This window comes from Salmo salar, chromosome 01, assembly GCF_965601325.2.
Source record: "Salmo salar chromosome 01, fSalSal1, whole genome shotgun sequence".
Classification (NCBI taxonomy): Eukaryota; Metazoa; Chordata; class Actinopteri; order Salmoniformes; family Salmonidae; genus Salmo; species Salmo salar.
In genome coordinates this window covers 152,803,123-152,875,211 of record NC_138291.1, presented here as the reverse complement: position 1 = coordinate 152,875,211, position 72,089 = coordinate 152,803,123, and the positions used below count along the sequence as shown (strand labels likewise).

The following is a 72,089-nucleotide window of genomic DNA, read 5'->3' as shown; positions in this document are numbered from 1 at the left end:
AAAGAGTTGAGAAATGTTATTAAGATAACCTGAGAGAAGGCACTGGGAAACTCTCAACCTCAGCTATGATACCTGGAATTCCTTCCTGGACGCAAGACTGCGCCAGAGCGAGTCATTGTGCGCGTGTGTTTTATGGGCCTTCTGAACCCTAAAGAATGTAAAATAACTTGATTGCACTCTCCATTGCGCCTAGAATCATGAGTTTATTAACTTCATATCTTTATTTGTAAATTGTATGGTTAATAAGTAACGACTGTGGCGCTAGGGAATAGGAGTAAACATGACACAAAGAATCTCAATTGCTCTGTCTATTGCTCACCTGGCGCCTTCGATATCTTACTGGATTTTATTGCACGGAAGGCGGCAGTGCGTCTGCAATAGGCTAATGTTGAACAGGATTCTTACGTTGATATGCCAGACGTAACGCCACCTAGTGAACACTACACAAACTACACAACTACATGACAAAGTACTGCAGGATGATTACTTTGAACAGGGTCAATGCTATTGGGGATCATTGGGATGTCCAAAGTCTAAGTCCTAAACCTAACCTCAACCCTACCCTACCCTTAACATAACGTTAACCCTTACCTAACCTTAACCCTTACCTTAAACATTTTCAATTTCAACTTCAATAGGGGTAGAGACGTCCCAAGGATCTCGGATAGCACGGACCTTTTGTATACTGTGGACTCTGACCTGATGAAGCCTGCCTTGGTGTACGGTGACGATATTATTCAACCAGATATGGAACATTGGAGTGGAGAATAGTTTACGGCAACGTTTTTGCCACCTGAGATTAACCAGACCATTGCTAGATGTGTGGTTTTCTGGAAATGGAGAGAGAATTGGCACAACCAAAACAAATACAACACAACAGGCCTACAAGAATGGAGAATTGGCATATTCATGTAATCACAGTGTGTTTATAGTAATCATATATAATATAAAATATGTCACACTTAATGCTTTGCTTATGCCTTTAACCGTAGAAAATTAGAGGAGAGGAAGAATGTCGCCTACTGCGCTTTTTACGCATGCGTCATGCCTAATTTGTCATTCATTTAGAAGCCTCCAAACACCTAATTCATGTTAAGCCTACCTCGCTTCGTTTCATTGTCCAATATTGGTCATAAACTGAATCGATTGCTGTGTTTGGTTCTACATTTGGATTTTGGACCTTTATTTCGAGAAATCGGACAAAGGTGAAAGCCTAGGAGGTGCATTTCACAAAATTATATAGGCAACTGCAGTATCCACCCCGACTTAATAACCCTATTTTTCTCATTCCCTCTCACTTCTCACGTTCTCACGTTCTCTCGTCTCTCTCTCTCTCTCTCTCTCTCTCTCTCTCTCTCTCTCTCTCTCTCTCTCTCTCTCTCTCTCTCTCTCTCTCTCTCTCACACAAACACAAACACACAGAGAGAGAAATAGGTATTTATATTTTCAATATTAGGCGCATGCAGTACAGTGCCAATAGTAGCATAATCTTCCACAGCAAAGTAGAAGTGTGCCAAACATCTATTCATGTGGATCTATTGTATTTATTCGAGGCAATTGACCTGGGATATCACTTTCAATTCTCTGCGAATGGGGTCAGACCTTGGGAGAGTATCCTTTATAATAACAGCTCCATTACTCAAGCACCTGACAGCTTGGGCGCAGTTCTCCCGTGTCCTTGTTAACACCATTTCCATCACAGCGCGCATGCGACTTTGCTCCAATAAGCACCTGCTAGACGCGCTTAGCGCGCGGTACTGGTTGCTCATACTATAGCGCGTTTTAGGACAATGTCATTACAGTTGACACATACATAGTACCCATATATTGTGTATATTGTGCTTTGTCAGTATGTCTTATGATGTCTCTATTTCTGACTGTCCTGTATGCTATGTCGTACGGCGCAGGACAATAAAATAGTACTTTTCTATAGCTAGGTCAATGTGATATTGGTCAACGGGATTGAGATGTCCAGTGCCCCAGAGACCTACAAAATAACCGGGTGTTTCACAGGCCCACACAGTCTGATATTAGTTTCAGTCAGTGTAAACTAGGCTATAGTGCTGAGATTAGAGTTTGAGTGTGTTAAAACGCATGCCACCGTTTTATGCCGCCACTCAGTGGCTATGCAATAAGACTTTGGTATTACATCAAGTCAATGATTTACAAGTCAATTACGTGTATTTATTCAAAAACGATTTATTCCCAATTAAAAAGTAATTAAAATCGAGTGAAAAAATACATATTACGTAAATGATTTATAGATGAACATACAGGCCTGCATGTATTGATAGAAGTTGCTATACTAATTTCATGATAGAATCACACACTTTGCATGGTGTCTGTCTCCCTCATCAGGTAGAACTGGGATTTACCATAATACCATGGCTTTATTTTGATCCTGATTTAAGCATGGAGCACTGGATTGGCCTTAGTAAACCACATACAACACAAACTAGTCATGGTCATCTTGTAGCCTAACATTGACAGTTAAACCTACACTACTGCTATAAAACACCCTACAACATTAAACAATAAGAATCACACATTTTGTACTCAAAGATCACATTTGAGAACTGATTTTTACACTGTAATATATATTTTGAATTATACTTTTGTGTGTCTTTTTTGTGTTTGTACAAATGAAAACGGTATATTTTGCAGTCTCATGGAAGTTTATTTGAAGTTTATTTGAAGTAAACCCAGTACAAACCACATGTGCACATATTGTTTCCAGTGATTCCTTTAATGTTTACTGGTTGCCTGCCGTAAACGTAAACCATCTTTATGGCATTGCTGATAGATGATTCACACTTGCGCACAGAGACAAAATAACAAAGCAAACAAGGGTAAATAGTGATTAACAATGTTCCCTTACTTTTTTTGCAGCACTAAGTACATTTCAGGTCTGCTGAGCGCAAACTTGAGCGTTGTAAAAAATGATGTGCACGTTCCAGGGTGAGTTTACTGTGAACACTGAGGCTGTACCCGCTTTAAGTTACAGTTTTAACAGTGGCCATGTAGGCTACTGTGGCTATTTGATCATAATGGAGGCCTACCAGAGTGGCCTACAGAGTGCATCCCATAACATTTCAACATGGAAATAGCTGTTCTTTCATTCAGCCTACAGTAGCAGCCAATGTGTGGTGTTCAATATAGGTCTACATTCCATGAGACTTTTGGGGGGGGGAACATGCAGGGCTTGATATTAACCTGTTTATCCACTTGTCCTTCAGACAAGGAGGTGGCTGAAAATGTTGTGTTGTTTGATGTAAGAAACCACTTTACAAAATAAAATGTTTTTTTATTCACATACCATTATTACAGAGAATCAGACAAATTATGCTACCCTCTGACTATTGGTTAGCTTATTCAAACCTGTCTCAAAATACAACACTGCCCCTTTAAGACAAAAAAAGCTCTTTACCTGACTGGCTTTTCATGGATGTCTAGAAATGTATACATTTTGTCCTCTTGTAGGAAGCAATCACTCCCTTATTGCTGACTACAAATGATCTATAACTGGGCTAATAACTCACTAACTAGCAAAGGATATGAACAAAATGTGCACATAGGGCTACATGCAGCTCTCGCTTTGATCTCAAAACAACCGCATCTACTCACGACCACTCATGCTGTAAACACAGTCCAGATCAAAGTAAATGGCAAAGATCCATATATGGCAATGGTCTATTTAAGCAATAAGGCATGAGGGGGTGTGGTATATTGCCAATATACCACGGCTAAGGGCTGTACTTACACACGACGCAACACGGAGTGCCTGGATACAGCCCTTAGCCATGGTATAGCCATGTACCACAAACTCCCGGAGGTGCCTTATTACTATTATAAACTGGTTACCAATGTAATTAAAGCAGTAAAAATAAATGTTTTGTCATACCCGTGGTATACGGTCTGATATACCACTGCTGTCAGACAATCAACATTCAGGACTCAAACCACCCAGTTTATAATTGCATATACTGTAGGCCTACTGCAGCTCTGACTGTTTATGCTGCACCAGTCTGTGTAGAGTACAGTCTGAGTAGTGTGTGTGAATGCAATAGAATCCTACTCTGATGCGTTCTGCCTACAACAAAATCTCTTGCATAGTTAGTTTTGTTTCGGTATGTTGCATTAAAAGTGGATAATATTGCATTGATTCGATCACAATTGCCACAGTAAAGAGAAATGTTGATAGTGTTAACAGAAAATCTCTAGAACAGTGGTCACCAACCTTTTCTGAATCAAGATCACTTTGAATCAAAATGCAGATTTTTTTAACATGACTTAAAGAGCATAAGCCTATGCAACATTAACCAATTAAAAACAGTACTGTAGCAATGAGGTTTGTGTAGTAAGCTATAGGCCTAATACATTATCACCGCATATTGGCTTTGCTTGAATTGCCCTGCCAATGTACTGTTGTTCGGGACATTTCAAAAAATTATATTTCAAAATTTGAGGTAGGATATATGATCACCCTGGTAATAGATCTGTTGTTGTATTATTTGTGAAGCACAGCTGGGTGAGCATACATTTAAATCATTTGCTTTTTATTTTTATTTTACTGGGCTGATGGTGCCTGCATCTGATGGTCAGTCTCAGTGGAGAGAGAGAGCAGCAGACTGAGGGTCCGCCTCTCACCATCCCTTTGGTCTCCCTTTCCTCCACTGACACCTTCCAGATGATGGAAAAACTCGAGTCGCACCGCATTAATGGACAAATTCATGTTGTTACTCCTATGAACAGAGAAAGTGAAATATTCTCTGATATTAAAAAAGACCCAAACCACTAATAATAACAACAACGCAAGCCTAGAGATACACTTTCCTACTCAATAATTACTGCTGCACTGCTTGTTGTAGTGCTGAGTGGAAATATGAAGAACACACATTTTATGGCTCATAGAAGTGTTGAATACAAAGTGTTGACAGTGCTGAGTAAGAACGTAAACATGAACTCATTCGTTGACAGTCTCTCTCTTGTCATGGTTTTAAACGTTCTGAAATCTCACAGTATCAACTTTACTGTAGCTATCTTTTATGCTGTGCTATATTACTGCAGACACCGCCATCTGAGCCATCCGTTCGGCCAGCGGTAGACCTTTTGTGCAGTTGATTTGCTCTCAGAAGTTTGTACCTTCAGACACATGAAATTGTTCAAAATGGCAACAGTTCGCCTATCCGACGCACAGGGCAGCTGAATTGTGTCCACATACAGCCAACAGCCGGAGATGAATAACAAGAAAACAGGAACAGAAGATATTATCGTAGTTTTTTTTTTACAGAAATGTTTGGCGATAGACTAGGAATGCCTTGTAGATCGACCAGTTGAGCGCGATCGACCGGTTGGTGACTACTGCTCTAGAAAGTTGAGTGAAGTTCAATCTCGTGCTTATTTCTGTCTGTGGGTTTATATTTTTGTGTGGCAGTCTGGGGGCTACTGCACGCGCTCAGCTTAGAGGCAACCTTGGTGAAAAGTGGTAATGTAATATGGTGTTCTATATGTACAGAACACTGTTATGCAACTCATAGTACTCCTTGCCTTAGAGAAAAAAAAACGGTGCTTTTGGGCGAAGTACAAGAACATCAAAGAGAACGTGACGTCAAAGCTCAAAAGTTTAGAAGAACAGAACTAGCGGCATTTAAATAAAACCTATGGATGTCAGTATCACTGGACAAGGAGGCCTAGTACCCCATGACGGACCTGGTGGAGAAGATTTGGACGCATTACACGATTTCCTTTCCTGTGCATAACATTAGCTTCTGAATGTAAGGCCATAATTATAATCACAATAGAACATATGAAGCACCATTGTTCCTCATGACATCCTACAAGAGAATGTAGTCAGCAGCACGCCCATGATCCTTAAGACCTACCATAATAAGCTAATGGCGTGGCCGTTGGCACACCAGGAAGGAACACGTTCCATCCATCTTTAAGTCATACCTGACATAAATCAATCAATGGAAACAGTCAAAAAGAATTGTCACAGTTGTCAAAAAATAATTTTAAAGATCTCAGCAGTAGTGGCTCAGGCTAGAGTCAATCATAGTTACCATTGCTCTGTCTGTATAGTTCTTTACATTGTGAATTACTTGTTTAAACTGACACAGTTCAACTCAATTTCACACCTGCTTGATTCGCCAGAGTAATACAAAGCATATTGTGTTATGCTGATTTTACTTATTTTCACTAACAAGTACAGAATGGCAAATTCATTTGTTAGTGTGGGTAAGCGGTTTCTTGTTTTGGACTTTCTTTCCCTCATAAATGCAACCAGAGAAGATAGCTGAATTGTTATGGTTAAGTTGGCATCTTGAATTCATAGTAATGTGATGTATAATGAGCAGAGAAAAAATATAAATTGGCACCTATAATTAGTGACTCATCTTCATTTTCCTCAATCTTACTCATGAGTGACTACACATGCAATCTTTTCCGTTGTGCTGGTCAGCCGCTTCATAATTGCGGCCAATTAATAGAGACGTAGCATTAGCAGACAACTAGAGGGATGGGTTGATTTAGTGCCTAATCTGGAACAATATTTTGAATGACAATTAAATGTTGAAAACAACAGGCTTTATCCAGGTGCAACTATGATAAATTAACTTAATTCAAGTTGGAAACAACTGTGGTTATGGACAGTGTAAAGGAGAGGCCTTACACCAGGTCACTGAGTTACCAACTGCTTGGAGCTAAGCATGATAGATCACAGTAATTTATTGGCTAGAATATGAGGCCACCATTGAAAAGCAAAGATGCCTGCACTTGGTATTACTGTATCAGACAGTAGGGGGTAGCATTTGCCTTGCTTGGTCACAGTAAATATGACGTGGCCTATAGGTCATTTTGAGCCGCAAACCAAAGTCGCAAAACCTTTAGTCCTTTAGGACCTTTAGTCCTCAATATCCCACTTCAAGAGAGACTTTAATTCAATAAATTAAATCCTAGAGTCCTAGCACTATTATTATTGTATCCATGCTTCAAATATACTGCAGAAACACCTCATCTAATTACACAAAGTGGCTGGATGAGATTACTTAAATGAAAACAATGTAAACCCATTTATTATACGATGAAACAAAAACATTAAGTAGTAAAATAGTATAGATTTAAAGTCATTGTGAACAGAAACACTTGCGACCCATTAGTAATACCACTATATACCACATGGTGGAGACATCAGTTCACATTTTGAATTCAGGGTCTCAAAAATGTAATCAAACATTTACTATATTAACTCAGTCTATGTGTTTTTAAAAAGATATATGGAAAATATGTATACACAGGGTCATAGACAATCCACACGATATTGAGACAGAGACTGAGTTAATATTGTAAATGTTTGATTACATTTTTGGGACCCTGAATTCAAAATGTGAACTGAGTTACAAAAGCTTCAGATCACAATGACTTTAATTCTATACTATTTTACTACTTCATGTTTTTGTACATATTTTCCAGATATCTGTTTAATAACACAAAGACATCTTACATAAATATGCATCAAAACATTTTTGGAATCTAATCCACTGTTTCTCAAGTCAATGATGGGGAACCCTCATTTTTGTTCTAAGAAACACTTATCTAATCTACCCATCCAAATATGGCTTTTTAATATATATATTCTTTATTTTATTTAACCTTTATTTAACTAGGCAAGTCAGTTAAGAACAAATTCTTATTTACAATGACGGCCTACCAAAAGACAAAAGGCCTCGTGCGGGGACGGGGGCTGGGATTAAAATAAAAATATAGGACAAAACACACATCACGACAAGAGAGACAACACAACACTACATAAAGAGAGACCTAAGACAACAACATAGCAAGGCAGCAACACATGACAACACAGCATGGTAGCAACACAACATGACAACAACATGGTAGCAACACATCATAACAACAACATGGTAGAATCACAACATGGTAGCAGCACAAAACATGATACAAACATTATTGGGCACCAACAACAGCACAAAGGGCAAGAAGGTAGAGACAACAATACAGTACACAAAGCAGCCACAACTGTCATTAAGCGTGTCCATGATTGAGTTTTTTGAATGAAGAGATTGAGATAAAACTGTCCAGTTTGAGTGTTTGTTTCAGCTCGTTCCAGTCGCCAGCTGCAGTGAACTGAAACGAGGAGCGACCCAGGGATGTGTGTGCTTTGGGGACCTTTAACAGAACGTGACTGGCAGAACAGGTGTTGTATGTGGAGGATGAGGGCTGCAGTAGATATCTCAGATAGGGGGGAGTGAGGCCTAAAAGGGTTTTATAAATAAGCACCAACCAGTGGGTCTTGCGATGGGTATACAGAGATGACCAGTTTACAGAGGAGTATAGAGTGCAGTGATGTGTCCTATAAGAATTACTAAGCATGTTTAATCTTGTTAAGCCTTTGATGTCATCTTTATCATTTTTGGAACATTTATTTTACTCAACACTTTTTTACAAACAGGAAGTTTGGGGTAGCCTACACATCATTTCGTCATTGCAACATCAAGATTTGGAAATAAGTGAAATTCCAGACTACATGCATGTAATTGCATCATTGCAAGCAACATGTATGCACATTGCATGATGTAGGCCTACAGTGAATGTACATTTCACAATCAACCAGTTAAATGTAACTAAATGTAATGGAAAAAGTCATCTACATAATCACCAAAAGTAATTATTTATCAAGACAGGTCCATAAACAACAACTAGTAATGCTGCATACTCAAAGAAAGGTTAAAATCTCACCTTTCTGGTAAAAATCGTTATACACTGCTCAAAAAAATTAAGGGAACACTAAAATAACACATCCTAGATCTGAATGAATGAAATAATCTTATTAAATACTTTTTTCTTTACATAGTTGAATGTGCTGACAACAAAATCACACAAAAATAATCAATGGAAATCCAATTTATCAACCCATGGAGATCTGGATTTGGAGTCACACTCAAAATTAAAGTGGAAAACCACACTACAGGCTGATCCAACTTTGATGTAATGTCCTTAAAACAAGTCAAAATGAGGCTCAGTAGTGTGTGTGGCCTCCACGTGCCTGTATGACCTCCCTACAACGCCTGGGCATGCTCCTGATGAGGTGGCGGATGGTCTCCTGAGGGATCTCCTCCCAGACCTGGACTAAAGCATCCGCCAACTCCTGGACAGTCTGTGGTGCAATGTGGCGTTGGTGGATGGAGCGAGACATGATGTCCCAGATGTGCTCAATTGGATTCAGGTCTGGGAAACGGGCGGGCCAGTCCATAGCATCAATGCCTTCCTCTTGCAGGAACTTCTGACACACTCCAGCCACATGAGATCTAGCATTGTCTTGCATTAGGAGGAACCCAGGGCCAACCGCACCAGCATATGGTCTCACAAGGGGTCTGAGGATCTCATCTCGGTACCTAATGGCAGTCAGGCTATCTCTGGCGAGCACATGGAGGGCTGTGCGGCCCCCCAAAGAAATGCCACCCCACACCATGACTGACCCACCGCCAAACCGGTCATGCTGGAGGATGTTGCAGGCAGCAGAACGTTCTCCACGGCGTCTCCAGACTCTGTCACGTCTGTCACATGTGCTCAGTGTGAACCTGCTTTCATCTGTGAAGAGCACAGGGCGCCAGTGGCGATTTGCCAATCTTGGTGTTCTCTGGCAAATGCCAAACGTCCTGCACGGTGTTGGGCTGTAAGCACAACCCCCACCTGTGGACGTCGGGCCCTCATACCACCCTCATGGAGTCTGTTTCTGACCGTTTGAGCAGACACATGCACATTTGTGGCCTGCTGGAGGTAATTTTGCAGGGCTCTGGCAGTGCTCCTCCTTGCACAAAGGCGGAGGTAGCGGTCCTGCTGCTGGGTTGTTGCCCTCCTACGGCCTCCTCCACGTCTCCTGATGTACTGGCCTGTCTCCTGGTAGCGCCTCCATGCTCTGGACACTACGCTGACAGACACAGCAAACCTTCTTGCCACAGCTCGCATTGATGTGCCATCCTGGGTGAGCTGCACTACCTGAGCCACTTGTGTGGGTTGTAGACTCCGTCTCATGCTACCACTAGAGTGAAAGCACCGCCAGCATTCAAAAGTGACCAAAACATCAGCCAGGAAGCATAGGAACTGAGAAGTGGTCTGTGGTCACCACCTGCAGAACCACTCCTTTATTGGGGGTGTCTTGCTAATTGCCTATAATTTCCACGTGTTGTCTATTCCATTTGCACAACAGCATGTGAAATGTATTGTCAATCAGTGTTGCTTCCTAAGTGGACAGTTTGGTTTCACAGAAGTGTGATTGACTTGGAGTTACATTGTGTTGTTTAAGTGTTCCCTTTATTTTTTTGAGCAGTGTAGTATCACAGAGCTTGAGGTTCCTGAACTCTTTAGGAACTCACCTTCAGTCTCATATTAATCTTGTCCATCTATGGCAAACAGAAAGTGTTTTTGTTTCACGTCAATGAATTATTTCAGATGAATGGCTATAAATCGACCTCCAATGTGCTACCATGATGAAACCACTCTCTCCTGCTGCTCTACAATATAACAATTGCAGACATGTGCTTCATCCGTGGCTGTGATGTAGGGTTCAGCCAGGAGTTGGTGAACAGTCGGAGGAGCGAATTAAATGGTGGGAGGGACATCCCAGCTTCAAGTGGTTTCAGATTTCACATCCTACGTCACACACTGTGTCGGTGGGAACCAGGGCTAATGTGTAAGCAAGCAATTTCCATCTACGGGATCCACAGATCGATTTATAAGCAAAAATGTCAGTCGGCACATGTAGATGAGCTGCTGGGAATGATAAAAGGCAAATCTCCATCTCCTGAGAGGCCTAATAGTCTCCAGCATCAGCAGCACTTCATACACAACCACTGTTTGCAGATTAGAGGGAGTCATACCACACACACACACACACACACACCATGAAAGTAATGTGAAGTGTGTAGCATGACAACAGCTTTGGCCTTTCACCTGCCACCTTCAATCAATGACAGATTCACTGGACTTCCTTCTTTTGAAGGAGCAATGAGCATGTACTTTTGTAATAAATATAATTCACAGACTCTTAGTGTATTTCAATTGTCTGAAATGCTTTGAAGGATGCTTATGTTCAACAGAGATCCCTCCAGAGTTAGGGTATGGGTTTACTGCAATAATATACACTGAACTAAAATATAAACACAACATGTAAAGTGCTGGTCCCATGTTTAATGAGTTGAAATAAAAGATCCCAGAACACAACACAATGCCACAGATGTCTCAAGTTGAGGGAGTGTGCAATTGGCATGCTGACTGCAGGAATGTACACCAGAGCTATTGCCTGAGAACTCAATGTTAATTTCTCTACCATAAGCCGCCTCCAATGTAACGTTTTAGAGAATTTGGCAGTACGTCCAACCGGCTCCACAACCGCAGACCACATGTTACCACACCAGCCCAGGACCTCCACATCCGACTTCTTAACCTGCGGGATCTTCAGGGGGGGGGGGGGGGGGGATTTCTGTCTGTAATAAAGCCCTTTTGTGGGGAAAAACAAATTCTGATTGCCTGGGCCTAGCTTCTCAGTGGGTTGGCCTGGCTCCCAAGTGGCCCACCCATGGCTGCGCCCCTGCCCAGTCATGTGAAATCCATAGATTAGGGCCAAAGAAATGTATTTCAATTGACTGATTTCCCTATATGAACTGTAACTCAGAAAAATCTTTGAAACTGTTGCATGTAGAATTTATATTTTTGTTCAGTATAAGTGAAACACTACAGAAAGTACAGGAACAGTTAAGGACGAAACGTGGTGATGCCTTCAAATTATGTAGGCAACACCACACACATTTACCCCCCCCCCCAAAAAAAAATCCAAGCAGTCCCTTTACAAGTCAGAATGTTGAATAAACTTCATTTTTACTCTGCCAATTGTCCGTGTTGTTGGTCCTTCAGTTGGTCCAAATTTGAGACAAAATATCCACAGGAAAGTGTTATTAACCTGACTATAAAAAAAAGTGCGTCTCTGTGTGTGGCAATCAAGATTTGTTTGCTTATGACCAAATGCACAAGCTGGATGTCATGTGCACAAGACTAAAGTCTGCAGGTGTTCACATGGTTTTGCACATGTGCCAGGTGATATAACTGTCAACTTCAGAACTGCCGCTCTAATAAGTCGGGTAAACATATTTTCCTTTCGTCTCAAATTTCAACCAACCACACAGACAAGCCATAGAACAATTAGGCTAACATTTCAGTTCGGGCTAGCCTAGTGCAACTTTTTTTATCAAACATTGCTTTGTGCTTGGTTTAAGTGGGTAGCCTAGCCTGCTTTACATATGAACTCATGGATGTTCACTACACCACAGGAGTTCGGTGGCACCTTAACTGGGGAGGACAGGCTCGTGGTAATGGCTCGAGTGGATAAGTGGAACATTATCAAATACATCAAGCATATTGTTTCCATGTGTTTGATACCATTCCATTCGCTTTGTTCCAGTCATTATTATGAGCCGTCCTCCTCTCAGCATCCTCCACTGCACTACACTTAGAGGCAAAGGTGTTCCTGGATTTCAATGTTTACTTTTTCTTCATTGTTAGGGTTAATCCCCATCAAAATGAGTTCAGTGCCAAAATGACAAGTACTATTGTTTATGTACAGTGGGGTTTCTAGTGGTTTTTATAGGTTTTTAGTGGTTTCTAGTGGGTTTTAGAGGTTTTTAGTGGTTTCTAGTGGTTTCTAGTGGTTTTAAGAGGTTTTTAGTGGTTTCTAGTGGTTTTTAGAGGTTTTTAGAGGTTTTTGGCACCTATGTGGCATGTTGATTCTTTTTTCTTCATATTGGAATTTGGTATGCTATGACTCTAAGGAACATGTATATGCTTTCTGTTTGGTACTCACAAGGACTCCCAGACCCTAAATCCCTGTAAGGACTGCCAATGCTGGACCAGACCAGACAGACCAAACCAGAAGTTTCCCATCCCATACCACACCAGAAGTTTCCCACGCAACTCACGTTACTCAGTCTCCCCTAACTGTGTTCTGTTCTGCTGAAATAATCTTCACGGTGTCTTCAAACAGGACAAATGGGCAGGCACCATCTGATATAGCTTCCAAAACCCCATTCAGGTCAGGGCGACATCCAACTCATATCTCAGTTGTTCATAGTTTTCAAGTAGGCACCGTATGCATGTGGTATTTAACTATGGACTGATTGATAACTGAACACTTCTTGTGGTGTATGTAGTGCAATGTCTGCTTTCTCACTTGATTCTATTGATGTCGATTTTGGTACTGTGTCTTTTTTCTTTTTCACAAGCCAATGAACTAAGAGTGAAGGGCCAATAGAGGGCAGCAGAGTACATGACATGTAAAATAATGTCCCATAATTGAAGGGGAAATGACGTCAGCAGATCAAATCAAATCAATTTAAATGATGATAGGGAAACAGGGAATACAAAATATGCTTGCAATTAATAATATTGTAATTACCATCAATATTATTATGATTAATAATATTTTGTTATTTATGTATGAATTCCCATGTTTGATTTGAGCATATCTGGCCTACAGATGCAGAGTTCCACTGAGAGCCAGCTGGGGGAAGAGGAGGGCTGTGAAGGAGAGGTTGTGGGTAGAGAACGGGATCAGGAAGTTGGAATGTGGGTCCCTGTGTGTGATGTGATTGTTAGCAGAAATGTGTCAGCCCAGCCCCACCACTCCACAGAGCAGGGCTCCGTGCAGCCTGCACAACTCAGAGCCTGGATAGAGGTGTGGGGGACTCTGCCTCTGAACACTGCAGTGCCGTGCAGCCCCAGATAACTTATCATCCCTGTCTCTAGTGGAACAAGCATAAACCCACAGGGAGGAGGAAGAAGGGGTCTTAGTGGAAGGCTGAGCATAGAGCCATGTGTGGCCATGGAGGGTCTACCCATTCTGCGGAGGGTTCGGTGGGTCACCCCCTCTCTTGGAGAGGCCTGGAGCTGGAAGAACCGTGTTGGCAGGAGAAGGAGACTCTGTGATGGGATCTAATCAGGAAGGAGGACACAAGGCACATAGGCAAATGAGGCATCAATCAGGACACAACATATCCCTTTCTCGTCGTTATGCAAGACTGAAAAAGACTGGATCTACAGTGTGTCCATGAAACTTTGGCTCTGACACATTCTTTGAAGGTGCATTTCATAACATATCCTAACACTATTTACTCATGTTACTTTTTTGGAATGTTAGAGGAAAGATGGATGTTTACATTTTAAAAGCTTGTTGACACAAAACACATTCTCTATAGAATGATGAATGCTGTGCTATAGTATATGTTTTGGATTGGACCTAGGTGAACAGAAAGTAGTTTTGCCTAATAAGAATAGAATCACATTTGTGCATATTCATTCAATCACAGAAGGATCACACAGTCCTGAGGTGGACTGGGTTGATTGAACCCAGGTTGCTTTCTGACATGTTCTGTATCTCTGTCCCAGACTGACTCTTCTGGCCCTATCAATGACAAACTCCATGTCACAGTCACACATGGAAAAGTCTCACAGCCTGAAAAATGCAATCTCAACAACTTTTTTCTTCTTCTTTCTACTATTCTCCCCAGGTCTTGTGACCCAAACCATAGCTGGGTTTTCACCCACAAACCACAGCTGGTTAGGAGCATCTCTCCTCACCTCCAAGTCAGGGGCAGACCTGCAGTTACCCAACAGCGCTTTCACCTGCCTGTCTGTGGGATTCCAGACAGATTCCAGACGCTTCCCAGGCCATCCATCACCCATGGGAGTGCCACATGGAGAGGGAATATCAGACCACACAATCACCAAACATACTGGATGACCCTAAAGTATAGAACACGCAGAATGTCTGTATGTGTGTGTGTCCATTTTCTCCTCAGGGTGAATAATATGTAGCCAATCCCCTTGCATATTTAATTCTGTCTAGGGTTTCCATGTACCTATTATGTGTGCCTCTCTCGACTGGGAAATCAAATGCAAGCCTCAACCAAACATAATATGAGAATTTGGGCAGCCTGTGATCATTGCATGGGTGAATGGAATTTGTAGTTTTGTCTTTGGAGGGAACTTGCATTATCGTAATTCGTAATTATTAAAGGGGCTACAATTACCAATCCCACAACCAGCGCAATAGAAGTCAGTCATTAATGCATTATAATTAGCCTTTTAAAGGGAATTAATATAACATACACTCAGTGCACAAAACATTAGGATCACCTTCCTAATATTGAGTTCACGCCCTTTTGCCCACAGCACAGCCTCTACAAGGTGTCGAAAAGCGTGCCACAGGGATGCTGGCACATGTGGACTCCAATGCTTCCCACAGTTGTGTCAAGTTGGTTGGATGTCCTTTAGGTGGTGGACCATCCTTGATACACACGGGAAACTGTTGAGCGTGAAAAACTCAGCAGCGTTGTAGTTCTTGACACACTCAACCCGGTTTGCCTGGCACCTACTACCATGCTTCCGGTGGCGCTGCACGGCCATTTTTTCTGTGGTTTCAGTTCGCTTTTTCTTGTTCTATATGATACCCTAATGTGGATTATTCCCCTACCCCTTTGTGGATTATACATATAATGGACGTGATACGAACTGTATCCACATGCGTTGTCTACTGTAGTTATTGCTAGGGATTTATTTATGTATTTATGCATCTACTGGTGATGCTGTGCTGTTGTTTGTGGGGATGCAAGACACATTTCCCGAAAGGGACACACAATAAATAATTCATATTAACCCGTTCAAAGGAACCTAAACATTTTTGTCTTGTCTCCTCCCCTTCATCTACACTGATTGAAGTGGATTTGACAAGTGACATCAATAAGGGATCATAGCTTTCACCTGGATTCACCTGGTGAGTTTATGTCATGGAAAGAGCAGGTGTTCCTAATAAGGTTTGTACACTCCGCATATAATACAACATTCAGAACATATTTAGACACAATGCTTTTGATTAAGTTGCGCTCTCGGCTCCCAATGGTCTCTTCTGTAGGTAATAACATGGTAAATATACCTGCATTATGTACGGCCCTAATTGGTGCAAGTGTTCGATGGTCTTAATTTAAACGTTATTGTAAATGCTATGTATATTCTCTCACCACGTGAAGATTAGTTCATTATTTCAACATGAATAAAATAAAGCCAAATGTTTTACCTTTTTGAAGAAAACCTTATTGAAAACTTTTGCTGCAAATGTTCACAAGCGTGATGTTTTGCAGGAGTTTGTAACATGTGTGGTGTTAATAATATGAAATATTTTTCGATCAGTTTTATGGGTAATTAGGCCTAAACTTTCAATATGAACACAACCCCAATTGTTCGGCAAAAGTGAAAATGAGGGACAGTGCCTTTATTCACAAATGATTTCAAATATGTAAATATTTTCGTTTTTTTATGCAAAAAAAGCGTTTGATTTCTAGGTCTGAAATTCACTTCTTGCATACATTTTGCACTTTTCCATTGAGCATTGCCAAAAGGCCCATTTTATTCTAAACCCACCTCTGGCAGTGACCTACACCTTTATCTGGCGATTCATTCATTTGTCAGCTTTGTTCACGTGCAGTTAGATACCAATTAGTAAGAACAGTCGTCGATAAATTCATCGGAATTACAGTGTATTGAAACAAATTCAAATCATACACAAATGCGTCACGTCACAGTTTTTTTGAATAGTTGCATTCGAAATGAAGCCTGATGCTGACAACCAAGCATAATAGCATAAACATTTGTTGTTGGTTTTTTTGTGTGGAATTGAGTGGCTCTCATACGTCTAATTGAATCCATATTCTTTTATGATCAGACTTTACATTCAATTCCAAAAATAAGATGCAATGCCATGTTTTTTTATTTGTTTTTTTTAAATTTACATCTCGATGCAATTACATGTAGGCCTAATTACACAGTATAATACGTTTTTTCCCAGTTTCATTTCATTACAATCAATAATTATTTATTGTAGGCTGACTCCAAAAGGCCTAGCTGAGTAGTAACGTTCTTGTTGTAAACGTAGTTAGGCTATAGAGTAACTTACTACATGGCATAAAGGTAACCTAATAAAGGGTTGACACTTCATCCTTGGTTTTGAACTACCCGACCATTCTGCGTTTCTGGACTTGGCCGTTTGATCGTGAGATATTTTCACACTGGTGTTGTTCATGCGTTATAGACAGGCTATCGAACATAACAATCAAGAGGAATTGGTATGTTGTTGAACTTTCTATATCATTCATTGCAATAAAATATGCAGTTAATTAATAACAGTTTTACCTTTTAAAGTTAATGTCCAACAGTTATTTTGAAACGACTTAGACGCAGTCCTTTTACACAGCGAAGTTGATTGGTGTTTTGTTGTTGCTGTTGTTTTTCGTTATTACTTCCTTAAATGTCAGGAATCAGAATGGAGGCAAGTCCATGTTGAAAGTTAATTGCTTTATATATAGAATAATCTCTGATAATTTGATATCTTCCGAACTGACCGTCATTAGCCATTAACGTTCAACGAAAACGTTTGGTCCGTAAAACTACTTCCAGACTAATTTGTCAAATGAAGGGTTGAGTCCCATTACGCACATGTTTACCTGTTGTTGACGAATATGATTATGATGATGATGATAATGCCACGATGATAATATTTAGGATGATGATAAGGATATTGATGGTGAGGATTATGATGATGAAGACTGTGATGATTCTAGCAGATTGTGGTTGCACTTTTGGGCATCAGTAGTTGTGTCCTCATCGGAAGTGAATGTTCTGGTGAATCATTTGGAGGAGGAAAAAACAATATCATGAACATGCTTGTGTATTTCGTGAATTTGGAACCAAACTGGAATCACGCAATCTGGCATGATTATCCCCATATCACCTCCATGCTAAACAATGCATTGTGAGAGTTTACATTTCAGTGGTGCGTCGGGTGTAATGTTGACACAGAATGCAGTGAGCTGTGCATCACTCCTATAAAGTTGTGTTGCCTATATACGATTCAAAAGTTACGTTTCACTTAGGGAGTTGGTAATGATTATTATTTATTTGGTTTCACGCACATGCACTGTGTACGATCTTGAATGGAAGAGTGTATTTGACAACAACAAAAAAGTGCACCGCTTTGTGCACTTTTTTTTATAAGGACTGTCTCTCTGTAACGCTAATTTTCCGAAATGCATTACTGCTGTTACCTCATGTAAAGTCCATATTTATTTGACAGAAAACAAGTAGCCTAGCAGTTATATGCCCTCAGGTAATGGGCGTATTTATTATTGAAAAATTATTCGACACTTGGTTTTAATTTCATTTTTTTTTTACAGTATTAATTATTAGCGGAAGGCTACAATATTTGATTGACCTGCAGTCACAGAAGTAGTAGTAAATGGAATATTGAGAGTAGATCTACAACGACTTACACCAATATAGTATTTTAACCATCTGTGCACCTCTTTCGGGACATTTTACGTTTTACATTTTCTTCATTTAGCAGACGCTCTTATCCAGAGCGACTTATAGTAGTGAATGCATATATTTCATACATTTTTTTCCCGTACTGGTCCCCCGTGGGAATCGAACCCACAACCCTGGCGTTGCAAACACCATGCTCTACCAACTGAGCCACACGGGGCCAGCATACACTCCTTAGTTGTCTCGCAAGGTCAGCCTCTCTCATTCAACTAGATTTGCTACTTTATTTTTCTCCTCAGAATTATCAAAATAGGAATGCCACGAGGCGTCCTAGTGTGGGGAAGTCCTACAGTTCAGTGCATATATTAAGGAAAGCTCTTGCTTTGCCCCCGGCGGCCAATAACTGTGCTACTTTATCATGAGTTTCCTGTATCTGCATTTTATCATTGAAAATAACCGGTTCGCATACACGCCTGTGTGAAGCAACGGGTTACCATTTGCTATATTAGGCCTATAGGCCTAAAGCTGATGAGTTCATTTAAAGGACTTTCATTTAATTACAAACGTGGTCTTTTTTGGGTAGGCCGAATTTCTACTTTGGTGATGTGTAATATTTTGACACGTGTGAATAGAAATGCTGTTTATGATGAGTCCTCGCCTAACTGTAGCGGTCAGTCATCACATGTGTGGTGTACGTGGGCCAGGGTGTGGGCTACAGGGTTATAGTAATTGGCATAAGAACCACTGACATCTTAGAAGTCTAAATATTGACATCGTGCCACTTAACTGACCCAGAACAGCATATGGGGTCATACCACGCAGTGTGAGGTGGCTTTCGTCCCATATTGTTTTTGTCACACAGTTCTTCCCATTCGATGTGTGTCACAACGCACTGAATTAAGTCAGGGAAATTGCCTGTGAACCAAATGTGGTTTTATCAGAGGCAGGGCGTCTGCATTCTGGAACAATAGCCTCGGGGAAATCAAACCTGATGTAGTGTGCACAGTGCTCATCAAAAAAGCAGGAAGCTCACCATAAAAAAATCCATGTAAAATAGAGATTTCGGTGCTGTCCACATCCAGTTATTAAATACTACTAGTTCGTCATTTTGTGATTCCTGGTGCTGCCTGCGAGATCAACGACAAAGCTCTCTATATTATATGACAATATCCCTGCGAACAATGGAGAATCTTCCGTGTGATTTTGTATTCAATATCGATTTGTACGATATCTGGCCTTCAATGTACATTATAGGCCTAGTCATCCTCATGGAAGTGAGGGCATAGCCTAAACAATTCTGCTGTGCTATATTGTAAAGGTTATTCACTCAATAGAATGTTCCTCTATGAATGTAAAGCTGGGCTGCCGTGGCCCACTCCATGTTCACCCCTCATGTTACACATTCACACATTGCATAGATATTTTCTGTACAATCCACATTTACTTCTTGTTGCCTATTATCCACATGCAGTCCCATTTGCCTATGCTTTTGTCAAAAAAGTTATCTGATGCAGGACGCATGACATAACCCAGGCCAAATTTATAAGCACATACATACAACTTTTTCAATATGATGGATGTGCTCTCACACATGTCTGTATCTGTGTTTGTCTCAATTGACGGTGATTAGTTATTTCTGTAAACAAAATCCCAATGGCGAACGTTGAGTCTGCTCAATAGCTAAATATATCCGGAAGACTTAGCAGTAAAGGTTTTGGAGAGAGGACGGAAGGGGTTAAGGGGCGCGGGAGGGGGAAGGGGGGACCTGGAGAAGACTATTCTTGGGGTAGACCATTGCTGTTCAGGCACTGGATATGCAGAGAGGACAACCCAAACAAGCCTACGCTGCTCGTCACAGACTCAGCGCTTCCGCGTCATAACGCGTACTACTGTGGGCCATTGGTGCGTAGAGAGAGAGAGAGTGAGAGGAGGGAGGGGAGAAGGTGGTGACGGCTCTGCTCCTCTGTAAACTTGCTATACTGCTATGTGCTATCACCAGGGAAGGCTTCCCGAACAACGGTCATCGACTCTAAAATGTACAGTAAAGTACTCCTGAATCTTCCTTCACCTGCGCGTTTTCGCTTGGTCTTCGTACATTTGGACTTGCACTGAAGACAGAGAAAATCCATGGGGATATTGGATAGCCTTTTCGGGCTACACATTGGGATTATACATTGAATTGGGTGGACATTTTTCGCAAACACTTCGCATTTTTGAAGAAACGACCTCTGCTCTGCCATATCTTCACGACATTGAAAGTGACGTATCTGGTTACAAGGTAAATCCGTTTTTACTTTGCGGAGTATTCCGCGTTCCGGTGGTCAATGGTTCACTATTGTCATTGTTATCGCAGTTCATTTTAGTGTAGGACCTCGTAGTGGAAGAAAATAGTCTGTTTTTGCATGGAGCCACGTCGTGCTCTCTGTTTTTTATGCCCACAAATACATGTATATGTTTTGCAGTGATGGTTGTTACCAACACCATCTATGGTAGGCTATTGTTTTTTGTTTCCATTGGCATTTTAGGAATACACAACCTGCAGGATCTGTCCCGAATGTATATTTTTTGTGACTATTTGTCTAGATTCCCTACAAATACGAACAATGTCAGCATCATCGAATTTAGAAACCTTCAATGAGTGGTGTCCTTGCTATGAATATATCACAATTGGTATGTTCATTATAGCCTAGCCTACTTTTTACAAGTAGCCTTCATCATTATTTGTTTTGTGATCATTTGTGCTGTTATTGAAGTCTTTATATTATTCTTTATTGTGGGCTATCAGTTCTAATGAAACGCACGTCATTTGTTCCTTGAAAGAGGCCAAAAGGTGAAATGTATTAGAAGAATAAAGACAGTGCAAAAAGTCCTTATCCTTATTAATAGTTATCTTTACTGGTAATTAAGTTATATTTTAATGAAAAATATTGACTAATATATTCACAAAATTTACCTAAATAAGTTGTTTGTTACCAGCAACTGTGTGTGTGTGTGTGTGTGTGTGTGTGTGGGGGGGGGGGGGGGGGGGGGGGGGGGCATGTTGTCTAATGATGGCTACATTTTATTTTGGCCTACAACTCATTAAAGACGGCTAATGTCACATCAAAAAGTTATGCGCATATTCAGGACAGAGAATGGGAGGTTGAAATGCGCTTTTGTTTCGATCTGACAGTTGGGGCCTTGGTCTCCGGAGCTCCAGACATGGCAGACCAGAATGAAACATTTGGACTGCAAAATTCGCCCAGCCGGTCAGAGTCAAAGGAATTACACACTGAGAGTAAAGCAGAGAAGCAAAATGGAACTTCGAGCAAATCTCCATCCTCCCAGACGACATATATTCAACAGGTCAGCTTTACACTCTATTTTGAGCCTATGTACTTCAGGTCTCAAGTCTCCAGTCACTGCCTAGGTGTTGCTCTGGACCTGTATCTAGGCCTACGTATTAAATATGGATATCTGTAAACGACTCATAAGAGAAGTACGTGCACTGCCATCTTTTCAGACCTTAGTGTGCATAAAAACGTAGAATTACCATTGTTTTGAGCTATAGCCGATAGGCTACAAAGTTTCGTGAATTTATCATGTCAATCAACTCGATTAATCGCTTGGTAGTTGGTTATCGTAGTCTAGTGCTGCAATTATTGTATTGTATTTTCTTTGTGAGATTTTATTATCTGCCTATTTATAGTCAAATCACAGAATTTATAGGCTAGTTATATAATAGGCTTAATGGAAAATGATGGTATACTATTTCATAATAGTAGCCTATTGTTTCACGAGGTAGCCCAATGTGAATAGTAGGCTAAAATGAAATGATATTATGTCTAGGTTTTTGTTAAACTATTATGGAATTTATACCACAGTGCAACATTTATCCTGTATGAATGACATGACATATATGCCTAATGCTAACTGGGATAAATAAGCTTACCAATTGGTCTCCACTGCAAGAAAAGTAATATTGATATTCCTTTTGCTTGTCTAATTGTGAAGGGAATGGAGGGGATAAAAGTGTACCTCCACGAGAGGGAACTGTGGGCGAAGTTTCACGAGGTGGGGACTGAGATGATCATCACCAAAGCGGGAAGGTAAGAGAGCTACGACTGCTTACACTGGCATTAACGGATTAGGCAAATACGTTTGAGAAACATACAATTGCATGTGAGGTTATGTTTTAATCATTATTTGTAAATAAAAATGGTCAGCATTTAGTGGTTTTAGTTTTGACAGCGCTGTCTGAAAAAGTTATGTCGTCCATACAATTGCTGTAGACCTATGTCCACGGAGGAAATTGATTTTTACAAATCTTTTTGTGTTGCAATAGTGATAGCTATACTGATGCTGTAGTCGTTTTCTGGGGGGAGGTCCTACTGTATTTCCACTTCATTCTTTACCAATGTACCACGGCATAGTTCCCTAAATACATCTAAAGGGATATAGTCGGTTTGAGACTAGCCCTTGGGTAGATAAATGTACACGAAAATGCTTTATAGCATATATATATCCTCAATTATTTTAATCCTGTCATTTTTTCCACCATTTTGTTCTCTTTTTCCAAATTGGATGTATGATATTACTTTTTATTTATTTATTATTTCCTTATATTCTTCACGTTTGCCATATTGAAAGCATTATCGAGTGACTTTTCAAGACAAAAAGGCCAACACGGCAAGTAGGCTCTGTCCTGCTCAGAGTCTCTCACGGAATATGGTTGAGATATTCTTCTACCTCAACTTAGTGTGAACTTGAATATGCATGATGGTCGGTGGTCTCTGCTCATGTTAACAAATCGTCTTGTGGCTCTTAGGTAGCCTATTTATTATTCATTTCAGCTATGTCTCAATATCCTTCCAGTCTGCACTACGTTCGTGTTTTTTTCTCAACTGCATAAAGCAGTCTTTATATTCTGTCCATTCATTCCCCTGTTATTGGCTTGAGACGTTATCCCTCCCGCCCTCGTTATTAACCAGCCCTTACCCCTTTCCATCACCTCGCGGCTGCCTCTTTATTCAGGCAGGTCACCCGTTTGAGAAACAGCTTGTAGGCCTGGAGGCTTGGATCCCAATCGGTGTGCGACATCTTTTCCTGAGCAATTTCAATACTCTCAGCCACTCACTGACTACTGACGTTTTTCCAACCCGATAGACCCTATTTCATCAGGGTACTTGAGTAAAAGTTCTGACCATATGCACGTATGAAAATGCATGTGCAGGCTACCATGCATCTGGTTTTAGTGACGCATTTGATGCAAAAGCAGCTAACGTTTATTTCACCGTGAAACTATACGCTCTTCCTTATTTTGTTGAAGTATGCATTCGCTTTAGTTGTTGCATGCGTGAAATTATGCAGTCGCTTCCAAACGAACAAAATATATATTAGGCTACCTAATTCCCTTTCATTTTATTATGTTTGATTGTTTGTTGTTCTACCTTTCATTTGGTTTTGCATAGGCTATCTGACGTTGATAGCATATACATGCATTGTGAACCAGTGGGTTCACACCCTGACCCACCCCAAAAGACGTGCAGTGTATGCATAGTTGGTCATATGTTGATATTTTAAGCTTGCTAAGTTTGGAACAAGTTGTGGGCTTCTATGCAACGACTGTGCGTCAGTCAGGTCGTATAATTTCATTGCATGTTACAGTGTGATTTCGGAGGTAATCAATTGATATTCAATTGAGTTGAATATCGACTCTTGTCCATAAATGTGATAGCATAGACTGTAAATTATCAGAAATGTCCTTAAGGAAGTATACGATAACTTCAATCATCAATAGCCTATAGCAGGCATAATGTATTCATGTATGCACTTACATTGTGTAACTATATTGTTTCATTTGCAGGCGAATGTTTCCCAGCTTCAAAGTGAAGGTCACTGGATTGAACCCTAAAACGAAATACATACTCCTGATGGATGTCGTGCCTGCGGACGACCATCGCTACAAATTCGCTGATAATAAATGGTGTGTAAGACTTTTACAAATAAAGTTCCTCTGGGATCGCATCAGAGCTAATGTCCACAGCCTTATGACAATAAGTAGCCTACCTGTATACAAGATATGAACATATCATATGTAGCCTATTTTTTGATCCAGGATGTTTCACTGTGTAATGAGGTGTTTTCTGTTTGCAGAGTGCAACAACGCTACTGAGTTTGAATAACTTTACAATGCATTTCAGGAGCATATGGTTCTATAGCTATCAGGCTAATGCATATAGATAGAAGGAAACTGTAGTATTAGGTCGTATCCAGTTTATGTAAATAAAGCATTATACTTCACACATTGGAATGAGATTTATAATCAATCTTGGGACTAAAAAGGTTTTTTATTGAAATTAGGTTGGCCTAAGATTTATGGCTCAAATTATGTTCGAGTGCATTTACTGGTTCTTTAGCAAACTATTAATTATTGCTCAAATGTCTCAAAACGTTGATGTTTTGAGATATGCAGCTTTAGCCTAAGTACTAAACGTTTACCAATTCTGAAGAAGAAATAGCTTCCGTGTGGAATAGGGGGATCCTTGGCAAATGCTGGGGAGTTGTTCTGGTTTATGCGAATTAATGAACTCATATTTGTGTTGATGTTTCCTTTGGTGAGGGTGTAGATATCTTTAGACAGCTCTGAAATACAATCTTTACCATCAGCGAAACACAGCCTACAACACTAGTTGTTAGTGTCATGTCCATCTGGTCAAGAATGCCTTGTTGGGTCAGTGGTTTTCAATGGAGAATACCGCAGATAATGATCCGTTCAGCGCATGTTGTGGAACTAAGTAGCCGAGGTTACTGTAAGAAAATAATGTTCGCCCGTGTCAAGTAGAATGCAGGTTATTGATTATGCTAATTAGGCTGACCCAACCCAACTGTCCACGTAGCACGACACACTTAATATAGGCTGTTAAATAAAAAATAATATTTTAATTATTGTCACGCAATTGCCATTTTTACAATACTTTGTATTTCTTATTCCAACGGGTTGAGAGTACAGGCTATATTAGGCTATAGCCTACGCGGACAATATTACAAACTATAGGCTAGGCTACAACTAAAGGCATTTCTCAAACCTTAAATTTAATTAACTGGATAACCTTGATAAAATCTCCACTTTTGGAACAAACCCCAAGCCTACTTCCAAATAGCCTAACTGAATTTATTACGAAGAAGCCTTGGCTACATATTAGGCTAAACCACTATTTCCGATAAAAAGGGAAAGGGAGCCTAAGCATTTTCATAAACAGCATATTTTAATTGTGAGAAAGTATTTTTCATGAGTGGAACACATTTGTAGGTTAGAGGTCGCTTTTATCTGCTCACATAAGCGTAGGCCTATCGTACCATTTATAGTTGGGATCATTTAGCTGTGATTTGAGTGTAAAACGCTGACTTTGGTGCTGTGATTCAGGTCCGTGACCGGGAAGGCCGAACCTGCCATGCCCGGGAGGCTCTACGTTCACCCGGACTCTCCTGCGACGGGAGCGCATTGGATGAGGCAGCTTGTCTCTTTCCAGAAGCTGAAACTGACGAATAATCACCTGGATCCTTTTGGACACGTATGTGTTACTTAACTCTTCATATGTTACGGCTTTGTCTGCAAGATGCTTGATGAATTTCGTAAAGGATTATAATGATTAACACAGCATCTGCATGCATTAGTACAGACTACAAGTCAGATGGTATCCGTTTCTTTCCTTTTATCGACCTATTATTATGAACTCCCAAGACCCCAGATTTTGTGATCCATGTCGGAAACAAAACAGCAAACAAAACATCAATTACATCATCTATTTGCTTCGATGTTAAAAATGGTGATCTTGGCTAGAGATTTTATGGGCTCGGGGGTGTGGGTGACATTTTGGCCAAATTACGCATCTCAACAGAGAATGCAGGATTGGACAGATTACAATAAAATACAATACAACAGTCATATCCCGTATAGGACATAACAACGGCCCCATGCTATAGTTGACAAACCAAAAAACAATAGTGGTTGTTATATAACTTGAAAAAAGGAAGTATATTATGTACAAATAAACCAATAACAAATTATAGAAAGCTAAGTGATAAACTTCCTCTATCCATCTCTTGAATTTTGACAGGCAGGAAAGTGTCAATATTGGTCACTTCCTTGTTACTTCTAATTGTATGAAGCTGATAAGAATTGCAGTTGGTGGAACCTACTCTTTCTGCTCAGAGTGAAGCAAATATGTGATATTACTTCAGCATAACACACTGGGTGCAAACCGTAACACTATAAAAGGTCAGCACAAAATCAGTCACAGATTTAATAGCGACTTGTAGTCATTGATGATCGCTGTAGTAGGGAGTATGTTGACTGGAAATCATTTTGTATTGTTTGCATATGTTGAAGTCAGTAAAAGGCCCGATTTTACTCTCTTTGACTATCACTTACAGCACTATCTTCTGCCTGATCACATGACTCCATTGACGGTGTGTGAGAATTGATAGTGATTGTTGCCTTGCCAAAACCCAGCTAGTAGAATGAAATTGGAGCTCAGTTCAGTTGGAATGTGAGCGGTGTTGTAAATTTCGCGGCCAGAATGCATTTTTGATTGGTTGCAGTGGTTCCTGGCTTGCCCTCTTTCGTGCACAGGAAGAACCATGGGATTCATAAATGAAATACTGGTGCCGGGCCCAAAAAATATTCCATCAGCTTGTTGGTCCATCTGGTTGAAATAACTTTGAGACGATTTATAATTACTAGCTTCGGACGTGGAGCTAAAACATGTCGGTGAGGTAGCTTGAGCCAGGAGGGACCTGAAACGGTCTGGAATTTAGACAGAGCAGAGCAGGACCTCACCTCTTCAACCAGAGAGCATGCTGCTATAGACCAGTGGCTCCTATAGCGTTTTGAAACCATTTCCATTGGTTGAAATTCATGTTTTTTATTACTGTATGTTTAGAATTGACTATGAATGTGAGTTTATTGAAGGGATTTCTGATATTCTTATGATAGATTTCTACAGTTAATTGTATATGGTCAATGTTAACATGCATTTTAATGACTATCTATATATTTTGTTTCTTATTCTCAATAATTTAGATGGTATAATCTCAGCTATTTGGGTTACATGTTGCTAATTGAGCGTTTCGTTTCTATCTGATACCAATAGTATGCATATAAACATACAGTATGATTACCCATTTTCAACTTAGCACCTACGGTTTATCCAACACAACACTTATCACAAGCCTAAACTATGGCTTTGATCTTCCTCTAGACTTGCGAAACATTTTTCCACGTTATTCATCATCTCCAAAATGTGCTGGTGCTGGTGCGCTCGTCCAGCTGGGTGGGTTGTGGATATCTCACTGTTTATGTTCGAATGGCAGTGTGAGATGAGCAATAGATGGTGTACAAATTCTGCTAATCCAAAGTCTTCAGAAAGCTCTCTGATGTGGAGGAACTTGAAAGGCTGCCGCAGGGGACCCTGGGTGATCCCTCACTATCATTAAATACTATCATACAGAGTCGGGGGGATGGAGATGCAGAGAGCCAGGCAGCAGAGCAGGCGTGTGCTGGAGGCCTAGTGGGTGGTCTGGTCGGCTCTACTCTGGTCGCCCCTTCAGACAGACAGACAGGCAGACAGACAGACAGACAGACAGACAGACAGACAGACAGACAGACAGACAGACAGACAGACAGACAGACAGACAGACAGACAGACAGACAGACAGACAGACAGACAGACAGACAGACAGACAGACAGACAGACAGACAGGGAACCATGTGTGTCTGTGCTTCATGTTGTTGTTTTGTAAGAAATGAACACAGTAGTGTATAGGTTACATGACAGACGTGGAAGTTAATTGTAACCTTGTCTTCTATCTACATGTTGTAAATCATCATCCCAGTGGTTTGTATCATTGTGAATCTGTTAGCCAGATAAAGGGAAAAGGGGATACCGTTCAGTTGTACAACTGAATTCATTCCACTGAAATGTGTCTACTGCATTTAACCCAGCCCCTCTGATTCAGAGAGGTGTGGGGGGCTGCCTTCATCGACATCCACGTCATCGGTACCCGGGGAACAGTGGGTTAACTGCCTTGCTCAGGGGCAGAACGACAGATTTTTACCTAGTCAGTAAGTTGTACATTTGCAGTGCAAGTGATATACGCTGATGTTCATAATTTATTTTGAAGTTCCCAACCAACCTCCATTGAAGGCTTTGTGATGGGATTGGTGAATGTGAAGATACAGTGCCTTCGGAAAGTATTCAGACCCCTTGACCTTTTCCACATTTTGTTACGTTACAGCCCTATTCTAACATTTATTCAATTGTTTTTTCCCCTTATCAATCTGCACACAATACCCCATAATGACACAGCAAAAACAGTTTTTTTTATTGTTTGCTAATTTATACAAAAATAAAAAACTGAAATATCACATTTACATAAGTATTCAGACCCTTTACTCAGTACTTTGTTGAAGCACCTTTGGCAGCGATTACAGATCGAGTCTTCTTGGGTATGATGCTACAAGCTTGGCACACCTGTATTTGGGGAGTTTCTCCCATTCTTCTCTGCAGATCCTCTCAAGATCTGTCAGGTTAGATGGGGAGTGTTGCTGCACAGCTATTTTCAGGTCTCTCCAGAGATGTTTGATCGGGTTCAAGTCTGGGCTCTGGCTGGGCCACTCAAGGACATTCAGAGACTTGTCCCGAAGCCACTCCTGCGTTGTCTTGGCTGTGTGCTTAGGGATGTTGTCCTGTTGGAAGGTAAACCTTCGCCCCAGTCTGAGGTCCTGAGCGCTCTGGAGCAGGTTTTCATCAAGGATCTCTCTGTACTTTGCTCCGTTCATCTTTCCCTCGATCCTGACTAGTCTCTCAGTCCCTGCTACTGAAAACATCCCCACAGCATGATTCTGCCACCACCATGCTTCACCGTAGGGATGGTGCCAGGTTTCCAAGCGTGACGTGTGGCATTCAGGCCAAAGAGTTCAATCTTGGTTTCATCAGACCAGATAATCTTGTTTTTCATAGTCTGAGAGTCCTGAGGTGCCTTTTGGCAAACTCCAAGTGGGCTGTCATGTGCCTTTTACTGAGGAGTGGCTTCCGTCTGGCCACTCTACCGTTAAGGCCTGATTGGTGGAGTGCTGCAGCGATGGTTGTCCATCTGTATGGTTCTCTGATCTCCACAGAGGAACTCTAGAGCTCTGTCAGAGTGATCATCGGGTTCCTGGTCACCTCCCTAAAGAAGGCCCTTCTCCCCTGATTGCTCATTTTGGCCGAGCGGCCAGCTCTAGGAAGAGTCTTCTTCCATTTAGAATGGTGGAGGCCACTGTGTTCTTGTGGATCTTTAATGCTGCACACACTTTTTAGTACCTTTCCCCAGATCTGTGCCCCGACACAATCCTGTCTCGGAGCTCTACGGACAATTCCTTCAACCACATGGCTTGGATTTTGCTCTGACATGCACTGTCAACTTTGGGACCCTTTATAGACAGGTGCCTTTCCAAATCATGTCCAATCAATTGAATTTACCACAGGTGGACTCCAATCAAGATGTAGAAACATCTCAAGGATGATCAATGGAAACAGGATGCACCTGAGCTCAATTTCGAGTCTCATAGCAAAGGGTCTGAATACTTACGTAAATAAGATATCTGTTTTTTATTTTTAATACATTTGCAAAAATTTCTACAAACCTGTTTTCACTTTGTCAATATGGGGTATTGGGATTTTTTACATTTTATTCCATTTTACAATAAGGCTGTAACGTAACAAAAAATGAAAAAAGTCAATGGGTCTGAATACTTTCCAAAAATATTCACACCTTGACATGTTCAACCTTTTGTTGTGTTACAGCCTGAATTTAAAATGGATTAAATGTAGATTTTTTTTGTCACTGGCCTACACAGAGAGGAGAACTTATGTTTTTCGAAATTTTTACAAATTCCTTTCAAATGAAAATATGAAATGGCTTGAGTCAATAAGTATTCAACCCCTTTGTTATGGTAAGCCTAAATAAGTTCAGGAGTAAAAATGTGCTCAACAAGTCACATAATAAATTACATGGACTCACTCTGTATGCGATAATAGGGTTTAACATGATTTTTGAATGACTACCTCATCTCTGCACCCCATACATACAATTATCTCTCAGTCGAGCAGTGAATATCAAACACAGATTCAACCACAAAGACCAGGGAGGTTTTCCAATGCCTCGCAAAGGCACCTATTGGTAGATGGGTAAACAACAACGACAAAACAGACATTGAATATCTCTTTAAGCATGGTGAAGTTATTAATTACACTTTGGATGGTGCATTAATACACCCAGTCACTACAAGGATAGAGGCATCCTTCCTAACTCAGTTGCCGGAGAGGAAGGAAACTGCTCAGGGGTTTCACCGTGATGCTGCCATTAACAACATTGTAGTTACTCCACAATACTAACCTAATTGACAGAATGAAAATAAGGAAGCCTGTACAGAATGCAACTATTCCATAACATGCATCCTGTTTGCAACAAGTTACTAAAGTAGTACTGAAAATACAAAGTGTTATGTTTCGGGCAAATCCAATACAACACATTAGGGAGTATCACTCTCCATATTTTCAAGCATAGTGGTGGCTGCATCATGTTATGGGAATACTTGTAAACGTTAACGACTGGCGAGTTTTTCAGGATAAAAAAAGAAACGGTATGGAGCTAAGCACAGGCAAAATCCTAGAGGAAAACCTGGTTCAGTCTGCGTTCCACCAGACACTAGGAGATGAATTCACCTTTCAGCAGGACAATAACCTAAAACACAAGGCTAAATCTACATGGGAGTTGCTTACCAAGAAGACAGTGAATGTTCCTAAGTGGCCGAGTTACAGTTTTGACTTAAATCTACTTGAAAATCTATGGCAAGACCTGAAAATGGTTGTCTAGCAATGATCAACAACCAATATGACAGAGCTTGAAGAATTCTGAAAATAATAAGTGGGCAAATGTTGCACAATCCAGGTGACTCACAGCTGTGAGTCTTACCCAGAAAGACTCACAGCTGTAGTCGCTGCCAAAGGTGCTTCTACAAAGTATTAACTCAGGGGTGTGAATACTTATCTGAATTAGATATTTCTGTATTTTATTTTCAGTAAATTAGCAAACATTTCTAGAAACATGTTTTCACTTTGTCATTATGGGGTATTGTGTATGAGTCAGATTTTTACAAATATTTAATCAATTTTGAATTCAGGCTGTAACAACGACACTGGTAGTCGGGGTTGACTGGGCCTGTTTCTCCCACAGTATTTATCTGATTCAGTGTTTTATAAGACCTCAAAAATACTTCAGGTTTGACCCATTGTATTATCATGTAGAAAATCAACCTGAGTCATAATGCATTTCCAGTGTTGGTTGTTGAAAGACGTTGACCCATTGTTGTTTAGAAGGCAATCAATTTCATTGTACACTGACCTACTATCAAGGTGCTTTTGGAAAATTCACAGTGGATCCCAATTTACTCTCTATTTTGAGGTTAAATTGTTCCATCGATTGTGAGAATCCACTGAGGTCATGTCTTTGTAGTCAGCGCATCCTCTCCCTTTTCTCTGCAGCGTGCTTGAAAGGCACAAAAAAACTACAGATAACAGATAGGAGGAATACCGAGGGGCAGAGGTTCCTGAGGAGGTGAAGGAGGAAAACACTGTTTTGTTATCTCTAAATGTAATGAAATTAAAAACCATTGGATTGCTCACGGCTGATGCCCATGACTCCATAGTATGTCAGACCAATTAAGACTAAAGCCTGAGAAGAGTTCATGGCTCAAGTTCAACTGGGTGGACCGCCGTCTTAATGTCGCCAGCCTAGCCAGTGGTAGTAGTCATCACTTGGCACAAACTAGGTCAGGGGTCAGGGGAAAAGCAGGGAAGGGGAAGATGTTCACGTGTTACAATGGGAACTCATCTCTTTTGACATATGTGCATGATCATGTAATGTAAACAGCGTTGTGTTGTACGTATGTATTTATTTATTACTGAATGTATTACTGTCATACCCTTCAGTGATGGGCTTGTAGAGTTAGGCAACATATAAACTATGCACACATTTAGATTTTGACTGTAAATTCTATCGTCAAATATATTTACATGCTTTCTCTTCGGAATTGCTATGATTAGGCCTATTGGTATATTCATGGTTTTATGAAATACGTTGTATGTTTTATATTTGTATGTTTTTGTTCAAAGCAATAATATTTTGTCTTTATCTTCATTGTCTTGAATGGGTTTGGATTTATCTGAATGTGATTTTGATAATATCAGAATTTGGGTTTTGGTGGGATTATGCATCAGGGTATTTCTCAGGAGAAATTGTCAAAATACAAAAGGCCCTTAATGGAATACATTTCTCTCTTCAGATTATCCTCAACTCCATGCATAAATACCAACCCAGGATTCACATCGTGAAAGCGGATGAAAATAATGGCTTTGGCTCCAAAAACACGGCGTTCTGTACCCACGTATTCCCCGAGACTGCCTTCATTGCGGTAACATCTTACCAGAACCATAAGGTAGGCCTAAACCTTCGGTTTTGGACATATTTACGCCGTGGTAGTATGTATGTAAGAATAGCCTAAATTGGTGTGAATATGCCACTGCATTATAAGTGTATAGGCCCTAATTACAATCAGTTTAGAACGAATGAAAACTTTTTGGCATATAGAGAAATCGAATTGTTGCATTGCCCTTGCCTTCTCAATTAAAAGTAACAACGTCACAACACATATAGTCTATAAAATCACTTCATGGATAAATCGAAATCAGAATGCAGTCACACATTGCTGCTAAAGACGTGACGGGAAGATTGAAAACTGATGAATGAGCTGATTATCAAAGATTGAATAATAAAGCGGATGGAGTGTATCCTTTCGCTACAAATGGAGTCTAACGTAGGTCTATGTCACTGTGAGCAGCGGCAGAACACGAGGTTCACGTCTGATTATCACTGATATCATATTCAGATCATTGACAGATGTGAGTATATTCGTCGGGAAAACCGCATGTCCGAAATATTGGACAAGGCACGACCTCAAGACACGTTAGGACATTTCAACTGGTGCAGTTTCTTTACATTTCAGTGAATGATGCGGATTGCAGATAAGACTCAGGGCGTAAGTTTAACGTCCATACATTTTGAACGTTTTATTATATGCTTATATGTGCTTTCTTATGATCAGGCTTTATAAATAGTGTATTATTAACAGGCTACAACAGTTATTATTATTACTAGGCATATTATTTATAATATTAGAGAAAATGTAGGTGTTAGCCTATATATAGCCTGTAAGAAATAGGCCTAAAGCAACTTGTTTTTTTTGTTGCCCGAAACTGCAATAAATCTCGAAATAGAATATATTGTGATGAATATCGATTACAAAAAATCTGTTTATGCGTGCATTTATTTTATTTGTATAATGAAAATGTAGACTAATAATTCACAGGTTCGAACATGAGTTCGCACATGAACGAAAATATTAACTGTTTCTTTAAAAAAAAATATATTTCAAGTGCAATTTTGTCACTGAATTAAGAGCATTTCAGCATTTAATAATATTTATTCGTCTTTATGCAATTAATGGTTATGGTTGGACACAATCCTTCTCCCATGGTACGCTCAGGCTTGTTCATCAGAAACTTCCTCACTTTAATTTATTATTTACTAAAATGTGATGTAGGCCTATATAAATTATTTTCAAAATATTTTCAGACTGAAATGAAACCATTAGGAAAAATATAGGCATATTCTATTTACAAACCTGCACTTAAATCCCTGGAAGATAAATGGTTAAAATGTTGTAATTTACTTATTAAGTAAGTTTTAAATTCAAAAGTGGGTATATTTTCATTAGTGTAGTGTGGTATTGTCCTATATGAACGTTCAAACATTTACAACCACCTGTTGCATGCGCTTTATTTTGGCTGCGCATTGGAACGTTTATTTACAAAGAGAAGACATATAGAAATCATATCAAACGATTACATTTTCCTCAAAATCCGACCAGGCCTACACATAATCTTAGGAGTGTTGCCCAATCATTTCTGCGTCCGTTTAACATCCGTTTTTAACTATGTCTGAGTCACATTTTACTGTCGGACAGAGGGAATATGCAGGGGGTAAGGACCCTTAATGTGTCCTGAGCCAATCCGAATTCCCAAAGACTCTGAGAAACAGGAAGTCCAAATGACTGAAACTCTGAAGAAACCATTAATTAAATTCAGGGAGTTTGAGGGCTCCTGAGAATGCAACATGGGCTAATTATTATTAGGCTACCAGAGCCTGCCAGACTTCCAGACAAACACTCTATTCTGATTTCCTCAACTTTTACCACGAATACCTAATCAAAGAATGTTACATCTGCCAATTAAGCTAAGAGAAAGTTATCATGCCATGCCTTTTGGGGGAACACGCACCACCTGTTAACGGTTTATTCAGAACGGCCAAACTTGCCCATAGCTATACTTGAATTGAAAACATTTCCTTCTGAATAAACTATTTCGAGAACAACTCGCCTTTCATATCTTCTGTTCTCAAATGAGTTAGTTGTATACAGCCCTACAGAAAACACTGGGCCAAGGCCTATGAATCTCAACGTATTGGCTACCTCTTAAAAATGATAGTTGCATTATGGTACATAGGCCTCCAACAGCCAAATAGCCTATCACATGCAATGCCTGATAAACAAATGCAGTAGCCTATTATGAGTGAATGTTTGTCATGATTGCTATCCTTGGTAGTCAAGGCAAGTAAACTATCTAACAACCCAGCATTGGTAACAACTTGCCTTGTATTAAACGGGGTGTTTAGGCCTATAAATGTCTCCAGAATTGTTAGGAAACTGTCACCCCAGGCTTGTAGTTTTTTTTCACACGAACATGGTTAGTTCATGCATGGCGCTTTTATGCAACGGCACACTATACAATATTTATACGTTTGGGCTCAGTTTGGAAAAAGTCCTACATTTGTATAGTCTGGTATGAATTCTACCAAGTGTAAATATACTGTATGTAACCTGGTTGACCTGCATTAACATTTCGTGCCATTAACTTTTGCATTTACTATGCTATTCAAATTTGAAGATAGCATTCTTTTTCATGTCCCCTTTGTAATTCGTAGGCCTTTTCACCTGAAACACCTTAAATGATCCTGCATAGGCCTAATTGGCTTACAATTAGATAGGGATATTAAGCGATTAAATATCAGTTAGGCTTATGTTGAGCATGTGTAGGCTACAAGTCATTTTTGCAAACATTTTGTACCACCAACAGTTTTTTTCAAACGGATTGCTTTTTTAATAGGCTAGTTACCTTTTGAGAAATCATTTTTGAGAATCATGTTGTTGAAATATGGTAAGATTCAATACCCCCATACTCCTTTATTATCCACACTTTATTCTACATTTGCTTCCCAAAGAAAATCTAGACTTTTGCCAAACGCACAGTGCATTAACGAGAAGCTAAAAACGTGTATGTCTCAATGAGATATATTTTACAAGGTTTCGTAGAAAGTGAGAGCCAGCGCGTGGACAAAAATCCAGTCTTGTTGTGAGGCATGAAACACAACAGACAGCCAACTAATTAGGCCTACCTGCCAGAAACCGCCTGCCCTGCTAGAGGGCTATCCCTGCATTCTGTTTCATCTCAAATCGTCATTTTGGCGGCTGTTAGAACTTCATTCCATTATCCATTATCCAAAATCTATGGCTTTGGTCCAATCTGGAAAATAATATAATTGTTTCCTAGATGGGCTACTTGCTCTCTACACTGTAAAAAGAAACTGCTTAACTCATTAAAGAAATTGAGTAGTGTCTACTAAAATGTATCCAGTGGTCATTAAAACTCAAATCGTACTAACTCATATGTCATTACGATTTCTTATCACTTAATATTTTTTAGTAATGTTTATTATTGAGTAAATAACTTCGTGTTCTGCTAATCTAGTTCGTTTTTACAAATTATGATTAATTAAGGTTTTAAAGTCAATCTGGCATTTATTAAATAAGTTGTCCTTTCTTGATTTCAATATGTTTTACATCTTTACTTAATATAATAAAGTACTAGTCAGACATTGATATTTGAGTAAAAAACACTTGATTTATCTGTGTTGTTCTGATGTATAATTGTTAAATTTTTGCAAGTTATGAATTCCTAATAGTGCCATGTGGCCCTGTTTTTAGAGGATTGTGGGTAATTCAAAATGTTTACACTTTATGATACCTCTACACAATGTTGTATGCATGTTTGAAGAAAGAAAATGATATTTCTAAAATAGTATTAAGCAGTATGTTGTGCTGAGTTGTAATTGATCATGATGAACGCATATCAAAACCATCAGACAAATTGATGTTCAATATTGAGACAAGTCATTCCCACCATCGACAAGGTTAATGAGAGGTATATGTAGCATCCTGTAATGCTTACAGCTCTACCTCCACTTACTGCTAGAGGAATGAGTACTGTAATGCTTACAGCTCTACCTCCACTTACTGCTAGAGGAATGAGTACTGTAATGCTTACAGCTCTACCTCCACTTACTGCTAGAGGAATGAGTACTGTAATGCTTACAGCTCTACCTCCACTTACTGCTAGAGGAATGAGTACTGTAATGCTTACAGCTCTACCTCCACTTACTGCTAGAGGAATGAGTACTGTAATGCTTACAGCTCTACCTCCACTTACTGCTAGAGGAATGAGTACTGTAATGCTTACAGCTCTACCTCCACTTACTGCTAGAGGAATGAGTACTGTGCTCAACAATGCCTGCTAAGGTGGGTTAAAATAAGAAATCTTCAAATAGATACACATTTTAAACATGAAGACACGATCACTCAAAATTACCAATCAGAACTACTTACACTTGAAACAAATTGTAACGAAGGTAAATGATTTAAGCAGAAGGGACCCTAAATGTATATGTTCACTACAACAAAAATGATTGTTCAGGTAACTTCAAAAGTTATAGTTCAGAAAACAATGCAATTTAGTGTCAAAAAGTTCACAAAACCAAAAAACAGTTAAGTATTTTACAACTTAAAAAATGACGTTAGAAAGGGACATCACCATATATGGTTAAGTATTGAACACTGAAATACTTTGAGTTGGGTTACTCGAATGGTTCCAGGCAAAGGTTTCCACACAAAAAAAAGTGTTGGCAGAACTAATGACCTTTTACAGTATATAGCTCCATGGGAAATTATGTTTCTGGCATCAACTTTAGATCTGTAGCCTGATCCACTTTAATATTTATAGAGTTGTATAGTACAGCAAGCTAATATTAGATGATAGAAAGTTTTCATATTTACATTCAATTAATGAAATATGTTTTTCAGAATTAAATTGTATGCTTAATGGTCTGAGCACATGGTAATTTAATCTACATGTTAATATCTAAACCAGGGGCACAGCAACCAAGTACTACAGTAGGCCCATCATGCCAATGCGTTTGTGAGGTTTCTTCCCTTTTCAGTGCTTATTTGAAAAGTTAAGATTGTCATACAACTAGTGACCAAGTGTGTGTGGACCTATGTCCAGTGTTTCATCCTAAAACCATCTTGAGGCTTTATGATGTTCCACATGGGAGGGTGAAGACGCTGGTTTTGAGTGAAGATGTCCTGCTATAGACATTGAAGGACACAACAAGTCCGTCTCACAGAATATAGGAAAAAGGAAATGTGTATGGCATTGGGATACAACGTTTTCTTTTTACATAATATTGTAGGCTAATTGACAGTTCAATCATGTATGAAAAATGTGCTTTCTGTTTTGCAGATAACCCAACTTAAGATAGAGAACAACCCGTTTGCCAAAGGCTTCCGTGGGAGTGATGACATGGAGCTCCACCGGATGTCCAGAATGCAAAGGTAGGACCTATCACAGTCACAAAGAGACCCATGATCGCCAATGGCTAAACTTTGATTCAGTGGTTGACTTTTCTAACTCTAATAATCCAATATTACCATCATTAGAGGTTGTTTATCACACTATATGGTAAACTGGAAGCATGCATTAGACAATGAAACCACAATTAGATAAGGATTACTGACATTCTAATCACAGTGTCACTTCACAAGCACCATTGTAATCCCTGAATCAGTGAAATGCAAACCAGATGAATGTTATTTTCAGTGAGACCCACCACCCCTGCCTGCCTCTCCCCAGCTGTGTAAGTGTAGTTCTTGAGCAGGGGCCAGTCTTCATGTCCCAGGGCTTTTTATGGCTGATCTGGCAGGGCCTTCTGAACTAGCGACATCTCCCTCTTTACCAGGAGGGATATTCCTACCAGTCGTCTGTGCGTTGATGATATGGCTGGTCCAGCAGCGGCATCGACCACATAACTCTTTTCCATATTCATTCCAGATGAGTACTTTCACATGCGTCCACACAGTGTGGAAAACACATTTTCAAAGATGAAAATCTGGTTTGAAACTTGCCCAGATCGGCCAACAAAGGCATTGCAAGGGCTTTCAAACAGAGGATTCCTAAATCTGAGAAAAATGTTAAAGGAGTTTGGTTGACCATGAGCAAGTGACACTTTGCCTCCCATACATTTTATTTGGAATGGGAGAACAGAACGTTCTCTCTCATTAGCCACTGCAGGTGAATCTAATTTTGGTCGTTTTGGTTGACTATGATTTTCCACATTAGGTGATAGTACACATTTAGCTAATTTTATAGTGGAATTAGTGAGAGAAGACAGAACGGTTTGGATGTTTGTCCTTTTGCTCCAAAACAATTTCACCTGCACACATCATCCATTTTTTTATTCATCACTGGGGTGTTCACAAATCTATTTTGTATATTTAATATTGGGTTATCTCAGTCAGATGTTGATTAAGTTGGTTTATGTCACAAGATAATAAGTGGGATAGTTATTTTGTATAGACATTTGTAAATTGATTTCAATTGGCCAAAGGCCAAACTACACCATAACTCCGACATGCCACTGTCCTGTCTTGCCAAGTACAGTAAGCTCAGCACATCTGGTCTTGGTTAATATTTCCAAGGGAGAGCTTATTGCAAGATGAGGTCACTGGTTCAAAAGAAACAGTCAAAGAAACAGAAGTAGCAAAAATTGTCCATTCATAGATCCTCTAGATTAATGGAACTGGAATAAATGGCTTTCTTTCCACTGGAAACTAATCCTCCCGAACACTTTCTCAGTGGATCCTAAGTGGGTGTGACTCATTGATAGTCAGTGTGGTTTGTTAGTATTGAGAAGGGTATAGTGTCAGATCATTGGATGAAAGAGACAGTGTATACAAGTCAGCCATGGTTAATGACTTAGGTCAGGGGCAGTTCTCAAGTAACATATCTATCTTCTTTTGCATGTGAAAAACCATGATGAATGCAAATAAATGAACAAATACTAAAGATAATTAGGATGATTGATTTAGGATAAGTAGGTGATGATTAAAGGTCCAATGCAGTCATTTTTATCTCAACATCAAATAATTTCTGGGTAACAATTAAGTACCTTACAGTGATTGTTTTCAATTAAAATGGTAAAAAAAAACATTTTTTAAATAGCTTCTTAGCAAAGGGCAATTTCTCAAGTAAGAATTGTTCTTGTACTGTCTTGGAGTGGTCTGAATGGGGAAGAAAACTGAGAAAATAAGAAAAAGAGTTCCAAAAAGCTAGTTGTCTATGAACTCATTTACTGGCTGAAATTCAGGCCGTCTTTTCAAACAGCTCTTACACAAACATTTTTCCAATTTCACAGTATTATTCTAACCTCAGTGTGGAAATATATATAAAACACAAGAAAATCACGTTTGACTGCACTGGGCCTTTAATAATCACTACTATTAGTAATGGTAATTATAGTAGTTGTAGTAGTAGTACTAGTGGTGGTGATATATACTATGTAGAAAACATTCTTTCAATGACATAGACTGACTAGGTGAATCCAGATGAAATTATCCCTTATTGATGTAACTTGTTAAATCTACTTCAAATCAGTGTAGATGAAGGGGAGGAGACAGGTTCAATGATTCTTTCAAGCCTTGAGACAATTGAGACATGGATTGCGTATGTGTGCCATTCAGAGGGTGAATTGGCAGGCAAGACAAAATATTGAAGTGCCTTTTAACGGGGTATGGTAGTAGGTGCCAGGCGCACCGGTTTGACCGTGTCAAGAACTGCAACACTGCTGGGTTTTTCATGCTAAACAGTTTCCCATGTGTACCAAGAATGGTCCACCACCCAAAGGACATCCAGTCAACTTGACACAAATGTGGGAAGCATTGGAGTCAACATGGGCCAGCATCCCTGTGGAACGCTTTCTACACCTTGTAAAGTCCATGTCCCGGTGAATTAAGGCTGTTCTGAGGGAAAAGGGTGAGCGACTCAACATTAGGAAGATGTTCCAAATGTTTTGTACACTCAGTGTAAATTGAAGAAGCATACAGTACGATAAGTGTTATGATAATTTCGTAACCCTGTCTGTCTGTGTGTGTGTGTGTGTGTGTGTGTGTGTGTGTGTGTGGGGTGTGTGTGTGTGTGGGCAGCACTAAGGAATACCCAGTGGTACCTCGCAGTACGGTGCGCCAGAGGGTGGGCACCGGCCAGAGCCCGTTCAGTGGGGAGGTGCAGGTTATGGTCACCCCCAGTGGCCTGGCCTCCCAGTACACCCAGTGTGAGAATGGGGTCACCAGCACCTCACAGGACCTCCTGCCCCAGTCTGGCTGTTACCCCCTCCCCCACGAGCACAGCCAGGACTACCATTGCATCAAGAGGAAAGGTGGGCCAGGCTATCATGATATATGCACGCCAATGGGATGGGTTGTTGGAAGCATAAAAAACAGAAAACATAGTTGATTACTAATGTATAAATATATCAATTGTTTTGCTCAGCTGATTAGTCTACAGTATGTGTACATACTGCAACTGTAACTGTTCCCTGTCTGTCTGTAGTGGACGATGACTGTCACTCAGGAGAGCACACCTACAAGAAGGCTTACCTGGAGAGCTCCTCCAGCGAGGACGACCATTACTACCGTCCCGTCAGCTACCCACAGAGCCTGGGCCTGCCCGGGGGGCCCTACAGGACCGAGTCTGGCCAGAGGCAGGCCTGTATGTACGCCAGCGCCTCCCAAGGGGCTGAGCCCGTCCCCAGCCTGGAGGACATCAGCTGCAACACCTGGGCCGGTGTTTCGCCCTATGGCAGCTGCTCAGTCACCTCCATGCAACCAATGGAGCGGCTGCCCTACCAGCACTTCTCCGCCCACTTTACCTCGGGGCCCCTGGTGTCCAGACTGAGCGGGGTGGCAAGCCACGCCTCCACGCAGCTGGGCGAAGCCCACCACGCCATGTACCAGGGCCCCATGGCCCACCAGACACTGGGCCGCCAGTGTAGCCCTGGGGCAGGCATCCAGTCGCCCACCGCAGGTCTCCAAGGCAACGAGTACCTGTACTCGCACGGGATCCCACGCACGCTGTCGCCTCATCAGTACCACACAGTGCACAGCGTCAGCATCATGCCAGAGTGGAATGAGAGCAGCTAAAATAACTTTCTTCATAGGAAAGGATGGAGAAGTTGGATTAAAAAAAGGGCCTTGATAAGGTTGGACTTTAGATAAATCTATATTTATATTTTTGAAGCAGTACAGTACGGCAGTGCAGTCTCGTGAGATTAATAAGGCATGACCGCCTAGAGCATTGGACTTTGGTGCTCAGAGGAACTGCGTGACTGCCTTTGCAGTTGACTTCTTACTGCGCCTAAAGGCAAACATCATGAGGATGGGCAAAACAAGGTGGAGAAAAGCATTGGCCATGAAGTTAAGGAAACTTATAAGGAAACTAAACAAGTTTAAAACACGATGCTTTTGCATGAGGAACAGAAGCACAGAAGTGGCTTCATCGAGAGACCCCTATTTTAAAACTGTTCTGTTTTGATAGTGTATTTTACATATTGGTGTTGCATTATCAATGTTTTTTTTCTGCTGCCAATAGACAGCTCCTTTACCTTTATCCTGTAGATTTGTCGATTTAACATTTTGTGAAAAAAAAACACCCCCCGGTTTTCATTTTATTTGGGTTTTTTGTTGTGAACTGCTTACCTTCTATATTGAACAAAAATAAACGCAACATGCAACAATTTCAATGAATATACTGAGTTACAGTTCATAAAAGGAAATCAGTCAACTGAAATAAATTCATTAGGCGCAAATCTATGGATTTCACATGACTGGGCAGGGGAGCAACCATGGGTGGCCTGGGAGGGCATAGACCCACCCACTGGAGAGCGAGGCCCAGCAAATCAGAATATGTTGTTACCCGCAAAAGGGATTTATTACACATAGAAATACTCCTCAGTTTCATCAGCTGTTCAGGTGGCTGGTCTCAGACAATCTCGCAGGTGAAGAAGCCGGATGTGGAGGTCCTGGGCTGGCATGGTTACCCATGGTCTGCGGTTGTGAGGCCGGTTGGATGTACTGCCAAATTCTCTAAAACAACTTGATGTGGCTTATGGTAGAGAAATGAACAATTAATTCACTGGCAACAGCGCTGGTGGAATTTCCTGTAGTCAGCATGCCAATTGCACGCTCCCTCAAAACTTGAGACATCTGTGTTATTTTGTGTTATGACAAAACTGCACATTTTAGAGTGGCCTTTAATTGTCCCCAGCACAAGATGCACCTGTGTAATGATCATGCTGTTTAATCTGCTTCTTGATATGCAACACCTATCAGGTGGATGGATTATCTTGGCAAAGGAGAAATGCTCACTAACAGGAATGTAAACAAATTTGTGCACACATTTTGAGAGAAACACACTTTTTGTGCGTATGAAACATTTCTAGGATCTTTTATTTCAGCTCATGAAACACTTTACATGTTGCATTTATATTTTGTTCAGTATAAAACCGTTCTACAGACATTCAGAGGATATGATTATTTTTTGTGGCTCTTTTGAAAAAAGTACTCGTTGAATTAATGGGTGATTTGTCAATCAACATTTCTAAGGGTAGAAAACATACTAGATACTTACAAAAAACATTGCATTGGTCTGCATTAGTTTGAATACTATAGCAGAAAAAAATTGTCCTTAGATACAAGTGTGTATACTGGTGAAGTCATATGCAAGTGACAGTATGTACTGTAGAGGAAGTGTGTATTGATATCCTCTCTAACCCTGGCATGTAGCAACACACACTTTGACATGGAAACAGTTTGTTATTTGCAGTAAGTCCAGGAACAGTGTGTGAAAAATGGACCCAGTATTCGCCTGCAACAACCCGCATGAAAAAATACTATAGTATATTATGGCATGAATACTAAAAATATTCACTAATGTTTTTGCCAACTTCACTGTAGTATAGTGTAGTATTTACAGTTAACTACAGTATAAATACTGCAGTAAAATAACTAGTGTATATACTATAGTAATTAATGTAGTGTTTTTGCAGATTGTAGTATACTGTAGTATTTACTGTAGTATTTACTATAGTGTTTTTCTTTTATTATCTTTGACATAGAAATGGAGGATTTTTCCAAGAGTAAACCAACTAGAGAAATATTAAAAGGCCACATTTTCCACAACCTGTAGGTACGACTGGGGTCTGAACGGATAGTTCAGAGGTCCTGCTCTTCTCTATAACCTGAAGGGAACACATTATATGGTCTATACTTGGAATGTAGGTTTCTCACTTATGGGTGGCACAAATTGGGATATGGGGAGGGGAATGGGAAGGGTATATGCAATTAAATACTTTAGTATTTACTATAGTATTATACACTATGCTACAAAATTCTACAGTAAATACTACACATGATCGAGGGATACTACAGTGTCTAGTATAGTATTCTACAGTATACTACAACATTCTATAGTAAGTACTACTCATGATCGTGGGATACTACAGTGTAGTATAGTATTCTACAGTATACTACAGTTTACTGCAGAATTATATAGTTAGTACTGTAGTATTCTATAGTAAACTGTAGTATTTTGTAATGTGGAGAAAGCTAAGGAACAAGAAACCTTCTCAAATAGCAGGTATAGTTCTCATTCAGACACTGCCCTTATAATAGATTGAAGCCAGCATTGCTGAAAAGGTGATTGCATATTAAAAAAACTTATTTTATCCTATTTTTATTAGTTGACTTATTTTCCATGTTGTACCGGGCAAATGTGTTGTTTATCAATATTTTCATTTATGCTTCGACAATTGGCACTTCTCCCATGACTACAGTCATAAACTCAAACTGAGCAAACAACAAAGATATGTATGGTATATATGATGCATTTAACATTGTGGAATGTAAAGGACGAGAGGCACAGATTATTAATGACAAACAATGATAATATAAAAGCATGGTCACTGCAGAGATTATACACGATCTAAACATGCACATCAATACATACATTCTGCCAATATATGGAAGTTATGGTATATGTTAAAGGTGAGTTTGACGAATGTACAAAGACTTATTTTTGAATTACTTGCAGTCGATAGAATGCTACTTGTCAATAGTATTTATTTTTTTCCCATATTCTAAATCAACTTGCTCCTGTGGTATCAAAAGTTAAACGTGTTATTCGGTCCTGTTCTTTTTGTTACTTTGTTATTTAGGCTCCATTTATTTTCTTTTTTAATCATACTGCTTTAGAAATCAGGACATTAATTTAGTTGTCAAAAGTCTAAGAGAGAGAGAGAGAGATGGATTACGTTGTTGTAAATAAACACACATGTAAATAGAATAAAGAATACTTGCAATACATTTAAGAGCATTCTGTCTTTTCTCATTTGACCTCTTTTTTTGATGATGCTTTTTGTCCTTTGTTTACATACACATCATTTGTATTAAAGCAACAAGTTGAAAATCTTGTCATCACAGTGTAGGTAGCAGCAGTAACTAATTGTGCCTAATTGTCCCCAGCATCTCTTGATTCAACTGATAATCCTGAGGATTAAAGATCTGCTGTCTGGCCAACCCCTCTGAGCCCCTCATAAATTGTGTGTGTGGTGCTGGTTCACACCCTCTAGTCAACCCCTTGGGTGCAGTTGACCGGTTACCTTAGACATTGAGGACACATTGACCAGAGTGCACCACTCCTTGACCACTGTTTCAAACCACAGCCTGATGCACACGTTGTATTCTTTTACAGAACAGTTTGTTGTTGAGCAGTCTAAATCAGGCTTGGAAGGTTCTCACTCACATGAATTCACTTCATGATCAGGACCATTTATGATGAAGTGTCCTCTCCTATATAGCACACAGTTTTTAGAATGATCTAATTGAAAGCTATATCAATTCATTATGCTACAAACAATTTCTGTAAAAATGTGGATGTGGACAGGTTTGATGTTGCAACGGGTAAAGAATGAGATGCAGCGCAGGGAGTGGCAAAGCTCCATCAATCAATGTGAAATTATTTTCTTGGTAGGGTTAGTGGAGGTATACAGATGTAGGATCTTAATTTGATCACTCTTTTGTTGCCGAGAATTTTCCTGTGCTGCAGGAAGTGCAGATGAGCTTCGTGATTTGCATAAATTCACTGTAAATCCACACTAAACACAGAGTTATATTAACAGTAATCCACTTTTCATGTAGCCTCATTTTGACCAGCTAATAGCCTAACCACTGATCAAGTAACATTATGGTTTAAACGTTCAAATCCTGTTGCTGCAGGATTATTTTGCTGTGACAATACAAGTCAAATTAAGATCCAAAACCTGTAACAGTTCATTTCACATCCCAGCACATAGATGTGTCACTCGGTATAAGAGGATATCACAAGATGATACATTACATGACCAAAAGTATGTGGACACCTGCTCATCGAACAGCTCATTCAAAAATCATGGGGATTCATATGGCGTTGGTCCACCCTTTGGTGCCATAACAGCCATAACAGGGACTTGCTTCCATTCAGACACAAAAGCATTAGTGAGGTCGGGTACTGATGTTGGGTGATTAGGCCTGTCTCGCAGTCGGCGTTCCAATTCATCCCAAAGGTGTTCGATGGGGTTGAGATCAGGGCTTTGTGCAGGTCAGTCAAGTTCTTCAACATCGATCTCGACAAACCATTTCTGTATGGACCCCACAACACTGTAGAACCAGTAGAGTCAGCGTAGAGGGAGTCATGGCCTTAGCCAACCTTAAATGTGAAACCAAAACAAATCACAGTCAGGGTCGCGCAAGAACAAGAGCATTCCTACCGGGAGAAAAACGAGCAAGGGATTACTTTATTAAGCTTTACTGAAACGCTGTTCGCCAAAGATAGATGGAACAGTTCAAAAAGCAAGGTTTTGGGGAGAAACAAATCCATCTCGTTTTGGAGACACACATCTGCTTTGGAAAGACAGCCCGAGCCAAACTGTAGCAGCTTCAGAGGCATCATTCGAAACTGGGAGCTATTCCTATTCTGACAGCCCCTGGACAGCAGTCTCAGTCCACAGTGTCATAGGGCTCTCCATGCCTGTAAAGAGAGAGAGAAGCTCCATCTCACCAAGGGGCTGTGCTTCTTGTCACACCCCAATCTGGAGACTTGATTCTGGACTTCGGCACAGGGAGGCCTGGGCTCCCGTCCACACACGGAGGCCTGGGCTGCCATCCACATGCGGAGTAGAGGGCTCGCTCTACTCTGTGCTGGCAGGTAAGAGAGGCGAGTTGCGATCTCTTGGCAGGATCCCAGGGCACATGCTGGAAGCCAGGCCTGAAGGTGGGAGTGGGGTCTGGAATTAGGAGAGCCCTCCATCAGATAACACATTTTCTGGTTCATGTAAAGACGTTGGGCGTATCAACAGAGACATGCATCACCCTGATGGGGCTCCAGCATGTGTACGAAGCCTTCGGCTCTGGCTCTGTGGCCAGCCAGTGCTGAGATGGGAGTAGAGGCCGTCCAGCTCCCACCATTCAGTCTTTCAGCACCAGCCTTTGTCAGAGCCTGAGGAGGGGGGCTCCTCTCTGGGGGAGGCAGGGAAGGAAGGTGGGGTGTTGATAGGGTGAGAACCAGAGAGTGTCGCAGCGCTAAGAAAGCGGGATAAAGCTGTTAAGCCTGGACGTACAGTAGCATAGAGCTTTCAACTCAACTCTTGCCAGGGTGTTTCCTCCAGTACATAGCAGAATCTGAACACTAACACATTACAATACAGTACTGACAGATCAAATCAAAGTTTATTTGTCACGTGCGCCGAATACAACAGGTGTAGACCTTACAGTGAAATGCTTACTTACAGGCCCTAACAGTGTGATTTTTAAGTAAAAAAATAGGTATTAGGTCAAATCAAATCAAATCAAATGTATTTATATAGCCCTTCTTACATCAGCTGATATCTCAAAGTGCTGTACAGAAACCCAGCCTAAAACCCCAAACAGCAAGCAATGCAGGTGTAGAAGCACAGTGGCTAGGAAAAACTCCCTAGAAAGGCCAAAACCTAGGAAGAAACCTAGAGAGGAACCAGGCTATGAGGGCTGGCCAGTCCTCTTCTGGCTGTGCCGGGTGGAGATTATAACAGCACATGGCCTAGATGTTCAAATGTTCATAAATGACCAGCATTGTCAAATAATAATAATCATAGTAGTTGTCGAGGGTGCAACAAGTCAGTTGGCTTTTTCATAGCCGATCTTTGAGAGTATCTCTACCGCTCCTGATGTCTCTAGAGAGTTGAAAACAGCAGGTCTGGGACAGGTAGCACGTCCGGTGAATAGGTCAGGGTTCCAGCAGGTCTGGGACAACAGGTCTGGGACAGGTAGCACGTCCGGTGAACAGGTCAGGGTACCATAGCTGCAGGCAGAACAGTTGGAACTGGAGCAGCAGCACGGCCAGGTGAACTGGGGACAGCAAGGAGTCATCAAGCCAGGTAGTCCTGAGGCATGGTCCTAGGGCTCAGGTCCTCCGAGAGAGAGAAAGAAAGAAAGAGAAAGAGAGAATTAGAGAGAGCATATTTAAATTCACACAGGACACCGGAAAAGACAAGAGAAATACTCCAGATGTGACAGACTGACCCTAGCCCCCGACACATAAACTACTGCAGCATAAATACTGGAGGCTGAGACAGGAGGGGTCAGGAGACACTGTGGCCCCATCCGATGAAACCCCTGGACAGGGCCAAACAGGTAGGATATAACCCCACCCACTTTGCCAAAGCACAGCCTCCACACCACTGGAGGGATATCTCCAACCGCCAACATACCATCCCGGGACAAGGCCGAGTATAGCCCACAAGATCTCCGCCACGGCACAGCCCAAGGGGGGGCACCAACCCAGACAGGAAGACCACGTCAGTGACTCAACCCACTCAAGTGACGCACCCCTCCCAGGGACGGCATGGAAGAACACCAGTAAGCCAGTGACTCAGCCCCCGTAATAGGGGTAGAGGCAGAGAATCCCAGTGGAAAGAGGGGAAACCGGCCAGGCAGAGACAGCAAGGGCGGTTCGTTGCTCCAGCCTTTCCGTTCACCTTCACACCCCTGGGCCAGATTACACTTAATCATAGGACCTACTGAAGAGATATGTCTTCAGTAAAGACTTAAAGGTTGAGACTGAGTCTGCATCTCTCACATGGGTAGGCAGACCATTCCATAAAAATGGAGCTCTATATGAGAAAGCCCTGCCTCCAGCTGTTTGCTTCGAAATTCTAGGAACAATTAGGAGGCCCGCGTCTTGTGACCGTAGCGTACGTGTAGGTATGTACGGCAGGACCAAATCGGAAAGATAGGTAGGAGCAAGCCCATGTAATGCTTTGCAGGTTAGCAGTAAAACCTTGAAATCAGCCCTTGCCTTAACAGGAAGCCAGTGTAGGGAGGCTAGCACTGGAGTAATATGATCAAATTTTTGGGTTCTAGTCAGGATTCTAGCAGCCGTATTTAGCACTAACTGAAGTTTATTTAGTGCTTTATCCGGGTAGCCGGAAAGTAGAGCATTGCAGTAGTCCAACCTAGAAGTAACAAAGGCATGGATTAATTTTTCTGCGTCATTTTTGGACAGAAAGTTTCAGATTTTTGCAATGTTACGTAGATGGAAAAAAGCTGTCCTTGAAACAGTCTTGATATGTTCTTCAAAAGAGAGATCAGGGTCCAGAGTAACGCCGAGGTCCTTCACAGTTTTATTTGAGACGACTGTACAACCATCCAGATTAATTGTCAGATTCAACAGAAGATCTCTTTGTTGAAGAGGTGAACAATATATAAGTAAAGAAATAAAAACAACAGTAAAAAGACAGTGAAAAATAACAGTAGCGAGGCTATATACAGCTATATACAGTAGCGAGGGGTTGGCGGGTGGTCTTTGACAATTTTTAGGGCCTTCCTCTGACACCGCCTGGTGTAGAGGTCCTGGATGGCAGGCAGCTTAGCCCCAGTGATGTACTGGGACGTAATCACTACCCTCTGTAGTGCCTTGTGGTCAGAGGCCGAGCAGTTGCCGTACCAAGCAGTGATGAAACCAGTCAGGATGCTCTCAATGTTGCAGCTGTAGAACCTTCTGAAGATCTGAGGACCATGCCAAATCTTTTTAGTTTCCTGAGGGGAATAGGCTTTGTCGTGCCCTCTTCACGACTGTCTTGGTGTGTTTGGACCATTCTAGTTTGTTGGTGATGTGGACACCTAGGAACTTGAAGCTCTCAACCGGCTCCACTACAGCCTCGCCAATGAGAATGGTGGCGTGATTGGTCCTCCTTTTCCTGTAGTCCACAATCATCTCCTTTGTCTTGATTATGTTGAGGGATAGGTTGTTATTCTGGCACCACCCGGCCAGGTCTCTGACCTCCTCCCTATAGGCTGTCTCGTCGTTGTCGGTGATCAGGCCTACCACTGTTGTGTCGTCTGCAAACTTAATGATGGTGTTGGAGTTGTGCCTGGCCACGCAGTCGTGGGTGAACAGGGAGTACAGGAGGGCACTGAGCACGCACCCCTGAGTGGCTCCAGTGTTGAGGATCAGCGTGGCGAATGTGTTGCTACCTACCCTCACCACCTGGGGGCGGCCCATCAGGAAGTCCAGGATCCAGTTACATAGGGAGGTCTTTAGTCCCAGGATCCCAGGAGCTTAGTGATGAGCTTTGAGGGCACTATGGTGTTGAACGCTGAGCTGTAGTCAATGAATAGTATTCTCACATAGGTGTTCCTTTTGTCCAGGTGGGAAAGGGCAGTGTGGAGTGCAATAGAGATTGCATCATCTGTGGATCTGTTTGGGCGGTATGCAAATTGGAGTGGGTCTAGGGTTTCTGGGATAATGGTGTTAATGTGAGCCATTACCAGCCTTTCAAAGCACTTCATGGCTACGGATGTGAGTGCTACGGGTCTGTAGTCATTTCGGCAGGTTGCCTTAGTGTTCTTGGGCACAGGGACTATGGTGGTCAGCTTGAAACATGTTGGTATTACGAACTCAATCAGGGACATGTTGAAAATGTCAGTGAAGACACCTGCCAGTTGGTCAGCACATGCCCGGAGCACACGCCCTGGTAATCCGTCTGGCCCCGCGGCCTTGTGAATGTTGACCTGTTTAAAGGTCTTACGTCGGCTACGGAGAGCGTGATCACACAGTTGTCCGGAACAGCTGATGCTCTCATGCATGCCTCAGTGTTGCTTGCTTCGAAGCGAGCATAGAATTGATTTAGCTGGTCTGGTAGGCTCGTGTCACTGTGCAGCTCGCGTCTGTGCTTCCCTTTGTAGTCTGTAATAGTCTGCAAGCCCTGCCACATAAGACGAGCGTCGGAGCCGGTGTAGTACGATTCAATCTTAGCCCTGTATTGGCGCTTTGCCTGTTTGATGGTTCATTGGAGGGCATAGCAGGATTTCTTATAAGCTTCCAGGTTAGAGTCCCGCACCTTGAAAGCCGCAGCTCTACCCTTTAGCTCAGTGCAAATGTTGCCTGTAATCCATGGCTTTTGGTTGGGGTATGTAAGTACAGTCACTGTGGGGACGACATCCTCGATGCACTTATTGATAAAGCCAGTGACTGATATGGTTTACTCAATGCCATCAGAAGAATCCCGGAACATATTCCAGTCTGTGCTAACAAAACAGTCCTGTAGTTTAGCATCTGCGTCATCTGACCACTTTTTCATAGACCGAGTCACTGGTGCTTCCTGCTTTAATTTTTGCTTGTAAGCAGGAATCAGGAGGATAGAGTTGTGGTCAGATTTACCAAATGGAGGGCGAGGGAGAGCTTTGTATGCGTCTCTGTGTGTGGAGTACAGGTGATCTTGCATTTTTTCCCCTCTGGTTGCGCATTTAACATGTTAATAGAAATGAGGTAAAACTGATTTAAGTTTCCTTGCATTAAAATCCCCGGCCACTAGGAGCGCCGCCTCTGGGTGAGCAGTTTCCTGTTTGCTTATTTCCTTATACAGCTGACTGAGTGCAGTCTTAGTGCCAGCATTCGTCTGTGGTGGTAAATAAACAGCCCCAAAAAGTATGGATGAAAACTCTCTTGCCAAACAGAATGCGGTGGAGTACAGTAGGGGAATGGGTAGCAAGGGGAATAGATGGACATCTAAATCCTATTCTATTTTCATATCTATCTGGACGTGGAAAAAGGTGTTGGTATCACTAAAAATAATATTGATAACGAGATCATACTGTGGGTATCTGGACGTAGAATGTATTTGATGGACAAATCCTCCCTTTTTTGTTTTTTTACATTGCTATTCACGCAACTTAGCTATTTATTATCCTAATCAGCTCCTTCAGTGGAATGCCAAACTATATTATTAGATTATATCTAATAATTTGAACTGTAAGAAGTTTGGATTAAAAAAGAGAAAGGGATACACATCTATTGCTCATTTACTTAGTACATCTATTTATCATTTAATCAGTGGAATCTTAATAATGATTTATTTTTCAACACAATAAATCATTCATGAAATTTTATCATGAGGCTTTCATCATACAAAAAGGATTTACAAAGACTTGCCATGACACGGGCAGCGCTCGACTCCAACGGTGAATGCTCTGTCTATGACAAAGAGATAACTAGTGATGAGCGAAATAATGGCATTTGTGACAAAAGGCATTCATATCAGATTTTAATGTATGGCTAATGTCGGAGCGGTCCCATCCGTCCTTGTCACGGGGAGTGTGGGTAGGACAGGCCATGGGGGTTTCAAAACCTAATCTGGACCAGGCTGGAAAATGGCTTCCAGCTGTCTCATCATTAGAGCTGATAAGGCACCCTGGCTCCCACCACTCTGTCAGAGGTGGGAATTAAAAGTAGAATCCTGAGGTAATGGGGAACACAGCAGAGTAGTCCCCTGTAAGTCTGTTGGGAATTAAAAGTAGAATCCAGAGGTAATGGGGAACACAGCAGAGTACAGTCCCCTGTAAGTCTGTTGGGAATTAAAAGTAGAATCCTGAGGTAATGGGGAACACAGCAGAGTAGAGTCCCCTGTAACTCTGTTGGGAATTAAAAGTAGAATCCTGAGGTAATGGGGAACACAGCAGAGTACAGTCCCCTGTAACTCTGTTGGGAATTAAAAGTAGAATCCTGAGGTAATGGGGAACACAGCAGAGTACAGTCCCCTGTAACTCTGTTGGGAATTAAAAGTAGAATCCTGAGGTAATGGGGAACACAGCAGAGTAGTCCCCTGTAAGTCTGTTGGGAATTAAAAGTAGAATCCAGAGGTAATGGGGAACACAGCAGAGTACAGTCCCCTGTAAGTCTGTTGGGAATTAAAAGTAGAATCCTGAGGTAATGGGGAACACAGCAGAGTAGAGTCCCCTGTAACTCTGTTGGGAATTAAAAGTAGAATCCTGAGGTAATGGGGAACACAGCAGAGTACAGTCCCCTGTAACTCTGTTGGGAATTAAAAGTAGGCCTAGAGTCCTGACGTTGCTGTTTACTTTTTATTTAACAGGTCAATTAAGAACAAGAGGCTTCCTGTGGGGCAGGGGGCAGGGATTAAGGGCTAACATAACATTTGAGCCTTTGTGTAATAATAGTAATACATTCGATTTCTATAGGGCTTTCATAGAATCTCAAAGCGCTTCAAGAGAAAGAAAAAAAACAAGCAATATTTCATGACAGGTCAACAAATAGAGGCCAAGTCTTTGAAAGTTGCATCCTCCGAAGATGGAGATGTTCAGTTCATGGCTTGAGCGGAGACAGCTGGTCAGAGGATGGTAGATGATGGCGATGGAGTCTGCTGATGATCTTGTAGAGGGTAGGTCTGGGAGGACTTCTCCCCTTCCACTCTGTGTACTACCCACTTGGGTGATGCTTCAGCAGCTCTGGGCACCAGAAACTCACCACACAAATAGTAGCCCGTCGTCCTTACTAGTAGCCCTCTGTCTCAGCACTGCTGTATTGAATGTCGATGAAGGCAGCCCCCCGCACCTCTCTGATTCAGAGGGGTTGGGTTAAATGCGGAAGACACATTTCAGTTGAATGAATTCAGTTGGACAACTGAATAGGTATCTCCCTTTCCCTTTCCCTTATTCTTCAATTTCCTCTCACGCTTCAGGCAACTCTTTAAATTATGTTCTCAGAAGATCATGAATTTTAACTACTTAAAGTGGTGTTGTCACTACAAAAAGAGCTAAATTGTCATTATTTTCATCAAGCCTTTTGATACTGGGTCTGTTTTGTCTGGAAGTGACTGTTTAGTCTCACAACCAGGTAACAAACAGAGGTCAACCGGGGTCAAATAATTGTCTGCTGTGGGATTGAGCCTTATCACTTAACACGGATGCCTATAATTTCCATTCAAATGTACTCATACTTTTTTCTCATTGGCCTGGATTCAGTTTGCATTTTTGACAATAGCAGTCCATTAGTCACTATTGACAAACATACAACATATGCACTTCCATAGTATTTTGATTAAGGGGCACTGATTTCATCTCATTCGAAGCGACAGAATTGATTCAAGTGGCCTGTATCGGAAAAGCTCTCAATACACAGTACATAGGCGGGGAAGAATAATCAGGGCGCTGATCACATCTAATCTGATGCCAGCAGGACACACTGGGTGGAAGTAATCTGGTCACGGAAAGCTGTCGATGAGGCAGGATTGTGACAGGCGTGGTCTGTGCCCTCTTGCAAAGGCCCTGTAAGACATGGTGCCCCAGCTATGGGATACCCTAGGAAGGGGCCACCAGGCTATTGGAAAAGCCCAGCTGAGGATAGGGGAGCTCTACAGGGAGCCCTGTAACCCCTGCCTAGGGATCAATTGTGTACCTGCAGAGTGGCGGTGCCCAGGGGAAGCAGAGGTGTGATGGCAAAACCTCACACAACCCTCTGAGCCCATAGAGACACAGACAATGCCCCAGGTCAATGAGTCAATGAGTCTGGGGGCAGCACCATGGGGCCTGCATGTTCTGGGCAGCACGTTGACCACTATGGCAGCCTTTTGACCTGGTATCCATCAACAACAATACATTTCTTGAAAGAGCACATTGTGATGCCTCAAAACAAATAACAGATTTCCTTTCAGTTGAAAGTAGGTGTTTTCAAGAATTGAGTATGTTTTTAGTATTTATTTCCAAGAAATGTGTTTCAGTGTGAAAATGATTCACATTTAACACAATCAAATGTGGTACAAAAGCTCTATTCTTACACATTGCTTTTTTATTTAGAAGAAACATGTTTTAATTGTGTTGGAGGTAAAGGATCCAAAATAACCAAATAACTTAGAGTGGACTATATCAGGTCATGGTCATTCTATTAACACCAGTGCTCAGTCGATACGGACCTGTCTCCTGGGAGGCCCTGAGCTGTTAGTTGAGGGGTATTGATCTCCCTTAATGCAGGGGCCTCCATGCTGATCTCTGAGGAGGAACAACGTCCTGCTATGGCTACCTCTGCCCCTTTCCTTCTCTTTTCCTCTCCCTCTCTCCCTCTGCCCCACCACACTAACAGGGCCAGCCAGAGCCTCCTTCACCTCCACAGAGGCCAACGTGTGACTTGATGCCATCGATAAAACTACCGCCTGAGATGGACCTTGGTCACGTCCCTGCACAGTGAGACAGGCTCTCTGCAGTGACTCAATGGAGGCCAGCCCTCTAGGAGACAAACACTCGATATCTCACCGGCAGGTCTGTTCTCTCAGATCCATACAAGTTCATGTCTCCGTTTTTTCCCCTCCCTGTGTTCTGGGACTTCAGGGTTTGGGTTATTGGTTAGCGTCACTTACATAGGAGAAAATCTGGAACTATGCACGTCCAAGGTGAGCTATGGAAGGTAGTCGTGGATACATTGGGATTTGGGAGGTGGGGGAACAAACATGACGGCATACTACAGGCTATGAATGAATAAACTGCTGTAATTGGCAGCTGTTTATCACATTTTTCCACAACCAAATAGCATGGGATTTGTGTAATGCTCAGATAATGACATTGCAGTAGAGTGACAATTCATACTCAAACAGGAAAAGTCACTCCACTTTAAGCTTCATTTGAAGTGTCCAGGCTATAACAAAAATATTGAAATGATTGGTCAGTGTTTCCCCTGGATTTTAGCATATTTTTTGTTCATGGTGGCAGTTGCAGAGGGACCTACCATTTGTTCATGGTGGCAGTTGCAGAGGCGAGGGCCCTACCATTTGTTCATGGTGGCAGAGGTTGGTGAGGGACCTGCCATTTGTTCATGGTATCAGATATGCAGAGGGAGGTGTATGAGTTGCAGAGGGAGGTGTTTAGTCCCAGGGTCCTTAGCTTAGTGATGAGCTTTGTGGGCACTATGGTGTTGAATGCTGAGCTGTAGTCAATTAAAAGCATTCTCACCTTGGTGTTCCTTTTGTCCAGGTGGGAAAGGGCAGTGTGGAGTGCATTTGAGATTGAGTCATCTGTGGATCTGTAATGGCGGTATGCAAATTGGAGTGGGTCTAGGGTTTCCGGGATGATGGTGTTGATGTGAGCCATGACCAGCCTTTTAAAGCACGTCATGGCTACCGACGTGAGTGCTACGGGACGGTAGTCATTTAGGCAGGTTATCAAATAAAATTGTATTTGTCACATGCGCCGAATACAACAGGTGTAGGCCTTACAGTGAAATGCTTACTTACAAGCCCTTAACCAACAATGCAGTTCTAAGAAAATCCCCCCAAAAAGTAAGAGATAAGAATAACAAATAATAAAAGAGCAGCTGTAAATAACAGTAGTGGGGCTATATACAGGGGTACCGGTACAGAGTCAATGTGTCAATGTGCTGGGGCACCGGTGTCGAGGTAATTTAGATAATTATGTACATGTAGGTAGAGTTAAAGTGGCTACGCATAGATAATAACATAGAGTAGCAGCAACGTGGGGGGGGGGGGGGGGGGGGAGAGAATGCAAATAGTCTGGGTAGCCATTTGATTAGCTGTTCAGGAGTCTTATGGCTTGGGGGTAGAAGCTGTTTAAAAGCCTCTTGGTCCTAGACTTGGCGCTCTGGTACCGCTTGCAGTGTGGTAGCAGAGAGAACAGTCTATGACTTGGGTGGCTGGAGTCTTTGACAATTTTTAGGGCCTTCCTCTGACACCCCCTGGTATGGAGGTCCTGGATGGCAGGAAGTTTGGCCCCGGTGATATACTGGGCCGTTCTCACTACCCTCTGTAGTACCTTGCGGTCGGAGGCCGAGCAGTTGCCATATCAGGCAATGATGCAACCCGTCAGGATGCTCTCCATGGTGCAGCTGTAAAACCTTTTAAGGATCTGAGGACCCATGCCAAATCTTTTCAGTCTCCTGAGGGGGAATAAGTTTTGTCGTGCCCTCTTCACGACTGTCTTGGTGTGCTTGGACCATGTTAGTTTGTTGGTGATGTGGATGCCAAGGAACTTGTAGCTCTCAACCTGCTCCACTACAGCCCCATCAATGACAATTGGGGCGTGCTCCTTTTCCTGTAGTCTACAATCATCTCCTTTGTCTTGATCACGTTGAGGGAGAGGTTGTTGTTCTTGCACCACACGGTCAGGTCTCTGACCTCCTCCCTATAGGCTGTCTCATCGTTGTCGGTGATCAGGCCTACCACTGTTGTGTCATCAGCAAACTTAATGATGGTGTTGGAGTCGTGCCTGGCCGTGCAGTCATGAGTGAACAGGGAGTACAGGAGGGGACTGAGCACGCACCCCTGAAGGGCCCCCATGTTGAGGATCAGTATGGCGGTTACCTTTGTTTTCTTGGGTGCAGGGACTATGGTGGTCTACTTGAAACATGTAGGTATTACAGACTCGGCCAGGGAGAGGCTGAAAATGTCAGTGAAGACACTTGCCAATTGGTCCGCACATGCTCTGAGTAGATGTCCTGGTAATCCATCTGGCCCCGCGGCCTCGTGAATGTTGACCTGTTTAAAGGTCTTGCTCACATCGGCTACGGAGAGCGTTATCACACAGTCGTTAGCTGGTGCTTTCATGCTTGCTTTATTGTTGCTTGCCTCGAAGTGAGCATAGAAGGCATTTAGATCATAGGTGCCGGATATCGGTCCCGGCCCAAGTGAAACCCTGGGAGGTAGGAGTGACAGGGCCAGAGAGGTAAGGGATGGAGAGAAATAGCCAGAAATAAGGTCTGAAGAAAGGTACCACATTGCTCTAAATCCACAGATTAAGGTTTTTGCTAAGGTGTGTTTCATAGTATCACGGAGATCATTCTCCAAGGCAGGGCAGTGAATCAGCTGCTCCTTTTATCTTATCCGTGACAGGTTGTTTGACTTTTCTAGCAGCTTAGCTATCGCCCGAACAGAACAGTCCCTTTCTTCTTCTTAGCCTCAATGTGTGTAGGCAACGTGTGTGTTTGGGCGTGCGTGTGCATGTGTGTATAACATTCTCTGGAGAGGGTTTGAAGGGTTCATTTTATCTTGTTGGTGGTCTGATTCTCCCACACACTTCAAAACAAATGGGCCCTGAGACAATATAAATGATTGTTCTGTGTAAAACAAAATGTTCAAGGGCTATCAAAAGATCATCATCTTAACGAGAGCTTTTCTAACCTATTCATTACTTTGACTGTTTTTTGTTTTCTGTTTGTGTTTCTAATAAAAGAGAGTGGTTTAAGAGTCCCCATTTGTCTCACTGACCGTTAACTCACATCTTGTTTTCTCACTTTACTGTAGTATGTCTAGATTGATCCTACTTCTATAATCCAATTAGTTAACAGCATTGATTGATAGTTAGAATTGCTAAACTAACACTTGACAGGTGACAATAACAATGTGGAAGAGAGCCCACAGCCCCATATCTTAACTGAGAGCCCTATCAATATAGATTGGCTTGGCTGGACAGTGGATGGTTAGACAGCTATTGATAGGAAAACAAACAGACACCCAGACAACAGCAATGATAGGCAGGACTCTGGATGCCACCCGGACACACAGCACTGTTATACCAATCATATTGTATTGATGTGTGCATCTTCAACATCATACCAAGAGTAGGTTCTATTCCTCAATATGACAAAAGGGTATTTTAGGGGAAACTGTAGGTTCACCTTCTTCCCTTCAATCTCACTATCATTGAAGGGTCAATATAGTAACTTCCTACACCTTATCGTTTAATCTAATTTACATACAGCTGTTAGGGTTAAAATGTAAGCTATGTGATCCCAAAGAAAAAGGGTGTCTGTTCAAACATTTACACTTACAGGTAGACAACACATCCATTTGCTGGAGTTTATACAGGCTTTCTTGCTCAGCTCTCAGCTCTTCCAACCCCTAGACTCCAGGTAACCTACTTCTGCAGTGTTTGGGTCTGGGAGAAGGCACAGAAAGCAGTGGAGATGGATGAGTGTGTGGCAGCGCGCTACTCTCGCTCTCCCTGGGAGGCTCCGGTCTGCGGCTGGGCCCGGCTGGCAATGTGTGTGTGTGTGTGTGTGTGTGTGTGTGTGTGTGTGTGTGTGTGTGTGTGTGTGTGTGTGTGTGTGTGTGTGTGTGTGTGTGTGTGTGTGTGTTCGCTGTGTAAACTCACCCAGAGGGACCCCAGGCCCATGGGAGATAAAGAATTCTCCCAGAATGTAAACAATGTGTGAATTGGCGAGGGGGCAGCTGTAGTCACACACAGACACGTTTGAGAAGACTCCCAGCCGGGTCAAGGTTAAACAGCGCTCTGTTTCAGGGCCCTTTCCCTCTTACCCTTTCTCGCCGGGGTGCATGGATCGGTGGGGAGGTATTGTGATGACGTGAAGGGTGCCGAGATCATGGAAAGAAAAGTGGAATGTTCAAAGTGTGGTTTGCCTTTTATGTCTATGGAAAAGCAGCGATGGGGAGACTTCTTAAGAAACTTGTTATTAGGTCATAGTGGGGGGGGGGGGCAATGATCTTTGTCATAGGCATCAACATCATCATCTTTGGTGGCAAATGTTTGATGTCTTCTGGACAGGTAGATAGATATCTGAGGAGATACATTCTCCTCTGACCCAGTTCTTGAGTACAGAAGACGGTTCCCAGCACGGCTTGTACAAAGATCTTCCACCATCACTTTGGTTCAAGCAGCCTTTGAAGACTGACTTCCATGACATGTTTAGAATGACAGAAGCAAACAAGCTAAATATTGTTATTAAACCAAAAGAGTTCCCAACCAGTTGTGGAGTCATTACAAAAGATGAATCCTGAATTAAAACATTGCAGTAGACATGTTCAAATGGGTTTATTGTCATATGCCAAGACAGGGGAACTTGCTTCATTTATCCTGCATGCATATTTACACATCCGTTCCACCTACAGCACAACTGAACTGAGCCTGTCATCTTAACTACACATCACACTGAGAAGTGTCTCTAGCTGTTCACACTTGTCCAACATGAAGTGTGTTGGCATGTTGAGGGTTAAATTAGTCATAGTCATAGAGACATGGTCATAATGAGAACACTGGCTCTAGTTGTAATATACACAAGGCCTCTTGAGGGAAGGTTAATGTTCCCTCGTGATCAAAGTGGTGAATTATGTTGTCTGGTCTAGTCTCCTCCCACACGTTCTCCTTCAGTCATCCCCCACAGGACACGACAGGCACGCTCAGAATGGACCATCACCAGGGCAATGTTTGTGTGTACAAAGAATAACACACTTAACAACTACTTAACAAAGTAGCTTCTGCCCAGAGAAAGTTCTGTGAAAGATGAGGGGGGCTGGAATGGATCGGTGGTAATCTTTGCTCCGGGGCCATCTTCATTATCTGAGCCTGTGGACAGAAGTGGATCCTCGGGTAAAAATACCCTGGCCTGCTTCTCATCTCTGTGAAGGGCTTATCTCTTATCTCAGCATTTGAAATACAGTTGGAGAGTGAGACAATAATGAACGGTTCCCATGCTGCTATTGTGTTTCAGCATCTCTCTGTTTGATCATGTGTTAATGTTTAGTATTGTGAAATAAATGTTTTCTGTACATTTTGAGAAGAGATAGAAAGTTACAGTATATCATTTCAATTTCACTGAATATTCTATTAATTTCAATCTAAGATCTCTGCACAAAAACAATATTCAAAGGATTTCCAAACATGATGTTAAAAAATAAATGTTGATCAGGCAACTAGAAGTCCAATAGTTGCAATAGCTACAAGTTGATCTCTATACAATAGTTACAAGCTGGTCTGGTACAGCCAAATGGGCTGCCGGTATATTCTCTCTATCGACAAACCTGGTGGGTTAACTATGACAACAGCCTTGAAGCGCAACAGATATCAATCCAGCACACAAAGACATGGGGGAACATTAGCTGGGTTTCACCGTGACAAGGTGACAAATGGAAGCTCACAGCCCAGCCCAGCCGACTATGGTTCCACTCTAGTAAGCTATTGATTGTGTCCCCGACTTCTGGAAGGCACAGGACACTCTGCGGCCGTGGTGGCACTCTCCGGACTCCTCCGGGAGGCAGAGAAAAAGGATGTTGTCTTTTGACAAGGACCTCAAATGTGTGGCGAGCCATTCAAAGAACACCTCTGGAGATGCTGTCGCTGTTATTAAACTGAGTCTGTTCAGTCCGGCTGTGGCCGTGTCCCTGGACGACCAACGCTACTGAGAGTCAGTCAGGGGTGCAAAGAAAAAAAGAGAGAAAGAGGGATTAAGAGTATGAGCGGAGAAAGGAGATACATGGTAGTCCTTCATACACATACATACATACACTAGGCCGGGCTGAGTTAGCGACATGCAATGAGAGGTGGAGGGGGACAGGGGCACTGAAGCAGTAAGACCACATCAACCACCAACATATCAGAAATCAATAGCCAGACAGCTTGGCTTAACAATGCAGGGTGCGATTCTCTACCCATCACCAGCCAACTGAACCATAGGCTGACGTGTTATCCTCATGTCTGTTTTTGTTGACCTGCTGAAATATAAAATACTCAGCGATATTGCTATAAGGCCAAGAAAGTCATCTTGATTTGGTTGATGAATTTTGGCAGCAGGTTAGGAGAACATCAGTGGGTTTGATTCTCTACATTTTACATTTTAGTCATTTAGCAGACGCTCTTATCCAGAGCGACTTACAGTAGTGAATGCATACATTTCATACATTTTTTCCCCTGTACTGGTCCCCCATGGGAATCGAACCTACAACCCTGGCGTTGCAAACGCTATGCGCTACCAACTGAGCCACACGGGACTACGCATAGTGGGCCATGCATTGAATGTATGTATTCACGTGTCCAATCAAATACGCATCTTTTGACCAATGGGTTAAATAATATGTTCATTTTGTAGATACTCCTCTAAGAAAACCAGTGGTCCAAACCCCATGTCTCTATCTGTTCAAAAGTTATTGGAGTTTTTACCCTTGTAGGATGGTCAGAATTAGGGTGACTAAATCAATGGAGGCCAGAGAAAAAAAGGGGTCAACAATCAGGAATATTGCGTCAGCTAGGCTGGATTCTGTGCAAGAATTAAGGCTACTGGCTAACTGACAGGCTCACTTTCCCATTGAACTTGTCATCTTTCTTCTCCAATCCGCAGGACATAAAACAATATGGAGGCAAGGTGGACATTGATTTTGAGACATGACATGAAGTATTTTCATATTTTAGTTTATGATTCTCATAAACTAAATGATTTTCTGAAATTCCTGTTCTTTTTAGAAGATTTCTCACAAAAACAAGCGTATCTGTGAAATGGCAACAGAGCACTGCGCGTATACCAAGCTTTTTATTTTTAAATCTTTTACATTTAATTCAGCTCTTTTTGCAACCCTCGGAAACAACTTTGAAGACGACGACGACAAAATCTAAAATCCTCAAAAGTTGTTTTACGATAAACCTGCACCGCTATGTCAGAGGTGCTTATTTTCATATGAACTAGGTTACAAAATCCAACTTTTTTGATACAATGTTAATGATACGTTAGAGAAAGACCCCACTGAACGATTCAGAACATCAATAATCATATTTGTCTCGTTAAAATGTATTTTATAACATAAGGAAGTGAAATTTCATCAGCAAAGCGCGTTTTCACCGACTGTGGGCGGAGTGGGGGGATACCCTACTTTAAGTCGCTTATAAAGCATCTGCTTACTGACCATATACAATCACAATCCTCTCATAGATTACAGAGATACATTAAATGAGAATGCCATCCAGTCCTGACCATCCATTTTAAGTGGAGAGAAAAATGTACATTTTAAAGTTAATGTCATGCAATTTTACACATTTTGCCAATGAGCGGAGAGAAAATGTTGCAATTTTATAACACATTTCATGCAATTCTACTAATTTTGCCATTGTGCAGAGAGAAGAAATGTGAAGTTTTACATATAATTTTGTGAAATTCTACACATTTTGCCATGATTTATGCCATGTAAATGATATCTAAGTGAGAGTCACTTATAAAGTCATTGGTGGCCCACCAGAGGTCAGGACCACACATTTAGATAGCTGGCTAGACAAACTTAACAATCTAAAATATTTTAGCTGACATGGCTGATTGAGTGACCGTCAGTGACTGACATAGCAAGAGAAAAACTGATAATGCACAACTAGGGCTGTTACGGTGACCGTATTACCGCCCACACTGACAGTCACAAGTCATGACCTCAGTCAAATTTCATGTGACTGTTGAGTCACGGAAACTACACTTCTCCAAAACTGCGTGGTGATGCCGCTGATGGTCATTAGTAGCCTACCAAACTTGCTAATGGCCAGTCTTTAACAGGCTGGTACTCAGCGCTCTATTTTCCCACTATTCACTCTGATATCAATACAAATGCAATCGAAATTCAAATCAAATATGTAATGAGAGCCTGGGCATTCAGAGTTTGAGTGGAAAAGGATCATAGAATGAAATGTGTTCCTATAAGCTCATGTTGTGCAACATTTCGATAGGCTATGTAATTCCGTGAGAAAACAGAGTTTTTGTTTTGATGGCCTCTATTAAAAATAGGAGTATCCCATCAGTTTTTTATAGGCTAGGCCTACTATATTTATTTCTCAACTTTCCTAATACTAAGCACATTGCTTCAAATCAAATCAAATTGTATTTGTCACATGTACGGAATAAATCAGGTGTAGACCTTACAGTGAAATGCTTACTTACAAGCCCTTAACCAACAATGCAGTTTTAAGAAAAATAAGTGTTAGGTAAAAAATAGATAAGTAAGAAATAAAAATAACAAATAATTAAAGAGCTTTTCTTTCCAACCAGAGTATCCTACCCGGTTGGCATTCAAATGAACCACGGGAAAAGCGTCCTCCATTTGCTTTTTTCCCCCAGCCCGTTCCGACAGGTGCATGATGATGGCCCATTCTAAATCAAAACTAATTTCACACATACAGTGATTTCCAAAAGTATTAGGACCGTAACACATTTTTGTTGTTTTGGCTCTGCAGTCCAGTACTTTGGATTTGAAATCATACAATGACTCTGATGTTATTAAAGTGCAGACTGTCAGCTTTAATTTGAGATATTGTCATTCATATTGAGTGAACCGTTTAGAAATCACAGCCCTTATTGAACATAGTCCCCCCATTTTAGGGGACCAAATGTATTGAGACAAATTAACTTACAGTGCCAGTCAAAGGTTTTTACACAACTACTCATTCCTGGGTTTTTCTTTATTTTAACTATTTTCTACATTGTATAATAATAGTGAAGACATCAAAACTATGAAATAGCACATATGGAATCATGTAGTAACCAAAAAAGTGTTAAACAAATAAAAATATATTTTATATTTCAGATTCTTCAAAGTAGCCACCCTCTGCCTTGATGACAGCTTTGCACACTCTTGGCTTTTTCTCAACCAACTTCATGAGGTAGTCACCTGGAATGCATGTCAATTAACAGGTATGCCTTGTTAAAAGTTAATTTGTGGAATTTCTTTCTTTCTTAAAACCTCTTGATGTAATGCAAGTAACGTAGTTCAGAATACACAAGATCAAGCACAAACAAAATAACCGTTTTTTATTATTATTATTGATGCCCAGAGCTGGAAACACATCAGATGGCTTCCACAACATGTAAACAATATCAGAAAAAAATGGGATTGATAGACCTAACAGCTAGAAATGGGCAGATGTTTAGTAAGTGGTGTCAGGTGTGGTCTCGGGACGTTTCCATGTGTCCCTAAACCTCTCCAAAGTGGCATATGTCTGTAAATTAGATAATTCCAGTGCTATTACATAGTTGCAATCCCTAAGTGCTATTTGTTAAGTATTAAAACACAATTTCTACCATATCAACCTCACTCAAACATTGTGGTAGTGTTATGTGGTATCCAGGGTACATTCAAGTGTTCTTTCAACCTCTCTAAAGTGTCCGAATGTGGTAATTGCACTGTTTTTGCACACTGGATGTGCCTAAAAGTTATTGTTCACTATAAAAACTAAATTTCTACAAAATCAACCTCTCTCAAACATTGTGGTGGTGTCGGGGAACATACAGGGAATATCCAAGTGTTTTCATCAGATTTTTAATTTGCAAAGATTGTCACTTGGTGGACATTTGATGTTGCCATTAAATCATACATCATTAGATAACATTGGCAATAGACTAGATTTGTTCATAACAACCTAAGGATGAATTTCATACCCCCCCATGTAGCTATAGCTCAAACACAGACCACATCGAAGCTTACCTTGTAAGATATTTGCTGTTTGGTGAAAACGTTGTGTAAAATAAACATTTTGACTCTCAGGGCTGGTGATCGATAACGGTAGGTCACAGACAGACAAATAAGATATCCTCATGATCTGTGGAGTCCTGGCTTTCGGTGTGAATCAACGTATTCCATGTTTATTTTGTTTAAAACACAGAATACGTTAACCGGAATGTAGGTAGCAGCCATCTTGAAATGAGATCATCGGCATGGCCTCCCTTACACATTCGTATGCCTATATATGGTAGTAAGTCACACCAAAGATTTTAAGGCAAATATCAATAGCCAAGATACTCAGCTTTCCGCAGACACCCTGCTTTTGCATATAGGGGGTACCGTTCTCATACCAGACTGAATTGAATACAAAAAATCTGTTAGGGTCCCCAAATATGAGGACTTTACATTTAAGAGGTTCATCAGTTGTAGGGCTGGTATACAGAAGATAGCCCTATTTGGTCAAATACCAAGTCCATATTATGGCAAGAACAGTTCAAATAAGCAAAGAGAAACGAAAGTCCATCATTACTTTAAGACATGAATGTCAGTCAATCCGGAAACTTTCAAGAACTTTGAACATTTCTTCAAGTGCAGTCGCAAAAACCATCAAGCACAATGATGAAACTGGCTCTCATGAGGACCGCCACAGGAAAGGAAAACCCAGAGTTACCTCTGCTGCAGAGGATAAGTTCATTAGAATGTATTAGAAATCAAAACATATAGTGCATTCGGAAAGTATTCAGACCCTTTTACTTTTTCCACATTTTGTTACGTTACAACCTTATTCTATGATTGATTAAATGTTTTTTTCGTCAATCTACACAAAATACCCCATAATGACAAAGCAAAAACAGGTTTTTCAAAATTGTTCAAAATGTATTACAAATAAAAAACGGAAATATATAATTTAATATTGTCATGTTCTTTATCTTCAAATCCCTGTCATATGTGAGGCACAGCGTGCCGGTAATTCCACATCTTTATTTGAAGAAAACCGAACCAAAACAATAAACAGGTAAACAGCAAGAAATGTAACACAACTGTGGCGTACACACACAGAAATAACAAAAACCCACAAACACAGGTGGGGAAAAAAGCTGCCTAAGTATAATTCCTAATCAGAGACAACGATACCATACTCGGCTCAACACAAAGAAATAGACACCATAGAATGCCCACCCCACACCCTGACCTAACCACATAGAGAAACAAACCGTCTCTCTCAGGTCAGGGCGTGACAGATATATAACAAATATAACATTTACATAAGTATTCAGACCCTTTACTCAGTACTTTGTTGCAGCACCTTTGGCAGCGATTACAGCCTCAAGTCTTTTTAGGTATGACACTACAAGCTTGGCAGACCTGTATTTAGGGAGTTTCCCCCCATTCCTCTCTGCAGATCTTCTCAAGCTCTGTCAGGCCTCTCCAGAGATCGGGTTCAAGTCCAGGCTCTAGCTGGGCCACTCAAGGACATTCAGAGACTTGTCCCGATGCCACTCCCACGTATTATTGGCTGTGTGCTTAGGGTCGTTGTCCTGTTGGAAGGTGAACCTTTGTCCCAGTCTGAGGTCCTGAGCGCTCTGGAGCAGGTTTTCATCAAGGATCTCTCTGTACTTTGCTCAGTTCATCTTTGCCTCGATCCTGACTAGTCTCCCAGTCCCTGATGCTGAAAAACATTCCCACAGCATGACGCTGCCACCACCATGCTTCATCATGGTGCCAGATTTCCTCCAGACGTGACGCTTGGCATTCAGGACAAAGAGATGAAGCGGGCTTCCGTCTGGCCACTCTACCATAAAGGCCTGATTGGTGGAGTGCTGCAGAGATGTTTGTCCTTCTGGAAGGTTCTCTCATCTCTCCAGAGAACCTCTAGAGCTCGGTCAGAGTGACCATTGGGTTCTTGGTCACCTCCCTGACCAAGGCCCTTCTCCACCGATTGCTCAGTTTGGCCGGGCGTCCAGCTCTAAAAAGAGTCTTGGTGGTGCCAAACCTCTTCCATTTAAGAATGATGGAGGCCACTGTGTTCTTGGGGACCTTCAATGCTGCACACATTTTTTGATACCCTTCTCCAGAACTGTGGCTCGACACAATCCTGTCTCGGAGCTCTACGGACAATTCCTTCCACCTCATGGCTTGGTTTTTTGCTCTGACATGCACTGTCAACTGTGGGACCTTATATAGACAAGTGTGTGTCTTTCCAAATCATGTCCAATCAATTGAATTTACCACAGGTAGACTATAATCAAGTTGTAGAAACATCTCAAGGATGATCAATGGAAACAGGATGCACCTGAGCTCAATTTTGACTCGCATAGCAAAGGGTCTGAATACTTATGTAAATAAGGTATTTCTGTTTTTTATTTGAATTTGGGCTGCAATCTGAGGTGCAAAAAATGTAATAAAAACTGTTTTCACGTTGTCATTATGGGGTGTTGTTTTTATTGAATCAATTTTATTATATGGCTGTAACGTAACAAAATGTGGAAAAAGTCAACGGTTCTGAATACTATCCCGAAGGCACTGTATAGCCTAAGGTTTGTATCACAACTAAAGTTGCATAAATAAATCTAAATTAAACATATTGGGGGACCTGTTTCAAATGATCCCTTTGTTAATTGCACAAAACAGAAGAGTTACATGTCCGCACTCCCTTGAAAATCGTTTTGGAAAAATATTTTTTATTCAACTATGTTCAATTGTATTCTTCTTACTATAAAATAATGCCACAGTAATTATAAGAAAATCTTGTCTGCTCAATGAACTAGCGTAGCCCACAAGCATATGGCATAGCCAGATCAGGGCTCAACAACTACCCAGAACCTGCTATTCTGTCCTTCTTAAATAGGCTACATTTTCTTCATATCATAATGTATCTTTAGAACTGCTTAAAATAAATAATGGATTTATTGTGATGGTGTAAAGCCGGCTATATTAAATGGATTTATTCGACTTTTTAAAATGTAGATGTTCCATAGGTCCGCATCAGTGGCTTGTAGGTTATTTGTGGAAGGCTGGAGATGCTAAACATGTTTATGTTAATTAATGGTAAATTACCATGAGACCTGCAGTTATTTGCATGACAATTTCCTGCTGACAAAATTGCATGACCGGCACATCCCTATGCACAATCAAATTTAGAAATTGCACCTTGTGTATTTTACTATTCTAACCCTAGGCAGGCCCTATGTCACTTATGCCTGGGGCCAGCCCTGTAGGCTAGGTTAAGGCAGACAAGCAGCAGGCAGATAAAGAGGACTCTTCATTAGTCTCGGCTCATTGTGCCACTCTGATCTCCGTCTGGGCCCTAATTGGCTGGCTTCTGCCGGCTCGGCGGCCATATTTCAAGTTAAAGAGAAAGGCTCAACAGGTCAGCGGAATAAAAGGGTCCATTGGACAGGTCAGCAGGCCACTGTCTACAGCAAATAACATGGTCAAAGGTCAAACTAACATCAAGATATGACAGCGTGGGTCAGCCTCGCCGGACCAGCAGGGTGACTGGCTACACCCACAGACTGGCTGTTCTGTTATGATGTTAACACATCATTCTATTATATTACAGTATGTAATATTGTATTGTGTAATGCAGCAATTCTAGATATGTTATAGTGGTTGTAGCATTAGCCGGTAGTAAGTTTACACTCTGTTGTGTTGGCTGAATATCAAAAACAAGCAAGCCTTTAATTTTTAGAAGAGTCAAGGGATTTAAATTACACTATTGAAGTCTTATCCATTTTGTTCATACTGCTATTTTGTGTTCATGTGAGGAATAGCAGTTTGCTAATTCAATAATGCTATTGACTGTCTGTATTCAATTCAAATCAACAACAGATATAGTACATTAAATGAATGCTTGAGACACAATGGCTGCCCAAATACAAAACCTGGGATTAATGAATTAGTGAGCAGCTCTCTAGCCTTCGTCCCATCTTCCCAGTCCTTAGTCAATGCAATTAATCCCTGCCCGATTCCCACTCCTCTGCACGCACCACACACACACACACACACACACACACACACACACACACACACACACACACACACACACACACACACACACACACACACACAGAGGACAGTCTGCCTGGCACCAGACAACAGCACACAGCCAAGTGAGATGTGTGAGAGCCCCCTGCTGCCAAGAGGCGGACAGGAAGAAGAAACAAACCCTTTCAAATGGAGACATGACATGCTCACCAGGGTGGAAACTCAAACAAACGATTAATGGCTCATGGAGCCTTCAGTACACCTCCCCCCTTTTCCACCCCCCCCCCCCCCCCCCCCCCCCACCCTCAATCCCTCCCGTCCACATACGCCCATGTAGGTCGGGGTTCAGAGGCTGGCATTTCAAGACCCAGGCCACTGCACAGAGACTACATATTTCTGCCAACCTTTTCCCCCTCCGCTTTGTGTTCTGTGGAGCCCCCTGAACCAGCAGGGTAAGGACAGAGGAGGAGTGAGCGATGCTACCATGCCACAGCAGCCATTTCCCAAGGACATTATGTAATATGTACTACAACAGGTTTCAAACCAGAATAAAATGTTTCCACACAAAGACATAGCATGAACATAATGAAAGCCATGTGTATTGAGCTACAGCCTTTGGGTCTTCTATGGCTGCTGTAGCCTCATGTCAATCAAATGTGTTGTCATGGCCGCTCATTATGGACCTATCAGAGGACCAGATTGAATGCATGCGTGTCTGTGTGACACTGTACAGTCATCCTGGCGTCTCCCGAGTGACGCAGTGACTTAAAACACTGCATCTCAGTGCTAGAGGCGTCACTACAGACACCCTGGTTCGAATCTAGGCTGTATCACAACCGGCCATGATTGGGAGTCCCATAGGGTGGCGCACAATTGGCCCAGCGTCGTCCAGGTTTGGCCGGTGTAGGCCGTCATTGTAAATAATAATTTGTTCTTAACTGACTTGCCAAGTTAAATAAAGGTTAAAATCGGTCGGACAGAGGAGGCTTAAAGGTCTCCCCTCATCCAGCCAGTCTCCATCCAGCCTTAAGAGCGTCGTCTCAATCCCTCGTGGAGCGCAGGAGCTCAAACTTGTTTGACCACGCTCGGGTGGAGGATGTGACCTAACGAGGCACCAGTGGTGCAGGTCCAAATGGGATTAGAGAGGGTTTATTAGACCACAGCTCTGCTGGGCCTCACTGGCCTGGCCTCTTGGCGCTGTGCTCTGGGGAGAGGCACTTCACAACCTCCAAGGCTGTTCTCATGTTAATTACATAGACACAGTAGCAGTATTAAACATAGTGGACCACATAGAACACTGGGAAAACTTGTACATTTTATGTTTAAATAAAGAGAAAAAAGGCTATTAGTATTTGACTGATCAGACATACAGTTCAAGTCGGAAGTTTACATACACCTTAGCCAAATACATTTAAACTCAGTTTTTCACAATTCCTACATTTAATCCATATAAAAATTACCTGTCTTAGGTCAGTTAGGATCACCATTTCATTTTAAGAATTTGAAATGCCAGAATAATAGTAGAGAGAATAATTTTTCTAAACTTTTATTTCTTTCATCACATTCCCAGTGGGTCAGAAGTTTACATACACTCAATTAGTATTTGGTAGCATTGCCTTTAAATTGTTTAACTTGGGTCAAATGTTTCAGGTAGCCTTCCACAAGCTTCCCACAATAAGTTGGGTGAATTTTGGCCCATTCCTCCTGACAGAGCTTGTGTAACTGAGTCAGGTTTGTAGGCCTCCTTGCTCGCACACGCTTTTTCAGTTCTGCCCACAAATGTTCTATAGGATTGAGGTCAGGGCTTTGTGATGGCCACTCCAATACCTTGACTTTGTTGTCCTTAAGCCATTTTGCCACAACTTTGGAAGTATGCTTGGGATCATTGCCCATTTGGAAGACCCATTTGCGACCGAGCTTTAAATTCCTGACTAATGTCTTGAGATGTTGCTTCAATATATCCACATCATTTTCCTTTCTCATGATACCATCTATTTTGTAAAGTGCACCAGTCCCTCCTGCAGCAAAGCACCCCCACAACATGATGCTGCCACCCCCGTGCTTCACGGTTGGGATGGTGTTCTTCGGCTTGCAAGCCTCCCCCTTTTTCCTCCAAACATAATGATGGTCATTATGGCCAAACAGTTCTATTTTTGCTTCATCAGACCAGAGGACATTTCTCCAAAAAGTGTGATCTTTGTCCCCATGTGCAGTTGCAAACCATAGTCTGGCTTTTTTATGGAGGTTTTAGAGCAGTGGCTACTTCCTTGCTGAACGGCCTTTCAGGTTATGTCGATATAGGACTCATTTCACTGTGGATATAGATACTTTTGTACCTGTTTCCTCCAGCATCTTCACAAGGTCCTTTGCTGTTGTTCCAGGATTGATTTACACTTTTCGCACCAAAGTACGTTCATCTCTAGGAGACAGAATGCGTCTCCTTCCTGAGCGGTATGACGACTGCGTGGTCCCATGGTGTTTATTCTTGCATACTATTGTTTGTACAGATGAATGTGGTACCTTCAGGCATTTGGAAATTGCACCCAAGGATGAACCAGACTTGTAGAGGTCTACAAATTTTTTTCTGAGTTCTTGACTGATTTGTTTTGATTTTCAAAGAGCAAAAGAGGCACGGAGTTTGATGGTAGGCCTTGAAATACATCCACAGGTACACCTCCAATTACCTCAAATGATGTCAATTAGCCTATCAGAAGCTTCTAAAGCAATGACATCATTTTCTGGAATTTTCCAAGCTGTTTAAAGGCACAGTCAACTTAATGTATGTAAAC

At 41.5% G+C, this 72,089-nt stretch overlaps 1 protein-coding gene and 1 long non-coding RNA gene across 2 annotated transcripts; both read left to right on the top strand.

Annotated features, from left to right (window-relative positions):
• The first annotated feature begins 13,709 nt into the window (after positions 1-13,709).
• On the top strand, positions 13,710-16,135 carry LOC123723973 (uncharacterized). Its single transcript, XR_006757978.1, has 2 exons — positions 13,710-14,145; positions 14,574-16,135. It is a non-coding gene; the product is annotated as an uncharacterized LOC123723973 (long non-coding RNA).
• A 4,140-nt stretch (positions 16,136-20,275) lies between these two features.
• On the top strand, positions 20,276-45,106 carry LOC106566939 (T-box transcription factor TBX5-A). Its single transcript, XM_014135616.3, has 9 exons — positions 20,276-20,656; positions 21,551-21,723; positions 22,372-22,466; positions 24,224-24,343; positions 25,784-25,931; positions 32,747-32,899; positions 38,154-38,245; positions 40,892-41,124; positions 41,298-45,106. The coding sequence occupies exons 2-9, from the start codon at positions 21,580-21,582 to the stop codon at positions 41,885-41,887; spliced, it is 1,575 nt and encodes a 524-aa protein (XP_013991091.1). The 5' UTR covers positions 20,276-20,656; positions 21,551-21,579; the 3' UTR covers positions 41,888-45,106.
• The last annotated feature ends 26,983 nt before the right edge of the window (positions 45,107-72,089 follow it).

What these genes read in the sequence shown, in the direction of transcription:
- LOC106566939 (XM_014135616.3), top strand. Translation starts at nt 21,580, where the DNA reads ATGGCAGACCAGAATGAAACATTTGGACTGCAAAATTCGCCCAGCCGG. An exon ending in CATCTTACCAGAACCATAAG is followed by an intron (nt 32,900 to 38,153) that starts GTAGGCCTAAAC and finishes TCTGTTTTGCAG; the next exon opens with ATAACCCAACTTAAGATAGA. An exon ending in CGGATGTCCAGAATGCAAAG is followed by an intron (nt 38,246 to 40,891) that starts GTAGGACCTATC and finishes GTGTGTGGGCAG; the next exon opens with CACTAAGGAATACCCAGTGG.